Source organism: Haliotis rufescens, unplaced genomic scaffold, assembly GCF_023055435.1.
Source record: "Haliotis rufescens isolate VD_foot unplaced genomic scaffold, xgHalRufe1.0.p SCAF_6, whole genome shotgun sequence".
In the NCBI taxonomy this organism is placed as follows: domain Eukaryota; kingdom Metazoa; phylum Mollusca; class Gastropoda; order Lepetellida; family Haliotidae; genus Haliotis; species Haliotis rufescens.
Window position 1 is genome coordinate 2733358 of NW_025964334.1, and position 72089 is coordinate 2805446.

Below are 72089 nucleotides of genomic sequence, written 5' to 3' on the forward strand. Positions count from 1 at the left end.
AGAGTTTAGATGTCTCTTGTATTCTACATATATGCTATATTGTATACATCAGAGTTTAGATGTCTCTTGTATTCTACATATATGCTATATTGTTTACATCAGAGTTTAGATGTCTCTTGTATTCTCCATATATGCTATATTGTATACATCAGAGTTTGGATGTCTCTTGTATTCTACATATATGCTATATTGTTTACATCAGAGTTTAGATGTCTCTTGTATTCTCCATATATGCTATATTGTATACATCAGAGTTAAATGTCTCTTGTATTCTACATATATGCCCGAATGTACACACCTGAGTTTAGGTGTCTCTTGTATTCTACACTCATGCTATATTGTATACATCAGAGTTTAGATGTCTCTTGTATTCTACATATATGCTATATTGTATACATCAGAGTTTAGGTGGCTCTTGTATTCTACATCTATGCTATATTGGGTGGCTCTTGTATTCTACATACATATTATATTTAACTATCTGAGTTTAGGCGGCAATTGTATTCAACAATTGTGTTATGTTGTGCTGTCAGTATAGCATTTATTGTACATATATGCAATATTGTATTAACGGGATCTTGTGGTCAGTCTCGGTGACTTGGTTGGTGGATGTCGTCGTATCCCAATTGCGTTGAACGATGCTCATGAAGTCAATCACTGGATTGTATGGTCCAGACTCTATTATTTAAAGACCGTCGTCGTATAGCTGGAATATTGCTGTGTGCGGCGTTAAACAACAAACAAACAAACAAACAAACATATACACTGTGTTGTACACATCAGAGTTAGGGTAGCAGGTGTTCTGTGTACTTCAAGAGACATGTCATCAAGGAGAAGGTGTTAGATTAGTATCAGAGTTTGGGTGGCTCTCGTACTCTTGGGATATGCTATACAATACACATCAGAGTTAAGGAGGGTCTTTATATATTCTTTATATATGGTATTTTGTACAAGTCTTTGATGGAATATTGTATTCTACCCACCATGATATTGTTTGAATATTCCTGGAAGTGGCGTAAAACCATACTCACTCACCCTTGTATCCGTCAAAAAGCTCTATGTTTCATATCAGTGAGTGCCTGAGTGAGTTGTGTTTAACGCCGCTTTTAACAGTATTCCAGTTATATCACAGCGTGTCATCTTAATGTGGGAGGAAAGCCCGAAGTGATGCAGGTCTCAGACGTTTACCACTTCGGTGAAACCCACGAGCACGGGTATGGTGCTGACAAACCTAGAAACATAATCGGGGTGAACCGGTATTCGAACCCACAATCATAGGTTTCTGGCGTGTCCAGGGGACGCAACTCTGCGAACGAATCGCGGCGCTTTAGACGACTGGGCCACCCGTGCCCCCTGTTTCATATCAAAGTTTAGATAGCTCTTGTATTCTACATATATGTTGTACATATCTGAGGCCCATTTCCGGTGTCCCCCGCCGTGATATTGTTGGTGTCACAAAACAGAAGATGAAACAGCATTTGCTCTCGGTATGATAATATCTATTGATGTAAAAGATAGCTGACATACAGACACACTTCAATGGCAGTTTTATGAATAATAAAGAACGCTAGACTGACACAAACACCAGATGCGAAAAGTCGTCAGATATGCGTGCAGTATTGCAAGATTAAACATGTTGAAGTTTATGAAATTTGATGATGTTCATCACAGAGTTGACACAGTCACCAAGTCTGCATCTGTTGTTTCCTGTGGAGTCCCCTCTGGAATCCCTACCCATGCATGTTGAATCATTATTCTTCCTTATTGAATCATTACCATTCTTTGTTGAATCCCTACCCTTCCCTATGGAATCCACACCCTTCCTTGTTGAATCCACATCCTTCCCATGTTTCCCCAGCCGACCCCCTCTCCATATACACGTGGGCCACAACAATGTCGTCCTCCACACTGACCAGGTCTTTCACCTGGAGTCGTAGAGCGCGAGCCACCTGGTCAACCGCTTGCCATAGGGCGTGTGCCACCCTTGCTGGCGTTTTGTCTCGTATAGTCGTTTTTGTTTCTCGTCCCATTCCAGCTGTCGCCTCCTTACTCCCTGTTCCATAGCTTCATATCCAGAAGACTCGTCCTGCTTCTGGGCGACAGGCACATTTAGGGTGGCCAAGCTCGGGATGTAAGGCTGAAGGTCCAGTTCCCACTCAAGGCTGTGATCATACGCTGATGGTTCAACGTATCCCGTGATGACGTCACCATCGCTTTCTCTCTTCCCATAACCCACGTGCCAGCCCTGCTGACGTTTGCGGTATGTTGGGCGCCAGCCTTGGAACAGTGTATTGTAGATGTCATTTAGAGACACCTCTCTAGGCGACGCATCGTATTCATTTTGAGAGGCGTAGTCTGCATTCCAGCCCTGTTGCCGTTTACCATAATCCGAGTGCCATCCTTGTTGCCGTTTACCATAATCCGAGTGCCATCCTTGTTGCCGTTTACCATAATCCGAGTGCCATCCTTGCTGCCGTTTTCCGTAGTCAGTGTACCAACCTTGTTGCCGTTTATCGTAAGAGGTGTATCGCTGTCTGCCGTTGTCGACGGGCCAGCTTTGCTGTCGCTTAAGGCCCGGAGCATCTCTCTTCCAGGGCAGCGTCTGGGGGTCGGGGCGGTACAGCAGGTCCCAGATCAGATCCCCGAGTTCTGAGTCGCTGGGGGTGAGGTCCTCGTCACTGTGGCGGAGATATTCGTCGATGAAGTCGTATGAGGGGGAGTAAGCGAGGGGATCACTTCCGCCGTACTCACCTGAAGAAGAAAACACCAAGTTGGGTAAATTGAATGTATGCACTACAAAGGAGAAAAAACATACGAACTATGAAACGAAAAAATTTGCTACACTTCTGTAAGATATATCAAATAACTGGTTATAAGACGGATACAAAATTTGGTTGTGAAATCAAATTGTCATTGGTAGATGTATGTGTGAATTTTGAATTTAATTTAATCTCTCACTATATTAGGAGCGTGGCCAAGGATAACACTTCACATACATGTTATAATGCTGTTCTACAACGTTCCCGTGATTCTGACCAGCTGATCAAGTTGGTAAAGCAACTGATACATGGATCCCCGTGTGGAGCCTTGTCCTTACACCCTTACATTTAGATAGATCCTCGTGTGGAGCCTTGTCCTTACACCCTTACATTTAGATAGATCCTCGTGTGGAGCCTTGTCCTTACACCCTTACATTTACATAGATCCCCGTGTGGAGCCTTGTCCTTACACCCTTACATTTACATAGATCCCCGTGTGGAGCCATGTCCTTACACCCTTACATTTAGATAGATCCTCGTGTGGAGCCTTGTCCTTACACCCTTACATTTAGATAGATCCCCGTGTGGAGCCTTGTCCTTACATCCTTACATTTAGATAGATCCCCGTGTGGAGCCTTGTCCTTACACCCTTACATTTAGATAGATCCTCGTGTGGAGCCTTGTCCTTACACCCTTACATTTAGATATATCCCCGTGTGGAGCCATGTCCTTACACCCTTACATTTAGATAGATCCCCGTGTGGAGCCTTGTCCTTACACCCTTACATTTAGATAGATCCTCGTGTGGAACCTTGTCCTTACACCCTTACATTTAGATAGATCCCCGTGTGGAGTCTGGTCCTTACACCCTTACATTTAGAGGGATCCCCGTGTGGAGCCGTGTCCTTACACCCTTACATTTAGATAGATCCTCGTGTGGAACCTTGTCCTTACACCCTTATATGTAGATAGATCCCCGTGTGGAGCCTTCTCCTTACACCCTTACATTTAGATAGATCCTCGTGTGGAGCCTTGTCCTAACAACCTTAAATTTAGAGGGATCCCCGTGTGGAGCCTTGTCCTTACACCCTTACATTTAGATAGATCCCCGTGTGGAGCCTTGTCCTAACACCCTTACATTTAGATAGATCCCCGTGTGGAGCCTTCTCCTTACACCCTTACATTTAGATAGATCCCCGTGTGGAGCCATGTCCTAACACCCTTACATTTAGATAGATCCCCGTGTGGAGCCTTGTCCTTACACCCTTACATTTAGATAGATCCCCGTGTGGAGCCTTGTCCTTACACCCTTACATTAAGATAGATCCCCGTGTGGAGCCTTGTCCTTACACCCTTATATTTATAGGGATCCTCGTGTGGAGCCATGTCCTTACACCCTTACATTTAGATAGATCCTCGTGTGGGGCCGTGTCCTTACACCCTTACATTTAGATAGATCCCCGTGTGGAGCCTTGTCCTTACACCCTTACATTTAGATAGATCCCCGTGTGGAGCCTTGTCCTTACACCCTTATATGTAGATAGATCCCCGTGTGGAGCCTTGTCCTAACACCTTACATTTAGATATATCCCCGTGTGGAGCCTTGTCCTTACACCCTTACATTTAGATAGATCCTCGTGTGGAGCCTTGTCCTTACACCCTTACATTTAGATAGATCCCCGTGTGGAGCCTTGTCCTTACACCCTTACATTTAGATAGATCCCCGTGTGGAGCCTTGTCCTTACACCCTTATATTTATAGGGATCCTCGTGTGGAGCCTTGTCCTTACACCCTTATATTTATAGGGATCCCCGTGTGGAGCCTTGTCCTTACACCCTTACATTAAGATAGATCCCCGTGTGGAGCCTTGTCCTTACACCCTTACATTTAGATAGATCCCCGTGTGGAGCCTTGTCCTTACACCCTTATATTTATAGGGATCCTCGTGTGGAGCCTTGTCCTTACACCCTTACATTTAGATAGATCCCCGTGTGGAGCCTTGTCCTTACACCCTTACATTTAGATAGATCCCCGTGTGGAGTCTGGTCCTTACACCCTTACATTTAGATAGATCCCCGTGTGGAGCCTTGTCCTTACACCCTTACATTTAGATAGATCCTCGTGTGGAGCCTTGTCCTTACACCCTTACATTTAGATAGATCCCCGTGTGGAGCCTTGTCCTTACACCCTTACATTTAGATAGATCCTCGTGTGGAGCCTTGTCCTTACACCCTTAAATTTAGAGGGATCCCCGTGTGGAGCCTTGTCCTTACACCCTTACATTTAGATAGATCCTCGTGTGGAGCCTTGTCCTAACACCCTTACATTTAGATAGATCCCCGTGTGGAGCCTTCTCCTTACACCCTTACATTTAGATAGATCCCCGTGTGGAGCCATGTCCTAACACCCTTACATTTAGATAGATCCTCGTGTGGAGCCATGTCCTTACACCCTTACATTTAGATAGATCCTCGTGTGGAGCCGTGTCCTTACACCCTTACATTTAGATAGATCCCCGTGTGGAGCCATGTCCTTACACCCTTACATTTAGATAGATCCTCGTGTGGAGCCTTGTCCTTACACCCTTACATTTAGATAGATCCCCGTGTGGAGCCTTGTCCTTACACCCTTACATTAAGATAGATCCTCGTGTGGAGCCTTGTCCTTACACCCTTATATTTATAGGGATCCTCGTGTGGAGCCATGTCCTTACACCCTTACATTTAGATAGATCCTCGTGTGGGGCCGTGTCCTTACACCCTTACATTTAGATAGATCCCCGTGTGGAGCCTTGTCCTTACACCCTTACATTTAGATAGATCCCCGTGTGGAGCCTTGTCCTTACACCCTTATATGTAGATAGATCCCCGTGTGGAGCCTTGTCCTTACACCCTTACATTTAGATAGATCCTCGTGTGAAGCCTTGTCCTAACACCTTACATTTAGATAGATCCCCGTGTGGAGCCTTGTCCTTACACCCTTACATTTAGATAGATCCTCGTGTGGAGCCTTGTCCTTACACCCTTACATTTAGATAGATCCCCGTGTGGAGCCTTGTCCTTACACCCTTACATTTAGATAGATCCCCGTGTGGAGCCTTGTCCTTACCCCCTTACATTTAGATAGATCCCCGTGTGGAGCCTTGTCCTTACACCCTTACATTTAGATAGATCCCCGCGTGGAGCCTTGTCCTTACACCCTTACATTTAGATAGATCCCCGTGTGAAGCCTTGTCCTTACATCCTTACATTTAGATAGATCCCCGTGTGAAGCCTTGTCCATACACCCTTACATTTAGATAGATCCCCGTGTGGAGCCTTGTCCTTACACCCTTACATTTAGATAGATCCCTGTGTGGAGCCTTGTCCTTACATCCTTACATTTAGATAGATCCTCGTGTGGAGCCTTGTCCTTACACCCTTACATTAAGATATATCCCCGTGTGGAGCCTTGTCCTTACACCCTTACATTTAGATAGATCCCCGTGTGGAGCCTTGTCCTTAAACCCTTACATTTAGATAGATCCCCGTGTGGAGCCTTGTCCTTACACCCTTACATTTAGATAGATCCTCGTGTGGAGCCGTGTCCTTACACCCTTACATTTAGATAGATCCTCGTGTGGAGCCTTGTCCTTACACCCTTACATTTAGATAGATCCCCGTGTGGAGCCTTGTCCTTACACCCTTACATTTAGATAGATCCCCGTGTGGAGCCTTGTCCTTACACCCTTACATTTAGATAGATCCCCGTGTGGAGCCTTGTCCTTACACCCTTACATTAAGATAGATCCCCGTGTGGAGCCTTGTCCTTACACCCTTATATTTATAGGGATCCTCGTGTGGAGCCATGTCCTTACACCCTTACATTTAGATAGATCCTCGTGTGGGGCCGTGTCCTTACACCCTTACATTTAGATAGATCCCCGTGTGGAGCCTTGTCCTTACACCCTTACATTTAGATAGATCCCCGTGTGGAGCCTTGTCCTTACACCCTTATATGTAGATAGATCCCCGTGTGGAGCCTTGTCCTAACACCTTACATTTAGATATATCCCCGTGAGGAGCCTTGTCCTTACACCCTTACATTTAGATAGATCCTCGTGTGGAGCCTTGTCCTTACACCCTTACATTTAGATAGATCCCCGTGTGGAGCCTTGTCCTTACACCCTTACATTTAGATAGATCCCCGTGTGGAGCCTTGTCCTTACACCCTTATATTTATAGGGATCCTCGTGTGGAGCCTTGTCCTTACACCCTTATATTTATAGGGATCCCCGTGTGGAGCCTTGTCCTTACACCCTTACATTAAGATAGATCCCCGTGTGGAGCCTTGTCCTTACACCCTTACATTTAGATAGATCCCCGTGTGGAGCCTTGTCCTTACACCCTTATATTTATAGGGATCCTCGTGTGGAGCCTTGTCCTTACACCCTTACATTTAGATAGATCCCCGTGTGGAGCCTTGTCCTTACACCCTTACATTTAGATAGATCCCCGTGTGGAGTCTGGTCCTTACACCCTTACATTTAGATAGATCCCCGTGTGGAGCCTTGTCCTTACACCCTTACATTTAGATAGATCCTCGTGTGGAGCCTTGTCCTTACACCCTTACATTTAGATAGATCCCCGTGTGGAGCCTTGTCCTTACACCCTTACATTTAGATAGATCCTCGTGTGGAGCCTTGTCCTTACACCCTTAAATTTAGAGGGATCCCCGTGTGGAGCCTTGTCCTTACACCCTTACATTTAGATAGATCCTCGTGTGGAGCCTTGTCCTAACACCCTTACATTTAGATAGATCCCCGTGTGGAGCCTTCTCCTTACACCCTTACATTTAGATAGATCCCCGTGTGGAGCCATGTCCTAACACCCTTACATTTAGATAGATCCTCGTGTGGAGCCTTCTCCTTACACCCTTACATTTAGATAGATCCCCGTGTGGAGCCATGTCCTTACACCCTTACATTTAGATAGATCCTCGTGTGGAGCCGTGTCCTTACACCCTTACATTTAGATAGATCCCCGTGTGGAGCCATGTCCTTACACCCTTACATTTAGATAGATCCTCGTGTGGAGCCTTGTCCTTACACCCTTACATTTAGATAGATCCCCGTGTGGAGCCTTGTCCTTACACCCTTACATTAAGATAGATCCTCGTGTGGAGCCTTGTCCTTACACCCTTATATTTATAGGGATCCTCGTGTGGAGCCATGTCCTTACACCCTTACATTTAGATAGATCCTCGTGTGGGGCCGTGTCCTTACACCCTTACATTTAGATAGATCCCCGTGTGGAGCCTTGTCCTTACACCCTTACATTTAGATAGATCCCCGTGTGGAGCCTTGTCCTTACACCCTTATATGTAGATAGATCCCCGTGTGGAGCCTTGTCCTTACACCCTTACATTTAGATAGATCCTCGTGTGAAGCCTTGTCCTAACACCTTACATTTAGATAGATCCCCGTGTGGAGCCTTGTCCTTACACCCTTACATTTAGATAGATCCTCGTGTGGAGCCTTGTCCTTACACCCTTACATTTACATAGATCCCCGTGTGGAGCCTTGTCCTTACACCCTTACATTTAGATAGATCCCCGTGTGGAGCCTTGTCCTTACCCCCTTACATTTAGATAGATCCCCGTGTGGAGCCTTGTCCTTACACCCTTACATTTAGATAGATCCCCGCGTGGAGCCTTGTCCTTACACCCTTACATTTAGATAGATCCGCGTGTGAAGCCTTGTCCTTACATCCTTACATTTAGATAGATCCCCGTGTGAAGCCTTGTCCATACACCCTTACATTTAGATAGATCCCCGTGTGGAGCCTTGTCCTTACACCCTTACATTTAGATAGATCCCTGTGTGGAGCCTTGTCCTTACATCCTTACATTTAGATAGATCCTCGTGTGGAGCCTTGTCCTTACACCCTTACATTAAGATATATCCCCGTGTGGAGCCTTGTCCTTACACCCTTACATTTAGATAGATCCCCGTGTGGAGCCTTGTCCTTAAACCCTTACATTTAGATAGATCCCCGTGTGGAGCCTTGTCCTTACACCCTTACATTTAGATAGATCCTCGTGTGGAGCCGTGTCCTTACACCCTTACATTTAGATAGATCCTCGTGTGGAGCCTTGTCCTTACACCCTTACATTTAGATAGATCCCCGTGTGGAGCCTTGTCCTTACACCCTTACATTTAGATAGATCCCCGTGTGGAGCCTTGTCCTAACACCCTTACATTTAGATATATCCCCGTGTGGAGCCTTGTCCTTACACCCTTACATTTAGATAGATCCCCGTGTGGAGCCTTGTCCTTACACCCTTACATTTAGATAGATCCCCGTGTGGAGCCTTGTCCTTACACCCTTACATTTAGATAGATCCCCGTGTGGAGCCTTGTCCTTACACCCTTACATTTAGATAGATCCCCGTGTGGAGCCTTGTCCTTACACCCTTACATTTAGATAGACACCCGTGTGGAGCCTTGTCCTTACCCCCTTACATTTAGATAGATCCCCGTGTGGAGCCTTGTCCTTACACCCTTACATTTAGATAGATCCCCGTGTGGAGCCTTGTCCTTACCCCCTTACATTTATAGGGATCCCCGTGTGGAGCCTTGTCCTTACACCCTTACATTTAGATAGATCCTCGTGTGGAGCCTTGTCCTTACACCCTTACATTTTGAGGGATCCCCGTGTGGAGCCTTGTCCTAACATCCTTACATTTAGATGGATCCCCGTGGGTTCTCTTGGATTCATATATGAATATATGTATATATTTTAGATATTTACGTCTACATGGATCCCCGTGTGGAGCCTTGGTTTTAGATATTTACATGGATCCCTGCGTCGAGCCTTGGTTTTAGATATTTACGTCCACATGGATAAGCGTGTGAAGACTTGGTCTCACCCAATCACTTGCAAGTGATTCCAAGTGTAGAGCCTTGCCCTTGGCTTCGATAGAGACTCATTCACGCTGTCGACATTAATACCACGAAAAGTCGTAGGTGTCTAGTTTTCCGACTCATAAGACCATTTCTATCTCTTCTCCTTGTGACGTTGACTGCCTCCTTGGTCTAGTGGTAGAGCGTCCGTCCGGATAGAGTAAGGTCGGCGGATCGATCATACGAAAAGGCATTTAGAGAGGGTACTTGCAATTGTAACCCTGTCCACGCTATATTAGTGCAGTAATCTTGAACGCGACGTATCCCCATTTTACTGACCCTCACCTCACCTCCTTCTGACGTCCCCATGATAATCCACACAATCCCCATAATTGATGGAGAATGTCTCGCCCTTCAGCAATTGATGAGCATTCGAAATGCGCCATTTCTATCAACAGTTTCAGTGAATTGATTTGTGATTCGGTGACGTACAGATGGATGATTGAGTTCGTAAGTCTCTGTGTGTGTATGAGCTGGAGCTTGTCTCAGTGACCAACTTTATATTTCTAAACAATGAACTCTTAGAACCGTGAATGTCTATACAATGAACTCTTAGAACGGTCAATGTCTATACAATGAACTCTTAGAACCGTGAATGTCTAAACTATGAACTCTTAGAACCGTGAATGTCTATACAATGAACTCTTAGAACGGCCAATGTCTTAACGATGAACTCTTAGAACCGTCAATGTCTAAACTATGAACTCTTAGAACCGTTAATGTCTAAACAATGAACTCTTAGAACCGCCAATGTCTAAGCTATGAACTCTTAGAACCGTTAATGTCTAAACTATGAACTCTTAAAACCGTCAATATCTGAACTATGCGCTCTTAGAACCGTTAATGACTAAACTATGAACTCTTAGAACCGTCAATATCTGAACTATGAACTCTTAGAACCGTTAATGTCTAAAGTATGAACTCTTAGAACCGTCAATATCTGAACTATGAACTCTTAGAACCGTTAATGTCTAAACTATGAACTCTTAGAACCGCCAATATCTGAACTATGAACTCTTAGAACCGTTAATGTCTAAACTATGAACTCTTAAAACCGTCAATATCTGAACTATGAACTCTTAGAACCGTTAATGTCTAAAGTATGAACTCTTAGAACCGTCAATATCTGAACTATGAACTCTTAGAACCGTTAATGTCTAAAGTATGAACTCTTAGAACCGTCAATATCTGAACTATGAACTCTTAGAACCGTTAATGTCTAAAGTATGAACTCTTAGAACCGTCAATATCTGAACTATGAACTCTTAGAACCGTTAATGTCTAAACTATGAACTCTTAGAACCGTCAATATCTGAACTATGAACTCTTAGAACCGTTAATGTCTAAACTATGAACTCTTAGAACCGTCAATATCTGAACTATGAACTATTAGAACCGTTAATGTCTAAACTATGAACTCTTAGAACCGTCAATATCTGAACTATGAACTCTTAGAACCGTTAATGTCTAAAGTATGAACTCTTAGAACCATCAATTTCTGAACTATGAACTCTTAGAACCGTTAATGTCTAAACTATGAACTCTTAGAACCATCAATTTCTGAACTATGAACTCTTAGAACCGTAAATGTCTAAACTATGAACTCTTAGAACCGTCAATATCTGAACTATGAACTCTTAGAACCGTTAATGTCTAAAGTATGAACTCTTAGAACCGTCAATATCTGAACTATGAACTCTTAGAACCGTTAATGTCTAAACTATGAACTCTTAGAACCGTCAATATCTGAACTATGAACTCTTAGAACCGTTAATGTCTGAAGTATGAACTCTTAGAACCGTCAATATCTGAACTATGAACTCTTAGAACCGTTAATGTCTAAAGTATGAACTCTTAGAACCGTCAATTTCTGAACTATGAACTCTTAGAACCGTTAATGTCTAAAGTATGAACTCTTAGAACCGTCAATATCTGAACTATGAACTCTTAGAACCGTTAATGTCTAAAGTATGAACTCTTAGAACCGTCAATATCTGAACTATGAACTCTTAGAACCGTTAATGTCTGAAGTATGAACTCTTAGAACCGTCAATATCTGAACTATGAACTCTTAGAACCGTTAATGTCTAAAGTATGAACTCTTAGAACCGTCAATATCTGAACTATGAACTCTTAGAACCGTTAATGTCTAAACTATGAACTCTTAGAACCGTCAATATCTGAACTATGAACTCTTAGAACCGTTAATGTCTAAAGTATGAACTCTTAGAACCGTCAATATCTGAACTATGAACTCTTAGAACCGTTAATGTCTAAAGTATGAACTCTTAGAACTCTCAATATCTGAACTATGAACTCTTAGAACCGTTAATGTCTAAAGTATGAACTCTTAGAACCGTCAATATCTGAACTATGAACTCTTAGAACCGTTAATGTCTGAAGTATGAACTCTTAGAACCGTCAATATCTGAACTATGAACTCTTAGAACCGTTAATGTCTAAAGTATGAACTCTTAGAACCGTCAATATCTGAACTATGAACTCATAGAACCGTTAATGTCTAAACTATGAACTCTTAGAACCGTCAATATCTGAACTATGAACTCTTAGAACCGTTAATGTCTAAAGTATGAACTCTTAGAACCGTCAATATCTGAACTATGAACTCTTAGAACCGTTAATGTCTAAACTATGAACTCTTAGAACCGTCAATATCTGAACTATGAACTCTTAGAACCGTTAATGTCTAAAGTATGAACTCTTAGAACCGTCAATATCTGAACTATGAACTCTTAGAACCGTTAATGTCTAAAGTATGAACTCTTAGAACCATCAATTTCTGAACTATGAACTCTTAGAACCGTTAATGTCTAAACTATGAACTCTTAGAACCATCAATTTCTGAACTATGAACTCTTAGAACCGTTAATGTCTAAACTATGAACTCTTAGAACCGTCAATATCTGAACTATGAACTCTTAGAACCGTTAATGTCTAAACTATGAACTCTTAGAACCGTCAATATCTGAACTATGAACTCTTAGAACCGTTAATGTCTAAAGTATGAACTCTTAGAACCGTCAATATCTGAACTATGAACTCTTAGAACCGTTAATGTCTAAACTATGAACTCTTAGAACCGTCAATATCTGAACTATGAACTCTTAGAACCGTTAATGTCTGAAGTATGAACTCTTAGAACCGTCAATATCTGAACTATGAACTCTTAGAACCGTTAATGTCTAAAGTATGAACTCTTAGAACCGTCAATATCTGAACTATGAACTCTTAGAACCGTTAATGTCTAAAGTATGAACTCTTAGAACCGTCAATATCTGAACTATGAACTCTTAGAACCGTTAATGTCTAAAGTATGAACTCTTAGAACCGTCAATATCTGAACTATGAACTCTTAGAACCGTTAATGTCTGAAGTATGAACTCTTAGAACCGTCAATATCTGAACTATGAACTCTTAGAACCGTTAATGTCTAAAGTATGAACTCTTAGAACCGTCAATATCTGAACTATGAACTCTTAGAACCGTTAATGTCTAAAGTATTTGTCTTCTCGGGTTTTTATTCATGTGTCAAACTATAAGTTAGTTTGGAACACGTCATCACTCTTTACCTGTTCAGAGTGTTCGATGGATAGATTTACTTGATACTCATAGAATCTGCCCGTTGTGTAAAATTTCAGTTTGGGATGAATTTCATTATATATTTGGATGCAGTAGTTTTGTAAAAGAGCGCCGGTGTTATCTAATGAATTACATGTTTGTCAAACTATGTAAATGTAAATAACCAAAAAGCTAGAGATAGAATTCTACAACTTAAGGACGAATTGTATTTAATGTATGGCGTGAACATAACCCATTCAGCAAAAGATATACATGCCATGATGCCAACCAACCCCTTTGAAACAAGCGTGCGTAGACTACTTCTTAATTTCCCGATAATATGTTGCCTTCCGTCAGGAAAACGGAAACAGGGCCTAGTTTCAGATCGAACCACTCACCAATATACAGGGCAATGGTTTTTAGAAGTTCAATAGTTCTCTATTAAAATACGAAACTTATGTAACACTCGTTAAGACTACCTTTGAAGAAACAAATCAGCAGTATAAAATGAAGATAATAACATAGAAAGCGAATAATTCTATAATTCTGGCAGAGATTATGGCAGAGATTATGATAGTCAATACAGAATTAGAAGAATTCATAAAGCATGGGGGCGGGGGGGGGGGGGGGGGGGGGTAAACCCGACAAAGTAAAGAGAAGTCAAATTATATGTGAGACATCAGATGGAGGCACACAATGTCCCAACATACCAGAATTAATACATGCGCAAAACATATCAGTGGTACGTAGAGCATCAAAATCGAAATCAATGTGGTGTCCATTCTTCTTCTAGAAAAAGACCGCCTCCGTGGTCTTGTGGTAGAGCGTCTCCGCCCGGAGAGCGGAAGGTCCAGGGTTCGATCCTGGGCCGCGTCATACAAAAAGACGTTAAAAGATTGTACTTGTTGTTACCCTGTCTGGCGCTCGGCATTAAGGGGCTAAAACAAGGACCGGTCGGCTCGGAGTCAGTATACTGTGTCTGAGTGGGGTATTCATGTTAAACTGCGGCATGGTATCTCAGTGAGCTAGCACTATAAATCGGCATCAGTCGGACTAGTACAAGCAGCTACACACACACATACACGTGCATGCACGCCGCTATATAAGTGCAATAATCTTGGACGCGACGTTAAACCCAATTTCACCTCACCTCACCTCTTCTAGAAAATATCTCGTTCTGGACCCTATAATGCATTCGAAATTACCTGCAAGACGGTAAGATTACACATGATTACCAAGATAAATAATATATACTGCAAGGACCTTACAGAGGCCTGGTGGAAATTCATAGATAACACCCACGTCGAGCGTACAAATGACACGGGTATCCTAGCACAATATATAAAGCATAACCAGAACATAAAAAGAGGAAATACCAGTGTATTCTGTAATGAATGATTTGTAAAAGGGATACATTTCAATAATGGTCTTCTAGATAATAACGGACAATTGATTGAAACCTTTAAACCCGTTTTCAGTTTGAAAACCACTTTTTTAACCTACACAGTGTTCTTCTCGCTGTTAACCAATACTGGCGAAGACAACGATTACCCAAATTTACCATTATCCTACCATGTCATATATATAATCTGAACAAACAAAAAATCTATGTGAGAAAAATAATCATTTGCCAAACAGGAGTACAAATATAGACACGATATTGAAGAAGAAGACAGGAAGAGGATCAATTCTATCCCGTTTCGGTGCACGAACGCGACTCAACTCAATGGTTCCAGTTTCAATCATAGATTGTCAACAAACTGTCTCCTTAATAAAATGGAATACGTTGACAAGTTGTAGCTACTGCTGTAATATCAACGAGGGAGCCGACCACTGAAAACACGTGACAAAGCATCCCGTTCTAAGATATTGTACATACAGATGACATCAGACGTATGTCACGTGTTGAAAGGACCTGACGTTACACGGAATGTGTTGGGGCGGACAATCGAGACTGGTTAGTCTCTGCTATTGACGTTGTATATTTGGAACGATGGGAACTTATCGATCCATGTTTCAAGAACAAGCGGGCATACTGTAGGCGAAAATGAGAGATCCCCGGTAAATGTGACCGCCTGTATACAAGCACCTGATGTATTACTCATCGGGAGACTGATAAACGTAGAGGACACAGTAGGAGAAGGGCCCTTTTGGAAGTAAGAGAAATATTGTCTGACAACACTCCTTTTTGAGTCTTACACGTTTAGCACGTTTTAGTTTTATCAAGTTCATATAAATTCTCAAGCTTCATCCACATCTCTATATGTAGATTCAGTGGGCATAAAACCTCTTTATTAATCTCACAAACACACAAACTCACTCACAAACACAAACACACACACACATGCGCACGCACGCACACACACTCACACATAAATGCAAACAACACACAGAGTAAAATACGTGCAAAACACACACACACACACACATGCTCACACACACACTCATATACCCCCCTCACACACACACGCACGCACACTCAGACAAACACCCATGCACACACATATACACACAGAAACACACACATAAAGAAACAAAAAGCAAACACTCTCGCACACACGCAAACACAGACACACCCACACAACACTCACACGCACAGACAAACATACGATAGCACATACTCATACACTCTCTACCATACATATCCATTCACACACAACACGCATGAAAACACACATACACACAGCATTCCAAAACAAACACTCCCTGATACACTCACATACTACACACACACCAACACACTCATACACACACGGAAACACTCACAGGCACACACACGAAAACACACAGATACACAAAGGGAGACAGACACACTCACACACATACACACAGCATTCCAAAACAAACACTCCCTGATACACTCACATACACACACACCAACACACTCATATACACACACGGAAACACTCACAGGCACACACACGAAAACACACAGATACACAAAGGGAGACAGACACACTCACACACATACACTGGATACAAGTGAGTGAGTATGGTTTTACGCCGCATAACAATATTCCAGCGATATCCCGGCGGGAGACACCAGAAATGGGCTTCACACATTGTACCCATGTCGGGAATCGAACCTGGGTCATAACCCGCTTTACCAACTCGGCTGCACCACCGCCCCACAGTGGAAACAAGGCACGTTGATATATTTAATTATTGATGTAGAATTTCGAGGCAACGTCATAAGCTATAACACACCATTTTTGCAGTGGTTGGGAAGTCTGAACGTGACGGCCCATCAGTCACTGCGCCATGACGAGGGTCCTACGTGAGAAGTCATGTCGACCCCCAACATGGCGTCGGTGACGGCGTGAGACGATGGACGCTGTACCACGGTTTATTACATCAACAGCAACAAAAACTGAGAGTAGATTCGATAATAGTTGGCAGTAGATTGATTGGATGAAACATGACCCTCCTTTCCTGTCCCTCGCCATGTCTGGTCACGCAACTGCATGCGCTGGATGAACAGGCTGAACCACCGCCAGCGCTGGCCTCACTTGACGGCAGCGCGCAACACACTCGTCTCAGATTCCGAGGTCCGTTAGAGGAAGCGAATGTGTATGATCCCGTCGCAACTTCGTGAGAGTGCATTTAGAATGGTCCTGATGAACAATTGACAAGCATCCTCTTCCTCCTCCCCGTACTGATCTCTCAAGTATTCGGATGACATATAGTGAGGATATTTCATGTTTTTTATTGATTGGGGTTTGCTTATTTTTTTATGACAAAATGGATATGTCGATAATATGTATCGGGTTGCATGTGAGCCTGAGCTATAATCTGGTTATTTCTAAACAAGAATGTTTATCACCGAACTGAGTATTTCTTTACTGCAAGTTTAATCAAGATCAAAAAGTAGATTGGATACCTTTGTAATGATGGTTGGGGTGGAGGCGTAGTGAGTGAGTGAGTGAGTTTGATTTTACGCCGCTTTTAGCAATGTTCCAGCCATATCACGGCGGGGGACACCAGAAATGGGCTTCAAACATTGTACCCATGTCGGGAATCGAACCCGGGTCTTCGGCGTGACGAGCGAACGCTTTAACCACTAGGCTACCCGACCGCCCCTGGGTGGAGGCGTAGACGGTGATTGATGAGTGTATGTGTTTGAGGTTGGGGCGTGGGGCGTGGGGTGTGGGGTGTGGGCTGTGGGGCATGGGGTGTGGGGAGTGGGGAGTGGGGTGTGGGGTGTGGGGTGTGGGGTGTGGGGCATGGGGTGTGGGGTGTGGGGCATGGGGTGTGGGGTGTGGGGTGTGGGGTGTGGGGTGTGGGGCATGGGGTGTGGGGTGTGGGGTGTGGGGCATGGGGTGTGGGATGTGGGGCATGGGGTGTGGGGGTGTGGGGTGTAGGATGTGGGGCATGGGGTGTGGGGAGTGGGGTGTGGGGAGTGGGGAGTGGGGTGTGGGGAGTGGGGATTGGGGTGTGGGGTATGGGGCATGGGGTGTGGGGTGTGGGGCATGGGGTGTGGGGTGTGGGGCATGGGGTGTGGGGAGTGGGGAGTGGGGTGTGGGGAGTGGGGTGTGGGGAGTGGGGTGTGGGGTGTTGGGAGTGGGGTGTGGGGTGTGGGGAGTGGGGAGTGGGGTGTGGGGTGTGGGGTGAGTGAGTGAGTGAGTGAGTTAATATTTAACGTCACATCGGCAATATTTCAGCCATATCGTGACGAGAATTAATACATTAATAACAAATAAGTATATATAATTTATAAAAAACCTGTCAGCAAAGGACAGTACAATAACTAGAATATCACAGAGTGTATTAAAACTAGTTGAGGAACATATAAAAGCAGAAAGAATTAACAACACAATATAAAAATGGGCTAGAGATCGTCAGTAACTAAAGGGAGAACACCATACCAGGGACCATGGGGACTTACAGTGCCTTTGCTTCCTGCATGGACCCTGGCTGGATTTATATCAGTCCTTCAGTCACTGGCGATAGTTGACCAGTTAAGCCTTAGATTAAAATGACAAAAATACTACGTTTTAAAATTCTGGTATGCATAACAATACATTGAATGATGTGGGACTTACATACCCTCTTAGGGGGACAATAATTTTACGCTACTTCAACCCCCCTCGAGGGTACAGCCACTAACAATCTAAGTTATATATTAGCACTACCAATATATAAAAACATATTATGTACATCAAAATTTATGTATTAAATCAATTTCCTTTAAAAAGTGCAATACTAAATGAGAATTAACTTGACTAAAAAGGTCCTTGACTGTTTTGACACTATAATATTTATCCCTTGTGATGGAAAAATCAATACAATCAAGCAGGACATGCCTGACTGTGATTGTGTGGGGTGTGGGGAGTGGGGAGTGGGGTGTGGGGTGTACGGTGTAGATGGTGATATATGCGTGTGTGTTGGGAAATGGAATGTTGTGACTATTGCGTTGTATCTGTGGAAGATGGCTGTGGTTGGAGTGGTGGTCTGAGGCCCAAGTCCAACATTTGCGACTGTATGTTGTCTGAAGTCCAAGTCACCAGACAGACATGTGCAGCTGACAACGCTCCTTGTAACAAACGCTGACTGTCGCCGAAATGTCCCCCGTGTGTACCGATGGGTCAGTCCCAGATCGGCGGGAGAGGCCTCTTTCATACCAATGACGTCTTTACCAATTTCATTCATGTTTTAATCACACTCTCCTCTATCATACGATACTGCCCATTCACAGAGGTTATTTTGATACATTTCCTTGACACAATCTCCTCCGATCTGATGGTGACTTGAAGCAGCTGTTAGGCTCACGCCGCGAGTGTGTGTGGAAGCTGGCCGCTCCTCTCGTCTTATCGCCATCACTGCGGAATAATTGATCCCGCTACTCCAGATATTAGCGTGAATAAGATCGCAAATTGTTTGTTATCAGTTAAAAGATAGAAGGTCAGACGAAAAGACAAATGGAAACGCCATTAAGCGGAATGTCGACATTTGCATCAAAATAAAATATCAGTTTTGATTATTGTCGCCAAGGTTACTTGTAACTCTTGTCAGCATCTTGCTGGTCCATCATCACTGATGTAACATGGCATCGTCGTCATCAGACCACGACTGACAGAAGTGACACTGCAGTACGCCCCTTAGGACAGTAGTACAGGTGGTCGCTGGACCAGGCAAACCAGAGCAGGAGCATCAAGCCGCCACCATGGCGTCTTGTGTCATACATTCGGCAAGGAACTGAATTCACAAAACGAGTTTAATACTATGTACTTCCGTCAATGTAGCATGGGGTCAGATAACGTATATATTTGTACCCCTCGGGGCATCGGTTACACTGTTAGTGTCCACTCAAGGCAGGGTTCATATTTCTGGGGAGGACATTTCCAGACAAAAATGATGTCCCATGTCAATCCCTATTTTATCTTGTACCATATGTTTCCGTGTTGCTTCATTTGAGCAATTGACTTGCCTTTGCATGTGTTGTGAGGGGTGCTACAGGTGGGGCAGATTACGTTCATCTTTTCGCAAACACCTGGTGTCATCACTGTTTGATGTGGATTCATAAACACCTGCTCCTGATATAGTCGGAACCGTACAATCGACTCGTGAATAGTAAAGGATTTCTTCTGCACATGGAAAGGGTTTTGTCGCTTTTATTAACACAATGGGTTGTACTCCTCCGGGCACTGATGTCACAGTTACACTTTTATCGTTTCAATGTGAATACAATGCGCTAATGCCACAGTTGTCTTTAGATTTCCGTCTTCGTTTAATGATAAGGAAAAACGTGTTTTTTGGAATTAAGGCATCCCAGCTCATCCAAAAAACGGTTGTCATCGATTTGGGTTTAGATAAAGGTCATCCGTTGGTAGATATTGAATGTTACTTCGAGGTAAGCTGATATATCTTTTCTGGTTGCACGGACCTAGACGTAATGGCTTTCCTGTCTGGATATTGATGAAGAGAGAAGTGTCAGTACTGATACACAGACTCAAGGACGTGTAGACTGGCGGTGCTGATGTTGCCCAGGCTTATTGCTTCGCGTGACATGTCATGTGATAATGCATCGATCACGTATAATATTTTAAGGCAAACTACCCGAACTAATTGATATCCTGCATATGTATGTGGACGGGTGCCTACATCTCATGCTTAGGTCTGTATAGATACAGAAAGATCATTCATGGTCTTCTTGCTGAGGTCTATATAGATATAGAAAGGTCATTCTTGGTCTTCATGCTTAGGTCTGTACAGATACAGAAAGGTCATTCTTGGTCTTCTTGCTGAGGTCTGTACAAATGCAGAAAGATCCTTCTTGGTCTTCTTGCTGAGGTCTGTACAGATTCAGGAATATATTTCTTGGTCTCCTTGCTGAGGTCTGAATAGATATTTAAAGATCCTTCTTGGTCTTGTTGAGGTCTGTATATATACAGAAAGATCAATCTTGGTCTTCTTGCTGAGGCGACATGAAGCCAGTTTGAAATATTTGCAGCTTTATTTAGTCGTACTACGTAGCTGGTAGTTTGTGACTGACTGTCACTGTTTAAGCGTGTATATACATGGACGTGATCACTCAAATTTGGCAAAGAAATTAAATGAACATTCCGTGAAAACAGTTTGGCTTGCTTGAATTCAAATCTTCTGGCACAAAACACCCGCAATGCGAACATCAACATTCCGTATGATCTCCAGCATAACAGCGCCGTGTGTTTCACGTGACAAATACATCTCCGCTTGGTCTGATGGTGACGATGTCATTGTTTGGAAGCCGACGCTACGACTATGTGCAATGTTGTTGTTGATTATTCAGCAAGGATACCTAGGCCATCGGCCCATGTCACAGCAGTTGTACAGCAGCCATTGTTGTCATTGAAATTTACATCAACAGTTTTGTCCTTAATTGCATAGACTTATAAATATACATAGCCAAATTTCTTATCAATATACATAGCCAAATTTCTTATAATATTAAATTCATCACTTGACATCAAGACATTGAATTTATGTTATATGGGAAATATATAATAGTTGCTTGGAATGTACTGTTCAAGAAATGATTCTCATTCTCAACAAAACCTTATTCATAAACATTGCAAAACCTTTCGTTTGTTGAAAAATTTACATATCTGCCAGTTTCAATTATTGAACACTATAGATTTATGCCTAGAGTAATTGAATGTTTTTGCCCCATGTGACAAGGATGCAATGGCAATCTTGCTGATAAATGCTATTTGCTGTTACCATAAATTCTGATAAAAATGATTGAACACTACCAATATTAGATTTTCCCAAACACAGCCAAGTCCCATTAAAAAAAAATACAGTTCTTAACTTTGAAGCCCAATTGCTTTTACCATGACTCATGAAATATTGTCTGAAAAATACCCTTTTTGATTCTTACACTGGCACCTTTTAGTTTTATCAAGTTTTATTAAGTTTTATAAAGTTCACATAAATACTCAAGCTTCATCTACATCTCTATATGTAGATTCAGGGGACACGAACATAGCCAAATCCCATTTTTAATAATACATTGCTTAACTTTGAAGCCGAATTGCTTTATTATAGCATTTGTTTGGTAGTCGTAAGTCTGGCATGGATAGTAATTTATGCCAATATTTATACAACGCTTATAGCAAAAGATATATACAGGGTATCGCCCACACACCGCGAACAACATGATTTGGAGTTGACGACTTCACACCAAGAAAATATTTGCATGCCTGAACATGAACGTCTTCAATAACTCTGCTAAGCTTACAATCTGAGTCATTATCCAGTCCATACAATTCAGCACCATACAATAAAATTGACAGATATTTTGAGATATCAAATAATCCTTTTCTAGATTGCAACGAAGAATTCGTAAAGTGCTTATTCCAGGTTAAGATCTTAGAAAATGTGCAAGTTGATTTTCAACTTCTTCGGTTTAGAAAGGTACGACAAACACTTACGTATAACTACCGACACAAATACAGGAACTGATGAAATGATGAAGGTGTAATGACGATAAATGCAGGAACAAATAATTTCGGGCGTGCAGATCATTACCCTGGGTGCCCACCATGCTGGGCGATACATGCACGGCACTTTGAGTGAGTGAGTGAGTGAGTGAGTATGGTTTTACGCCGCTTTTAGCAAAATTCAAGCAATATCACGGCGGGGGACACCAGAAATGGGCTTCACACAATGTACCCATCTCGGGAATCGAACCCGGGTCTTCGGCGTGACAAGCGAACGCTTTAACCACTAGACTACCCGACCGCCCCCAACACGACACTTTGGTGGCACACTGTTGGTGGCATATTGTCTAATGACTTGAGTATGGCTGACCTTGGTATTGCTCGCCACTCAGCCTGAAGTGCTACCCCAAGCATGGCCCCGTTGGCGGCTGCTTGGTGCTGGCATAAACTCTTTGCCCTAGACCATCCCACAGGTGCTCTTCTGGGGACATGTCTGGAGACTTAGCAGGACCCTCCAATGCCCGTATGCCTGCTCGTCGGAGATATTCGGTGACGACCTGGCATTAACTTGTCCGGAATTGTCATCTTGCAGTTCAACATTTCGGCCGATTATTTTCGTCATTGGGACGAAAGGGCGCAAACTTTCGTCAGCATATCGCTGGCCTGTCAAACGTTCATTCACAATAAACCAAGCAGTTCGCCTGTCATGTGTGATACCGCCCGCACCATGACACTACCGCCTCCATTCCTGTCATGTGTGATACCGCCCCACATCATGACACTGCCGCCTCCATACCTGTCATGTGTGATACCGCCCCACACCATGACACTACCGCCTCGATTCCTGTCATGTGTGATACCGCCCCACACCATGACACTACCGCCTCCACACCTGTCATGTGTGATACCGCCCACACCATGACACTACCGCCTCCACACCTGTCATGTGTGATACCGCCCCATACCATGACACTACCGCCTCCACACCTGTCATGTGTGATACCGCCCCATACCATGACACTACCGCCTCCACACCTGTCATGTGTGATACCGCCCCATACCATGACACTACCGCCTCCACACCTGTCATGTGTGATACCGCCCCATACCATGACACTACCGCCTCCATTCCTGTCATGCGTGATACCGCCCTATACCATGACACTACCGCCTCCATTCCTGTCATGTGTGATACCGCACCATACTATGACACTACCGCCTCCACACCTGTCATATGTGAAACCGCCAACACCATGACACTACCGCCTCCATTCCTGTCATGTGTGATACCGCCCCACGCCATGACACTACCGCCTCCATTCCTGTCTTGTGTGATACCGCCAACGCCATGACACTACCGCCTCCACAACTGTCATGTGTGATACCGCCCCACACCATGACACTACCGCCTCCACACTTGTCATGTGTGATACCGCCAACGCCATGACACTACCGCCTCCATTCCTGTTATGTGTGATACCGCCCCATACCATGACACTACCGCCTCCACACCTGTCATGTGTGATAACGCCAACGCCATGACACTACCGCCTCCATTCCTGTCATGTGTGATACCGCCCCACGCCATGACACTACCGCCTCCATTCCTGTCATGTGTGATACCGCCCCATACCATGACACTACCGCCTCCATTCCTGTCATGTGTGATACCGCCCCATACCATGACACTACCGCCTCCACACCTGTCATGTGTGATACCGCCCCATACCATGACACTACCGCCTCCACACCTGTCATGTGTGATACCGCCCCATACCATGACACTACCGCCTCCATACCTGTCATGTGTGATACCGCCAACGCCATGACACGACCGCCTCCACACCTGTTATGTGTGATACCGCCCAACACCATGAAACTACCGCCTCCATTCCTGTCATGTGTGATACCGCCCCACGCCATGACACTACCGCCTCCATTCCTGTCATGTGTGATACCGCCCCATACCATGACACTACCGCCTCCATTCCTGTCATGTGTGATACCGCCCCATACCATGACACTACTGCCTCCATTCCTGTCATGTGTGATACCACCCCATACCATGACACTACCGCCTCCATTCCTGTCATGTGTGATACCACCCGCATCATGACACTACCGCCTCCATTCCTGTCATGTGTGATACCGCCCCATACCATGACACTACCGCCTCCATTCCTGTCATGTGTGATACCACCCCATACCATGACACTACCGCCTCCATTCCTGTCATGTGTGATACCGCCCCATACCATGACACTACCGCCTCCATTCCTGTCATGTGTGATACCACCCCATACCATGACACTACCGCCTCCATTCCTGTCATGTGTGATACCACCCGCATCATGACACTACCGCCTCCATTCCTGTCATGTGTGATACCGCCCCATACCATGACACTACCGCCTCCATTCCTCTCATGTGTGATACCACCCCATACCATGACACTACCGCCTCCATTCCTGTCATGTGTGATACCGCCCGCATCATGACACTACCGCCTCCATTCCTGTCATGTGTGATACCGCCCCATACCATGACACTACCGCCTCCATTCCTGTCATGTGTGATACCGCCCACACCATGACACTACCGCCTCCACACCTGTCATGTGTAATACCGCCCCATACCATGACACTACCGCCTCCATTCCTGTCATGTGTGATACCGCCCCACACCATGACACTACCGCCTCCATACCTGTCATGTGTGATACCGCCCCATACCATGACACTACCGCCTCCACACCTGTCATGTGTGATACCGCCCCATTCCATGACACTACCGCCTCCATTCCTGCCATGTGTGATACCGCCCCACACCATGACACTACCGCCTCCACACCTGTCATGTGAGATACCGCCCCATACCATGACACTACCGCCTCCATACCTGTCATGTGTGATACCGCCCGCACCATGACACTACCGCCTCCATACCTGTCATATGTGATACCGCCCCACGCCGTGACACTTCCGCCTCCATACCCGTCATGGTAAAGAATTGTTGCCCTCAGCTCTAACTCCACTCACGGCAACGTAGCCAACAACGTCGCCAACAACGTTGATGCCATCTGTGAATCGAGGCAAATCTTGATTCGTCTTTCAACATACCGCCCGCATCATGACACTACCGCCTCCATTCCTGTCATGTGTGATACCGCCCCATACCATGACACTACCGCCTCCATTCCTGTCATGTGTGATACCGCCCCATACAATGACACTACCGCCTTCACACCTGTAATATGTGATACCGCCCCACACCATGACACTACCGCCTTCACACCTGTCATATGTGATACCGCCCACACCATGACACTACCGCCTCCACACCTGTCATGTGTAATACCGCCCCATACCACGACACTACCGCCTCCATACCTGTCATGTGTGATACCGCCCCACACCATGACACTACCGCCTCCACACCTGTCATGTGAGATACCGCCCCATACCATGACACTACCGCCTCCATACCTGTCATGTGTGATACCGCCCGCACCATGACACTACCGCCTCCATACCTGTCATATGTGATACCGCCCCACGCCGTGACACTTCCGCCTCCATACCCGTCATGGTAAAGAATTGTTGCCCTCAGCTCTAACTCCACTCACGGCAACGTAGCCAACAACGTTGATGCCATCTGTGAATCGAGGCAAATCTTGATTCGTCTTTCAACATGGTGTTAGGCGATTGGCGCACAGCCCGTCCCTGGTGTGGCCTGCCCAATCTTTGCAGCTTATGGAAAGATGTTAGGGTCTCACCCTTCACAGTACGCCTTTCTTTTAGGCGGGCTACATACAGCTTGTTTTTTAACGGTAGGTGTTAGATTCGCCCATTCGTTATTGTAGAGAATTCTCGATTGATAATAGAAGCAGATTTAATCTGCTGCGTTGTGCAATTATTGTAATTAGAGGTGTCGTGTTTTTATGCCTGTCATGCCCAGATCTCTTTTCAACCCAACAGGCGCCCACGTGTGCACGTGCAACACGTGCTGTTCATGCATGATGTGAATTTCATTAATTGGACATTACGTTCAGATTCAGACGTATTGAAAATATACACCTCAGCGATAGTAACATTCAAATCAAGTGCCCTTATATGTTTGTCGGTTCTATACTAAACAACAAAAGTTCCTGTGACACCAATATTTTAGTGTATTTTTCAAACAAGTAAAGTTTGGTTTTCAATATTGTAGTACATGTATGGAATCAAGTCACAAAAACGCAACTGCTACAGAAAAGTATGCATTCCATGCAAAAGTTGACTTTTATGCAAGCCCCATGCATTTCACTACCCTAGAATGGGTATAAAAACATGTGCGTTAACGGGATTCCATATGCATTGTTTAGCATCGTGCTGACAACAACCACTCAGAAAAACAACAGAATTACGCAATTATTCAACATTATGCAGTCAGACGAATGCAGTCAGAGACCATCCTCGGAGTGGCAGGCCACGCGTAACCAATAATCGACAAGATAACTGGATTCGAAAAACACACTCGATAACCAGCCAGCATCAGTGACTGCAAGAAGCATCCCTGGACTTCGACGAATATCTTCACAAACCGTTCGTCGCCTCAGGTGTGCAGGGATTGTCGCCAGAAGACCCACCAGACGTCCCATTTTGACAGGAAACCATCGCCAAGCACGTCTACAGTGGTGCAGAAAGCGTCTACGCTGGACGGCCATGCAGTGGGGACAAGTTCTATTCACTGACGAGTCTACTTTTCACCCCAGCCACAGCGATGGACGGATTCGAGTGAACTGACGTCGAGGTGAACGTTACGTCAATCATTGTGTCATGGAAGAAGATCGGTTCGGGGGCGGCAGCGTTATGGTATGGGGTGGGACTACAGCAAGACAGAGGACCCGTTTGATAGTGGTAGAGGGAAATCTCAATGGACAGCGCTACCGCGACGAGATCATCGACCCTGTTGTTCTACCGTTTTTGCGTCGTCTTCGCCAGGCATTACCTTTCAACATGACAACGCCTGGCCTCATATTGCTCGACGTGTTTAGGATTCCCTTCAACAAAACAACGTGAATGTCATCCCCTGGACGGCTCGCTCCCCTGATCTCTCACCAATCGAGCACATGTGGGATGAGATGGATCGGCGCCTTCGACTTCAACCATGTGTTCCACAGTCACTCCAGGAACTTCGAGCAGATATGGACAGATATCCCACAGGACTTTGTGCGATGCCTGGTCCATTTCATGAGAAGAAGATGTGTTGCTTGCATCGCAACCAGAGGTGGACACACACGCTATTGATTTGTAAATTTTGGTACATCTTTTTTATGAAATCACGCATTTTTTTAAGTCAGTATGGCAAATTAAACCATTTGAACAATTACAGGAGTCTTTTATCTGTTGCAAACCGAAATTGTTAAAGATTTGGTAAAAAACACAACTTTGCATTAAATCTTATTCAATGTCACAGGAACTTTTGTTGTTCAGTATATATATATAATATAAACTGACGTCCAAAAGAAACTTTACCAACTGAAAATATAAATTTCAGACAAAGTATAATTTAATTTTTCGATGTAGTTTAACTAAAACACATAACCTAAATACAACAATAGTGTATGCAGAAAATGTTAATAGTCTGTTACATGTTTGCGAGATAACACGCGAAAAAGTGAAAAACACGTGCACCACGGACAACTGCAAATGCACGTGCTGGTAAGGGTATAAAACGATTGCAACGGCAAGTCAGACATCCACAGTGATAAACAGTCGAACAACGTGAACGAGCCTTGGGTATGGTACAGATGGGAGCCATCCAAGCCCATATTGCACGAACCTTCGCTTGCTCCCTAGTTGCCGTTACCAACTTGATGCAACGTTACAGACAGACAGGGCGGACCGCTGACAGGCCAAGAACAGGCAGACCCAGGGTGACCGCGCCCCATGATGACCGGTACTTGCGTACCTTGCTCCTCCGAAATCGCTTCCTGACAGTGACGTCATCGGCGACAAATGCCTTAGGTCACAGGGTTAGTCGACAGGCAGTGGCCAGGAGACTCAGGGCTCATGTAATCAGGGCTTTTTCGTTGACGGAAACTTGACAGCTCAGCGTTACATGGATAACATTTTTCGTCCAGTTGTCCTACCATTTCTCCAACAGCAGCCACGTGGTGTCATTTATCAGAATGACAACGCTAGAGCCCATACAGCCAGAATTGTCACTAACTTCCTCGCAGCCAACAACGTCAACGTCCTGCCGTGGCCTGCACACTCACCTGACATGTCCCCCATAGAACACCTCTGGGACTTGATGGATCGTCGTGTTCGACAACGACCACACTCTCCAGCCAACCGGCAAGAACTGATCTTGGCCCTCCAAGAAGAATGGCGTCAAATCCCACGTGACCTCATCAGACGACTGACTTTTTCTGTGCGTCGAAGAGTTTGTGCATGTATTGAGGCATTTGGTGGTCACACACGCTACTAATGACTTGTTATTGAACGTGAGCGATTGTTTATGTACTCTGCATATTGTCCATGATTCTGAGTTTTGTACCACACCCAACTTTGGGGGGCTCTGACGTTATTCTTGGTCGCGGTATGATTGTCATTTTCAGTGTTGATTATGTTGATATATTGATATTCTCAATACACTTTACTTCATGCATGTATGATTTGTTTTTTTTGAGCAAGAGTGATTTCAACTCTGGTAAAGTTTCTTTTGGACGTTAGTTTATTTGGTGATCACACTGTTTCAATGTTTGAAAAGTATTAGGACAGGAAGCATATGTAATCTCTGCTGATACATCCAGGAAACAGAGTGATTACTCAGCGAGCACCACCGCGTAGTGATTACTCAGCGAGCACCCCGCGTGGGCGTGACCGACAGTGGGCCGGGATGGAAATTGCGGCACTCTTCTTGTAGTTATTCTTCCTGCAGCTATGCGTTAGAATAACAATTAATAGAAGTTATTCCCCACTAGAAAAAAATATTCGTCGTTTCTGTAATATTTCATTATTTCTCACACATTAAAGTCTTAATGATGCCCATATTTAGGCTTATATTATGCACAACCGTTTTTGCACACTATTTTAGTATGATCTGTTAGCGAACAAAATTGTCATTTATTTACATTTATAACATATTTAGCATTGGGAACACATAGAAGAACACACTCCTCAGATGGCATTGTTAAGAAGAAACTTTCTATGATATATGAAAAACGATTCCGAACGATAATTACTCGTAATTAAGATGATGGATAGATCGTATTTCTGATGCCATTAACCTTTGTTGTTATCGACGTATTACACCTGTTCTCGTTACGATCAAGCGGTGCAAATTGATATCACCGAGGTTATTGCCGATGTCCAGGGCGATTATAATCTCCTGCAGCACATAACGAGGTCATTACGTTGGAAAAGTATTTATCTTCTCCTCGAAGATCACTACCATGTTTTTTTAAGTTTGATGATGTCTGTGGAAACAAATAAATTATAAGTCCTATTAAGATTAATGTAATGTTTATACAGTATGGAAATATCTTAAAATAGTTTTCATCTTATTTGTCTGACAGATTGCAGTCCGTTATTGTAAATGGTGCAAAGCCACACGAACTGAATTATCACATGATGTTTTCAGTCATATTCTCATCCAGACAGTCTGACTGAAAACTATGATAGTGGTCATCCCTGCACTATTGATTATAATTGTTCACAATATAGTGCCAACAACAGCAGCTTTGGAATGGAACAAACTAGCTGAAAACATCAAAAGCCAACACTGGATCAACAATTATTATTATTATTATTATTTTTATTATTATTATTATTACTGACATGACAGTATCTCAGCTGTGTTCCTGGCTTGGCTTGACAGTATCTCAGCTGTGTTCCTGGCATGCCCTGACAGTATCTCAGCTGTGTTCCTGGCTTGCCCTGACAGTATCTCAGCTGTGTTCCTGTCTTGCCCTGACAGTATCTCAGCTGTGTTCCTGGCGTGACCTGACAGTATCTCAGCTGTGTTCCTGTCTTGCCCTGACAGTATCTCAGCTGTGTTCCTGGCGTGACCTGACAGTATCTCAGCTGTGTTCCTGGCTTGCCCTGACAGTATCTCAGCTGTGTTCCTGGCGTGACATGACAGTATCTTAGCTGTGTCCCTGGCGTGACATGACAGTATCTCAGCTGTGTCCCTGGCTTGCCCTGACAGTATCTCAGCTGTGTCCCTGGCGTGACATGACAGTTTCTTAGCTGTGTCCCTGGCGTGACCTGACAGTATCTCAGCTGTGTTCCTGGCTTGCCCTGACAGTATCTCAGCTGTGTTCCTGGCTTGCCCTGACAGTATCTCAGCTGTGATCCTGGCATGCCGTGACAGTATCTCAGCTGTGTTCCTGGCATGCCGTGACAGTATCTCAGCTGTGTTCCTGGCTTGCCCTGACAGTATCTCAGCTGTGTTCCTGGCGTGACATGACAGTATCTCAGCTGTGTTCCTGGCATGCCGTGACAGTATCTCAGCTGTGTTCCTGGCTTGTCCTGACAGTATCTCAGCTGTGTTCCTGGCTTGCCCTGACAGTATCTCAGCTGCGTTCCTGGCTTGCCCTGACAGTATCTCAGCTGTGTTCCTGGCTTGCCCTGACAGTATCTCAGCTGTGTTCCTGGCTTGCCCTGACAGTATCTCAGCTGTGTTCCTGGCTTGCCGTGACAGTATCTCAGCTGTGTTCCTGGCTTGCCGTGACAGTATCTCAGCTGTGTTCCTGGCTTGTCCTGACAGTATCTCAGCTGTGTTCCTGGCGTGACCTGACAGTATCTCAGCTGTATTCCTGGCTTGTCCTGACAGTATCTCAGCTGTGTTCCTGGCGTGACCTGACAGTATCTCAGCTGTGTTCCTGGCGTGACCTGACAGTATCTTAGCTGTGTTCCTGGCGTGACCTGACAGTATCTCAGCTGTATTCCTGTCTTGCCTTGATGGTATCTCAGCTGTGTCCCCGGCTTGCCCTGACAGTATCTCAGCTGTGTCCCCGGCTTGCCCTGACAGTATCCCAGCTGTATTCCTGGCTTGGCTTGACAGTATCTCATCTGTGGCGTGGCGAGCGAACGCTTACCCACAAGGCTACCCCACCGCCCCACACATTTTAAGAAATGGTGGAAATCCTCTTAGATAACACCGATGTGGAATTCGAGGATACGACATTTTTAAAGAAGCGGGTATCACAATGGGCACCAATTGTGCTCCCTTCTTTGTTGATCTTTTTCTTCATATTTATACACAGTTTTCTATCTAAAGTAGTTACGCGTATAAAAATAGGCTCAGAATGTAGCTAGCTAAATAGAGACTAGTAGTAGGTAAAGTAAACAAATGTATCAAACAAAAAACAAAAAGGACAATAAATGAATAAATAATTGAAGGTTATATAGTAAAGCATATTATGAGGTTATTTGATGTATATCAGCTAAGCTGGTAGTTATATAAAAGGCTTCTTAAATATAGAAAAAACCCAAGGATAAGCCTGATTCCTTTGTTCCTACCTGATGGGCCAAATGCAAACTATTGATGCCAGTATGACTAGGTCAATCTGTGACTATTACTGGAGTTACAAATGGACTATGTTATTGCACGCGGATGTGTAAACCACAAGACCCGGCACGAATAATGGTACCCTACAATCAGCTACTTGATACACAGCAGACCATGCTACATTAATCAACCAGTACAGTAAACATGATGTAGTGAAGACTACATTAGACACGTTTGTCATGAAAGATAATAAAAATTATCATACCTCCATGTCAGAATAATGAGATCTGATTGGTACACATGATCTTCATAAAATTCTGTGTAACTCGCATTGGAGGGGAATACATTTCTCACCGGGGGAATAAATATCTTATACCCCTCCACGAGCAAAATCATTTCTGAGAGACAGAATATATTCCTTATACCCTGCTTCAAAGCAAAAAGGTGCGCCCTTTACCGAGTCAGTGGAAGTCACATGACAGCGCAAGCTAACTTCAGCTCGGTCGCTCTTTTCTATCAAATTTGAATTTGTTTGAATTCTTTTACTATGTCATATTCAAACATGCCAGTAAGATAAATTCTTTGTAGCAGGATCACGAGGGGTACACGCGGTTTTAGGCGTCCCTCGTTAGGTTTTAAACCATTCACAGGACGCATAAAACCACATGTACCACTCGTGATCCTGCTAAAACCTAATATCTGACACTAATTACATTGTTTTAAACGAACTTCCCATATCCTTAAACATATTATATCTTCATTATCTTAAACCGATCAATTTCCCACAAGTGTACATTGTCTATTAGACACACTGTAAAAGGCATGTGTTGTATAATGTATTGATATTTCGTATAACGTGCAGGTGTGATCTTGATAAACTCTCCCACTCACTATTGTGTGAAGAACTGGCTACAGGGTGTTGGGAAGTGTTTAACTGGCCACCTAATGGGAACGTGTCGGCTGGCATTTAAGTGTTTTGCTCAGACAGACTTTAGCGTGATACAATATCAGCAGGCGTGGAAGTAAGCCGATACTTCACACAATGGTAATTTACACACGATTATTGTGATGGTTTACCTATAGGCTGTACCACGGGTGCAGCTACATCAGTGCTGTTGTTTGTTTTGTTTGTGTGTTGTATAACTCCGCACCCAGCAATATTCCAGCTACATGACTGCGGTCTGTAAATAATCCAGCCTGGACCAGACAATCCAGTGATTGACATCATAAGCATCAATCAAAGCAATTTGGACTCGATGACATGCATCAACCAAGTCAGCGAGCCTGACCACCATATTACGGCATGCCGAGGACTTATTCTAAGTCGGATCTTCACATGTATTCAGTACAGGTACTGGGTTCGAATCCAAGATTCACGTGGCTTATCATCCTTGGTTTGTCAGCACCATGTGGGGAGCATCTAAGGCCTCCCTCCAACATCAAGCTGACAGGTTGTGACACAACCGACGAACTGTTGACAAACCTATACCAATAACACTGCCTGGGGTGTTATATCAATCCCTGACCCAGTTCCGCCTATACGCCCTACTCCTAAAACCAACCAACCAACTTTCCCATCACGACAACATCCACACCACCCTACATCTATAACCCATTCCTGACCTCCACTGTATGCGTAAACAAGTTTTGAACCATTTACAAAACATCGCAAAATAATTACACCAACGTCATCTTGTCATGCGAATGGTCAATTATCTTTTAAATTACACATATTCAATACATCTGGCTCTTCTCAATGCCAAGATATGAACAGGTATTGTACCTTAAGTCTCCATTAACGACTGATTAACGGTGCGTTTGAGTGACAGCTCCTCCAAGACGCCGTGTACGATGTTGACTGTTCTTGGTCACGATGCCTGATGTGATCATGGCGACACTGCATCGGGCGATTTCCATGACCTCCACGTGAACTTATGTAAACTCAACCATCTTTACTAGAAGTGATATATCAATATCCGGTGGGGATAAATAACATATCGATACTCCGAACAAAGAGAAGCGTCTACCTGCTCATAGGACAGAGGGAGATTAATATGACCTGTTTTCACATAGCATCAATAACTATCGGGAATGTTTGTTGATATGCGTGACATACGTGTGTTGTTTCCCGAATCGAGTGTCATCTATGTGAATGTGTATTAATTCCCTGGTCGAGAGTTCATTATTTATTCACCGTGTTCTGTATCGTATTTCTGATTACTTTATGATTAAACACAACAAAATGTTCATTAAATTTTACATTAAGAATATTGAAAATGTCAAAGTGTCTTTCCATTCGTGTGTTTGTGTTCATTTTGTTTGTTTTTTTGTTAATCATTCTTGAAAATACACAAGCTGATGTCCTATCTGACTACAATTGCCCTCGACAGCCCCCGTTGACGGCGTACTGTCATCAGAATGCACAAGCCGATGTCCAATCTCAATACAATTGCTCACGACAACCCCTGTCATCTGGATACACAGGATAATGCGTATGTTATTCTTCAGAACAATTTCCGGTTTAAAGACTCCCTGATTGTGCCTTGGTGACGGAGTTTCGTCATAGAGCCAAGTGACTCCTGTTCACAACAACACAGACAGACGCGTCCTGTGCCAACACACGTTGATGCCATCAGTCGGACAGTTGAAGACATATATCTCACGAAGGTCGAGGCTGGGTTGGAACAGCCGTGGTATTCTCTCGATCTGACGTTTTATATTGTAGTAACGAGGCTTCATGTCAGATTTGTGCAGCAGCTTTTTCGCGGGAATTGTGACTTTTTCCAGAGCAGATACAAAAAACACACACTCGTCCCTTATCATGATTTTCAAAACCATTTGTCACGAACCATACAACCATGAAAGTATGGCTTTGGGAAACAAATACTTCAACCTTGATAGGCGTTATGTACTTCTACAGAATTTTAACAGAAACATGAATAGATTGACAATATTTTACGGATAGCAACTTCTTTTATTCTTGTTACGACGTTTCAGAGCTACTTCTGGCTCCTTCATCAGGTGAATGCCCACTAAGCGCATGGAGTACTATATATAAATGTAGAAAAGTGTCATGTATTCATGTCCTCCCAACTTCTAAGTGCATATCAAAAACTTCACTTAACAGAAACATTGCCAGATTACAATGCCATACAACATTTGTACTGATATATAACTTTTTCGACGCTTCCACGAAACCCACATTTCAATTACTAAATCAACCATAGGATCCTGACATACGCTCTCAGTTGCAGAAATAGTGTTTTATTCTGAAAAGCGACTTAAGACATCATCACCACTATCACAATCTTTGAATCTCTCAAATCAGATGTAATAAATGTAAAATTGCCAACTGAACGCCATGGAACATCGTATCACAGTACATGATTATCAGAATCAAAAGCCTAACTAATCTATCTCTTGAAGGACACCTATGACAGAAACTAAGGATATACTATTCTACGGAGTGTCAAAGAGTCCTGAGGATTATGCTTAACACGTTCTGAGTTCCAGTCTTGTAAACTTATTAACGTTATCCCAGCTTTTAATACATGTGCATAGGCTGCTCATATGAAGCAAAGTGACCACCGACGGTCCCTACAAGAAGTTGTTTGTTTATTTGTTTGTTGTTAACGCCGCACTAAGCATTTTTTTCAACTATGTGACGAAGGTCTGTACATAATCAAGTCTGGACCAGACAATCCAGTGATTGACATCATGAGTATCGATCCACGCAATTTGAATACGATGACATGCATCAACCAAGTCAGCGAGCCTGACCACCGGATCCCGTTAGTCGCCCCTTACGACATGCATTGGTTGCTGAAGACCTATTCTAACCCGGATCTTCACGGGACATGACGGCAGGCCGTGTTAGAGGAACGGAATGTCCGTTATAGACTCACTTTCCAAAAATGACAATGAAGGAAACAAGATAAAGATGATTCGAAGTTGATTTATTTCATAAGGGTATCATTGTTGTGTTTCGAACCTAAGTTTGCAGTGTTTTGGCGACTGTTTCTAGCGATGTAACGTTTTCAATAACGTTTTCACGTTTTGGTCAAATCCAATTCTCAAGTGTTTAAATTATCTTGCCAGTCAGTGTATCTTGTTTCTCAATCTGCAGATGTCACTCAATTGAATGACTTCGAGACGGAACAGAACCTATTATTCGGGTGATCCACAAACATTTAAGTTATACATCCTTTGCTGTTTTTAAAAAAGATAACTGACCTGGTAGGAGTGGTTCTCCGCAAGCATTAAACGGTAACAAATACGGACACTAAGCTGGTCTCAAACAGAATTCACACTTCTTGACTCACGTTTACCCGTCATTTAGCAGAAATAGTTGAAAGTAATTGCTAGGACAAATTTAAAAGTACAGCAGTTTTTATGCAGATAAGGTCAACAAGAAATGGCACATGTCACGTACAACAGCACGAGTAAAGGTGATATGTAACACCAAGGGTCTTCATGGGGTAACATCACGACTTTACATGAGATACTAACAATGTTATGCTATTGTACCTGCCCAGATGCCTGTATTTAGCACCCTCGTATCGATATTCAAAGGTGGGTTGGGTTGGGGGTGGGTTATGTTTTATGCAAGTGTCGGTATTATCAGCAAAATCATTCAACCTAACTTGGCCTTCAAAATTTATTGGAATAAGTTTATTCCAAAGGGGATGTCATTTACTGAGGAATTTACAACCAATGTTTCCCTGTTACCTTTGTCTGACCGTTTTACTGACTATTGTGTTCTCTCGTAACCGTCGGATGCTTTCTGTACATTTCAGTTCTATTTACTATATGGGTGGTCGGGTAGCCGAGTGGTTGAAGTGTTCGCTCGTCACGCCGAAGACCCGGGTTCGATTCCCGACGTGGGTACAATGTGTGAAGCCCATTTCTGGTGTTCCCTGCCGTAATATTCCTGGCATATTGCTAAAAGCGGCGTAAAACAATATGGACTTACTCACTCACTCTAGTTTCTATATTTTTACATTGTATTCGTAGGATTGAAATATCCACATGAAATCACGATTGAGACTTGAATATACTCGGATGCCCACCAGTTCTAAGAATCACATGGTTGCTAAGGAAAGTGGTAGGGAGTTATAGAGATACATATTAACGTCTGATAAAATAAGAAAATTAACTGAGTTTGGGATCAAACCGTATTGAAAAGTAATATATCGTAACAGTATTGTATTTCGTGCCACTACGTCTATCGACTCAATCGGGGGAGTGCGGCATTGTTGTCAATTGTTGATACTGTATCCTGCTCTCAATGCAGTTATATCGGACCAAAGACAATATTCTTCACTACAAGTTGTCCATACGTGACCATCTCAGACTGCTACACAGACAGATAGAAGGTGCGCATGCAGTCCACCTCCTCCACACACATCGTCCGTACGTGACCATCTGTGACTGCAACACACCGAGATGGACGTCACGCAGACAATCCACCCACACATCGTCCGTACGTGACCATCTGTGACTGCAACACACCGAGATGGACGACACGCAGACAATCCACCCACACACCGTCCGTACGTGACCATCTGTGACTGCAACACACCGAGATGGACGTCACGCAGACAATCCACCAACACATCATCCGTACGTGACCATCTGTGACTGCAACACACCGAGATGGACGACACGCAGACAATCCACCCACACATCGTCCGTACGTGACCATCTGTGACTGCAACACACCGAGATGGACGACACGCAGACAATCCACCCACACACCGTCCGTACGTGACCATCTGTGACTGCAACACACCGAGATGGACGACACGCAGACAATCCACCCACACACCGTCCGTACGTGACCATCTGTGACTGCAACACACAGAGATGGACGACACGCAGACAATCCATCCCCTCCCCACACATCATCCGTACGTGACCATCTGTGACTGCAACACGCCGAGATGGACGACACGCAGACAATCCACCCACACACCGTCCGCACGTGACCATCTGTGACTGCAACACACCAAGATGGACGACACGCAGACAATCCAACCACACACCGTCCGTACGTGACCATCTGTGACCGCAACACGCCGAGATGGACGACACGCAGACAATCCACCCACACACCGTCCGTACGTGACCATCTGTGACCGCAACACGCCGAGATGGACGACACGCAGACAATCCATCCCCTCCCCACACACCGTCCGTACGTGACCATCTGTGACCGCAACACGCCGAGATGGACGACACGCAGACAATCCATCCCCTCCCCACACACCGTCCGTACGTGACCATCTGTGACCGCAACACACCGAGATGGACGACACGCAGACAATCCACCCACACACCGTCCGTACGTGACCATCTGTGACCGCAACACACCGAGATGGACGTCACGCAGACAATCCACCCACACACCGTCCGTACGTGACCATCTGTGACCGCAACACGCCGAGATGGACGACGCGCAGACAATCCATCCCCTCCCCACACACCGTCCGTACGTGACCATCTGTGACCGCAACACACCGAGATGGACGACACGCAGACAATCCATCCACACACCGTCCGTACGTGACCATCTGTGACTGCAACACGCCGAGATGGACGACACGCAGACAATCCACCCACACACCGTCCGTACGTGACCATCTGTGACCGCAACACACCGAGATGGACGACACGCAGACAATCCATCCACACACCGTCCGTACGTGACCATCTGTGAATGCAACACACCGAGATGGACGTCACGCAGACAATCCATCCACACACCGTCCGTACGTGACCATCTGTGACTGCAACACACCGAGATGGACGTCACGCAGGAAAATCCACCACACACCGTCCGTACGTGACCATCTGTGACTACATCCCACAGAGAGCGTCGATACCACTCTGCGTGTCGCCGCCAGGTCTTGACACGAGTCGACTGAGCGGTAGAGAAACACACACTGTTCATCAGAAATTGGCTGTGGGCTCAAATTTCTAAATCCGTGTTTGATTGATATGATATAAAACTGTTCCCTGCGTGACGAGAGCGGCGGACATGCAGTGCCTAACATCTAACGTTACAAGTCCTGGCAAGGAGTGATGCGGCTGAGTCAGTCCATGGTCTCTGCAGCCACCAATATTCCACCTACGTCACCGATACCCAGTCTGGACCAGACAAACCAGTGACTCAAAGTATGAGACACGGGCTACAGGTGACAGGGGCAAAAACTCCTCGGGCTCCCGGAGTAACACTATTGCAAGTGGGGAACTGATATATATCACAACGGTATATATCAAAACGGGTATATAACAGAACGGTATACATGTTTATCAAAACGGGCATATATCAGAACGGGTATATATCAGAACGGTATATATCAAAACGGGTGTATATCGGAACGGTATATATCAAAACGGATGTATATCAGAACGGTATGTATTAAAACGGGTGTATATCAGAACGGCATATATCAAAACGGGTATATATCAGAACGGTATATATCAAAACGGTTGTATATCAGAACGGTACGTATCAAAACGGGTGTATATCAGAACGGTACGTATCAAAACGGGTGTATATCAGAACGGTACGTATCAAAACGGATGAATATCAGAACGGTACGTATCAAAACGGGTATATAACAGAACGGTATACATGTTTATCAAAACGGGCATATCCTATCGGTTAATATCACATATGGACAAATGAATATCGTGATATACATTTATAGTAAATACAGATATCAGAGCCATATGGACCAAACAGAAAAAAGTGACATTAGATACTTCCACGATGCCCTCATCAAGTAAAGACATACACAACATCATCTAACAGATGTGCTCAAGTTGCACCCTCGAGAATCTCAGCTGTCTACTTCGGTGGACATACAGTCCCCATCTCATTTCAAGTTAATCAATGATATTAAACAAATGTGTGCCTGTTATTACCAATCCGACTCCGAGCTCAAGTAACCGCCAATTTGACTAAACTAAGAGGCAAAAGAAAGTATAGGTTGGCGATTTGTAATTTTCCTAACAACAGCGATAACTAGTGGAAAGTGGGTATTGGGAATATGGCTGCAAAGGGACAGGTACCAAAAAACATCTCACCCGAACGCGCCACCTTTGACGGCGCTCGTGCGGTGACAAAAAAATGGTGAAACAGGTTTCCCGCCTATGGCATAAACTGCACGTGCATGTTAGCTGTATAAATGCGTTCGTCTGCAGGGTATAACCACACGTGATGAAAGCACAAGAAAGAAATGACACGACTGTCACAGAAGCAGAGAGAGAGAGAGAGCCATGGGTATGGCCGAAATGGTGTCAACACAGGTCCAAATTGCCAGAAGGTTTGGTTGTACAGCATTGACAGTAGCCAGGCTGATTCAACTGTACAGGCAGACAGGGAGGACACAGGACAGGCCTAGAACCCGACGACCCCGAGTGACATCACCACTGGAAGACGGTCAGATACGGCTCATTCACCTGCGAAACAGATTCGTAACGGCGACGGCGACGGCAGCTACAGCGTTGGGACATCCCATTAGCCAACGTACACTACTACGACGACTTCGTGCTTCTGGAATCCGAGCATATCGTCCTTTCCGAGGAATGGTACTGACTGCTCAACATCGACGCCTGAGACTGCGATGGGCGAGGCAGGTTCGACGCTGGCAAGTGAGAAATTGGCGTCGAGTGCTGTTTACTGATGAAAGTCGGTTTAAATTGTTTCGAAATGACGGCAGAGAACGAGTTTATCGACGCAGAGGGCAACGTTTGGCTCCGGCGTGTATTCGAGGGTTCCATCCATTCGGCGGGGGAGGTGTCATGGTGTGGGGCGGTATTTGTGGAGATCAGAAGACTGATTTGGTGATTATACAGGGAAACCTGAACGCTGTGCAGTACAGAGACCAAGTGTTGCAACCAGATGTGCTTCCGTTCTTACAAAACCAACAGCAGGGGACATTGTTTCAACACGACAATGCCATGCCCCATACTGCAAGACTGACTCGGAACTTTCTAAACCAGCAGAACGTTGACAGTTTCCCCTGGCCTGTCCACTCACCCGATATGAATCCTATTGAACATCTGTGGGACAAGCTTGACGCCACAGCCTCCCGTCAACAGACAAGAATTGCAGCAGGCCCTGAGAGACGAGTGGCAACGGATTCCAGTCCACGTCATCAGAAGACTGACGTCATCGATGAGGCGGCGTATAACAGCATGCATTGAGGCAGATGGAGGTCATACACGCTATTGAACTGTGTCGACAATGAACTTGTAGTGTGTCTGACAATTTTTTTTGTGACATTTCAGACAACTTTTGAAAATGAAATTTCTTACCCCACCATTGTTTACCTTGAGCTTAAATTACCTGTGATTGAACAATTTCATTCAAACTGTGGCTGGTCAATCATTTGTTACCCCTCCCTAGATTATAGTATAATTCACAACAAAACCTCTCCTTGTTTTTTTTTATCGATCATGGAACTCGACCTATTCTTTCTTTTGCCGCCCAGTTTATTTGTGGAATATTGTCGGAACTGCAGAGTTAGTGTACGTGGGATACACACATTAAGCCATTCGTCAATAGTCAATCTAAAGTATTACCAAGAAATAGGATTTAAAACGTATACCTACATGGAGGAAATGGATCACTTATATCTCTCACAAATACAAATATCCCACCTTTCAGATCAACTATCAGGCGAACATAACATCCGTAATACTAATGACGAATCAGCAATATCATTCGCTGAAAAGTCCTCGCATGGCCATACAAACAATACTTTTGTTAAACAAGCACGGACAATAATAGCCATAGCGTCTACATACGCCACAGTTCATATACATGTATTAGCCTACTGTTAACAAGCGGTCATTACCCCGAGGTTTATTGGGGGTGTGATTGATTGTCTGTCAGTGTGATTCCGCTCTTGTAGAAACTACACAGTCAATAATTGTCCACTACAATCAAATGTGCAGCATTGATTTATACTTGAGGAATTGTTGACTTTCCTGTAACGTATCGATTATGCCGCTATCTTGGAGTGATTAATATGTGCGTTAATATTATTCTCCTCTCGCTTGGATGGGTTCGGGTAATGTGAGCGGACTTACATATTACCTTTATGTTACACTTACGAAACATTCTTGATATATTTGATATCAAAAGAATCGAGGGGGAGATTTTATTTATCATCCAATATCATTCTTAAATTGAAATATGCGAAAACAAAAGCAGTGATTTAGAGCGATATCTCCTGTGGGAACCAGTTTTGGATGATAAAGAGAAGGATATTGTATTCGTGTTCATGTCATACTATGTTTACCAGACTTTAGACACTCGTGTCGTAAACATCGTATGACATGAACACGAATATACTGTTCCATTTATTTCCGAAGAAGATGTCTACATACAGAGACGAATTTTAGTGTTTACCTATAAGGACAGCAAGTCGCAACAGCAGCGAAACCACAATTTGTCGAATGACGTCAATAATCTTGAGCTATGACGTCGTTTCAAGTGTGACGTCATTCCGACCACGATGAACAAGAAGATTCGAATGACGTCAACAATCTTCAGCTATGACATTGTTTCTAGTGTGACGTTATTCCGACCACAATAAGATTCGAATGACGTTAACAATGTCGTCCGGATGACGGAAACAATACACTGTTGTCTCGTGACGTGATATGACCCAAGGGCACATATGATTTTTATGAACCCCGATATGTTTGCCCTCTTAGATAATAAAATAGATACTTAAGAAGCAGTCTATTCAAATCTTCAACAGCTACGTAGTGTAATCACTGAACAGAAATATTAACATCGGAGACATTGCATCGCTGAGCAGCAATTTTAACATCGGAGACATTGCATCGCTGTGCAGCAATATTAACATCGGAGACATTGCATCGTTGTCCATCAATATTAACATCGGAGACATTGCATCGCTGTACAGCAATTTAACATTGGAGACATTGCATCGCTGAGCAGCAATTTTAACATCGGAGACATTGCATCGTTGTGCAGCAATATTAACATCGGAGACATTGCATCGCTGAGCAGCAATTTAACATCGAAGTCATTGCATCGCTGAGCAGCAATATTAACATCGGAGACATTGCATTGCTGAGCAGCAATTTTAACATCGGAGACATTGCATCGCTGTGCAGCAGTATTAACATCGGAGACAATGCATCGCTGAGCAGCAATTTAACATCGGAGACATTGCATCGCTGAGCAGCAATATTAACATCGGAGACATTGCATGGAAGTGCAGCAATTTAACTTCGGAGACATTGCATCGCTGTGCAGCAATATTAACATCGGAGACATTGCATCGCTGTGCAGCAATACTAACATCGGAGACACAGCATCACTGAGCAGCAATTTAACATCGGAGACATTGCATCGCTGTGCAGCAATATTAACATCGGAGACACTGCATCGCTGTGCAGCAATATTAACATCGGAGACACAGCATCACTGAGCAGCAATTTAACATCGGAGACATTGCATCGCTGTGCAGGAATATTAACATCGGAGACATTGCATCGCTGTGCAGCAATATTAACATCGGAGACACACCATCAATGTGCAGGAATATTAACATTGGAGACATTGCATCGCTGAGCAGCAATATTAACATCGGAGACAAGGCATCGAAGTGCAGCAATATTAACATCAGAGACATTGCATCGCTGTGTAGCAATACTAACATTGGAGACATTGCATCGCTGAGCAGCAATTTAACATTGGAGACATTGCATCTCTGAGCAGCAATATTAACATCGGAGACATTGCATCACTGTGCAGCATATTAACATCGGAGACACAGCATCGAAGTGCAGCAATATTAACATCGGAGACATTGCATCTCTGAGAAGCAATATTAACATCGGAGACACTGCATCGCTGAGCAGCAATTTAACATCGGAGACATTGCATCGAAATGCAGCAATATTAATATTGGAGACATTGCATCGCTGTGCAGCAATATTAACATCGGAGACACTGCAACGAAGTGCAGCAATATTAACATCGGAGACATTGCATCTCTGAGCAGCAATATTGCCATCGGAGACATGCATCATTAGACAGCGATATTTACATTGGAGACAATGCATTAACTTCATTATGTACTATGGAGAAAATACTGAAACGAAGCCCCCGACAGAGTATTTATATAGCCGTTTGTAACATTTTAGAAAGAAACAAATACAACTATATTGTTTGAATCTTGTTCAGCTCATCAATTCAAAGTTAGCATATCATTTGTATGAAGTCTTTGAAAGGCATTTAGAAGTGATATACAAGGAAGAGAATGTATGCATATGGATGTCAACTTCTTTATCATGAGAAACACAACGTTACAGAGTATATGCTTACTTCTTCATCAGGTGAAGGAGTAAGCATATACTCCGAAACATTGGGTTCCTCATAATATAGAAGCTGACATCCATAAATTCTCTTCCCCTCGTTTGTATTAGTTTCAACAAATTCAGTAAATGTACTATGGTGTCACTGGATTTCTGGTTCATCGATCACTTCATTTTCTGGTTTGTTCCGAGGCCGCCGTCGCACGGCGGGAGTGCTACTGTGCGGCGTCAGGCATAACTTCCCACTATTTAATGTATTTTATGATTGTGTGAATAGCGGGTGCTACAAGTTAGGCAGAGCATGCTCACCCTTTTCGCGAACACCTGGTGTCATCACTGATTTTCAGCGGTCCACTCATATAATTTTCACAGCTAGTTTGACCTTTACGCCAAATTGTAATGTTTCGGCTTATCATCTAGACTGGTTATTCTCTTGCATCTGTAATATTCCTCATTATCACATTTTTTTTCAGTGTGTTTACTCAAAAGTTTAAATGGACCCGTGAAGATTCCGGGGTAGAATAGGTCTTCAGCAACCCATGCTTGCCGTAAAAGGCGACTATGCTTGTCGTAAGAGGCGACTAACGGTATCGGGTGATCAGACTCGCTGACTTGGTTGATGCATGTCATCGTATGCCAATTGCGTGGATCGATGATCATGATGTCAATCACTGGATTGTCTCGTCCAGACTCGATAATTACAGACGTCATATAGCTGGAATACTGCTGAGTGCGGCGTTAAATAACAAACAAACAACTGCTTAAATGCAGTTTTCTGAGCACGAACGCGTCTTTATTTGTGCGTGAATGCATTCATTCAGGAGTGAGTGAGCTTGGTTTGACGCCGCTTTTAGCAATATGCCAGCAATATCACGGCGGGGCATTCATGAGTTTATGCAAGATATATTGTTTTTAATATCAAACGAAAATTATATTAACGATTTCGAAGACACAAGTATGCAGATGTAACGCAGTTTTATAATTACTGTTTACCTGTTGGCGATATATAAACATTTCCTTAAACCTACTTTGTATTTTAGTTACCTCAGATATATGTTTAACATTCAACAGGTCCTTCATGCACAAGTGAATTGTTTTTCTTTGCTTTGATGTTAAATGAAAGCATAAGTCAAAGCACTTCCTACCTGTCGGGTACGCCATCACATTCTGGGTAAGCACGGCCAGGTGATAGCAGACGACACACAGCACGTGCATATTCCTCGTGCCAGCCACCATCGCTACTTCCTGTCTGTCGCCGAAGAGCGAGCCACCTGTCGCCGTGGCTCTTATATACCCCTCCCTCGGACGCTAATCGTATGCAAACTTGTTGCTGGAGCTGATAAACTGCTTCAAATTAACGCTCCTGCACGCGCGCTTCCTCGAGGCGGGATTTACAACGCGTCTCAAGCCGAACGTCGAATCGTCTCCCTCCATCCGCCGCCATGACAGTGTCACCAGCATTAAACTGATGCTACTGGTCGATCAGTGAGACAAATATCAGGCCACGCAGTGATTGGATTCGTGCATAAGCCGTGGTCTGTATTTGTACTCAGACCACCGAAGTCCACTCAATACTAATCTCATCAGATTTCAAAATAGAATAGGTTTTATGACACGACATTCTGCAGCTCTGTACAGCTCTGACACCCAAAACCCCGCCTTTTTGCCCCAACCCCTCCCCCCACCCCGCCTTTGCTGTACCTAGTGTTATAATACATGTTGTATCTAGTTCAATGTTGGAGGAGTTGTGGACACACATGGAGCGAATGCTGAGAAGGTAGATGCCTGTAAAATACATTGATAATCACACTACATGTGGTTTCTTGCAAGCGACCTTCAAGTTATCGCTCAAGCATTTTATTGATATGTTGTTTGCGAGCTGATCCCTGTCAGCTACATGTAGTCAATGTGAACAAGCTGATCTGACAACGTGAAACATTACATTTAGGTGATGGGAAAAGATTGTCTGGTCTTTTAATGACGGTTATTGAATTTGACATGATGAGGGTAATATTTAAGCCGGTGGCTTCAGTTTGTTATTTCAAAACGATGGACACGTTAACGCGCAATAGTATACCATGATGGCAGACGTACAGACGTTCACGTGTATACAACGCTCATGCTCAACCTCTCTTCATAGCTGCAGACCCGTAAAGATCCACCGGGGTAGAATAGGTCTTCAGCAACCCTACTTGCCGTAAAAGGCGACTATGCTTGTCGTAAAAGGCAACTAACGGGATCGGGTTGTCAGACTCGCTAACTTGGTTGATGCATGTCGTCGTTCCCAATTGCGTGGATCGATGATCATGATGTCAGTCACTGGATTGTCTGTTCAAAATTCGATTATTTACAGACCGCCATTATATAGCTGGAATATTGTTAAGTGCGGCGTTAAACAACGAACAAAGCAAAATACACATCATAGCTGCATGCGCACGTGTATACCCGCCCACTCTTGGTTCATACGACAGGCCTGTCGGCGTTCATACAGTTCGGCCCTTCTCTTTGACAGTTCATACTCCACTGAACTCACACAAAGTAAAAGTCAATTCTTATGAGTTTTTATATCACTTATTTGCACCCCGAGAAATGTATTACACAATTTCATAATTGTAGTACGTACGACTTGATGTTTACACTGACAGCCGTACAACAACCAGCTGCGACGCGAACAAAAGTAGTTCATCAAAACGAGAAGTTTCATGAGCCTATGTATTCTCAAATTGCTTTTTTGTAGTTTGATTACAACCAACTTTCAAATATCATCATCATTGTATGAAAAGTTCTCTTGAAACTATAACTCAGTAAGTCGGTTACAGTGACAGCGCGCAGTAATACATTTACACCAAATACAGGACCTCAAAATGGCCGACCCGAAAAACGTGACGGGAGATATAACATTTTCCGAAGATATGTTATAATTAGTCATCATTGATAACTTAGCCAGTCATTGAAAGGTTGTTGCAAAGATGTGACATAGATACTGAGGGAAATTTATGATTTTCTGTGGACTATCACTTGTCAGTGTAGCCACGGATCGTGTCCATAGTTGAATGTACAATTCTTCGTTTTGTTCACTGAATGTGTCGTAGCGAGGACATACTTGAGCAGGCATGCAGGTAAACTTTCTGACTTGTCCCATTGTATTTATTCATGCCAGGAATGTATACAACAGGTGAAATGGGGTTTAACGAAGAAGATTATTGTACTTACATAGCCCTTTGAGATAGCATACCGCAGTTTAACATGAACACCCCACTCAGACAATGTATACTGACTCCGAGCCGACTGGTACCAGTTCTTGTTTTAGCCCCTTAATGCCGAGCGCCAAACAGGGTAACAAAAAGTACCATCTTTTAACGTATTTGGGGTATGACGCGGCTTGGACCGAACGCCGGACATTTCGCTCTTCGCTCGGACGCTCTACCACTGGACCACGGGACGATGGAATGTGGAGGTAGTCCGTCAGTATTTACGTTATTTCTAGAAATCAAACTCGTGAAAACGTATGAACGTTACACAATGTTGTTCATACACTTATGGATTTCAGTTTCGCGGACATGTGACCGACCACTGGTCCAATAGAAAAGCTTTGCGTGAGCGTTCTTTTACTAGTCCGGACTAATGCCATGGCATAAGGACGGCTTTGCGGTGTCTGTGATGGAAACACAATTTTTTTTATGAAACTTGTGTGATATGCGATTGCTACCAGGACAGGACATGCAGCGCTATTTGCGAACACCTGGTGTCATCACTGATTTTTCAGTAATCCAATTATGTTATTTTCACCGTGATTATGCCTCTTATTGTTACGCCCAGTTAGAATCGGTTTCGATTGATAACCGAGACCGGTTATTCTCTGGCATTTAAATTATATATTCTTAGTGCAAGCCCACTGGTCCTTGTTTTATCACTAAATGTCGAGTCTTTTAACGTCTTTTTTTTATACAATCGAAACACCGGCATTTCGCTCTCTGGACAGAGGCTCTAACCATTACGCCACGGACGCTGTGGTTTTGTAAGAAAGACAGATGGTGTTATGCAGTAAGATGTTATTACTGTGATATCCTGTTATATTCTGTTAAAACGCCCCACGTTATTATAGTCGAGATGGAATAGGTCAGATGTTTTCAGATAACTCCCTATCGTGTGTCTAAATATAGATGACAATATTTGTCTGCTTGACAAACACTCTGTGCGGAAGCAAAGATTTAAGAAAATGATTTATCAATCAATGTCTTGTGGCGACACAGGGGCCTCGGTCTTGCAGTCTGTGATCTGTTATTTAAAAAGATAACAAAGGGCAAAAAAATATCTTTAATAGGTATATGCATGTTCTACGTGTGTGGAGTAGTGATACAATGTGTTTGTGTTTGTGGTTGAGGCAACTCAACATCAACATCTGCTTTGATCTAGATGCTTTGATTTTAATGTCACATCATCGTTCAGGACGGTGGAAAGTATATCGTATAGTGTGTAAAGTAGACTGTGAAATGTGTAAAGTATATTGTGAAATGTGTAAAGTATATTGACTCAACACGTTGCACATTTTACTTTATACATAACATATTTTACTTCACACATTACACATTATACTTTACACAGTATACATTTGACTCTTTCTTTTGGGACTTTTTTTCTACACGTTACACAAACTACTTTACACATTACACAATCTACTTTACATAATGTAGATTGAGATGCGTAAAGTATATTAGTGTTATGTGTAAAGTAGATTGTGTAACGTGTAAAGTATATAGTGTTATCTGTAAAGTTGATTGTGTGATGTGTAAAGAAAATGTGTAAAGTATATTCTGTGATATGTAAAGTAAATTGTGTAACGTGTAGAAAAAGGGTAATGTATAATGTGAAAAGTAAAATGTGTGATGTGTACAGTAAAATGTGGAATGTATACCGTGTAAAGAATAATGTGTAATGTGTGAAGTAAAATATGTTATGTATAAAGTAAAATGTGCAACGTGTTGACTCAAATATGTAATATGTAAGGTAAATTGTATAATGTGTAAGGTATGCTATTAAATGTGTAAAGTAAATGGTTTATGGGTTAAGTGTTTTGTGTCATGCGTAAAGTAAATGTGTCATGTGTAGGGCAAGAAGTATAATGTGTAAAGTGTAATATTTTATGTGTTAAGTAAAGAGTATGGTGTAATGTGTAAAGCAATATGTGCAAAGTGAAATGTGTAAAGTGTAAAATGAAATTTGTAATGTTTAAGTAAAATGTGTAATGTGTAAAGTATAATGTGTAAAGTGAAATGTGTAATGTATAAAGTAAAATGTGTAATGTGTAAAGTGTAAAGCGAAATGTGTAAAGTGAAATGTGTAATGTATAAGTAAAATGTGTAATGTGTAAAGTGAAATGTGTAATGTGTAAAGTGAAATGTGTAATGTGTAAAGTGAAATGTGTAATGTATAAAGTAAAATGTGTAATGTGTAAAGTGTAAAGTGAAATGTGTAAAGTGAAATGTGTAATGTATAAGTAAAATGTGTAATGTGTAAAGTGAAATGTGTAATGTGTAAAGTGAAATGTGTAATGTGTAATGTGTAAAGTGAAAAGTGTAATGTATAAAGTTAAATGTGTAATGTGTAAAGTGAAATGTGTAACGTATAAGTAAAATGTGTAATGTGTAAAGTGAAATGTGTAATGTGTAAAGTGAAATGTGTAATGTGTAAAGTGAAATGTGTAATGTGTAAAGTGAAATGTGTAATGTGTAATGTGTAATGTGTAATGTGTAAAGTGAAATGTGTAATGTGTAAAGTGAAATGTGTAATGTGTAATGTGTAATGTGTAAAGTGAAATGTGTAATGTGTAATGTGTAAAGTGAAATGTGTAATGTGTAAAGCGAAATGTGTAATGTGTAATGTGTAATGAGTAATGTGTAAAGAGAAATGCGTAATGTGTAAAGTGTAAAGTGTAATGTGTAAAGTATAATGTGTAATGTGTAAAGTGTAATATGTAATGTGAAAAGTGAAATGTGTAATGTATAAGTAAGAGGTGTAATGTGTGAAATGAAATGTGCAATGTGTAAAGTGAAATGTGTAATGTTTAAGTAAAATGTGTAATGTGTAAAGTGTAAAGTGAAATGTGTAATGTATAAGTAAGAGGTGTAATGTGTAAAGTGAAATGTGTAATGTATAAAGTGAAATGTGTAACGTATAAGTAAAATGTGTAATGTGTACAGTGAAATGTGTAATGTGTAAAGTGAAATGTGTAATGTATAAAGTGAAATGTGTAACGTATCAGTAAAATGTGTAATGTGTAAAGTGAAATGTGTAATGTGTAAAGTGAAATGTGTAATGTGTAATGTGTAAAGTGAAACGTGTAATGTATAAAGTGAAATGTGTAATGTGTAAAGTGAAATGTGTAACGTATGATTAAAATGTGTAATGTTTAAAGTGAAGTGTATAATGTGTAAAGTGACATGTCTAATGTGTAAAGTGAAATGTGTAATGTGTAAAGTGAAATGTGTAATGTGTAAAGTGAAATGTGTAATGTGTAAAGTGAAATGTGTAATGTGTAATGTGTAAAGTGAAATGTGTAATGTGTAAAGTGAAATGCTTAACTTGAGTTCTCAAAGGCAAAGGTGACTATGGCAATATACATTTATAGATACTTGAGATCCTCACAACTGCTAACACTGCAACATTAAGTAATGTTTAACATAACATGTTGTTTTTGTTGAACGTTGTTTAAGTCTACGTTGAATGTTGATTGAGTCTGTATTGAACGTTGTTCGAGTCTCTATTTGACGTTATTGGCATTCACATTGTCTGTTGTTCAATACATGTTATGTTGAATGTTATTTGAGTCTACATTGAACGTTGTTTGAGTTAACACTGAATGTCGTTTAAGGCCAAATTGAACGTTTCCTGATTCTATATTACAAGATGTGTGAGTCAATAATGAACATTATCTTACTGAATGTTGTGTGAATCTGTAGTTAATGTTGTTTGAGTTTGTATTGAACATGATTGTATTGAACGTTGTTTAAGTCTTTATTGGACGTTGTTTGAGGTTGCGTTGAATTTTGTTTGAATCTAGTTTGAATGTTGTTATAATCAACATTGGATATTGCCTGAGCCCGCATTGAATGTTGTTTGAATCCACATTGAATGTGGTTTAAGACCATATTTAACGGTGTTTGGGTTTATGCTATATGTTTCTTAAGTTCAATTAATTTCGTTTGCGTCTATATTGAATGTTGTTTGAATCCACATTGAATGTAGTTTGAGTTCATACTGAATCTGGTTTGAGTTTATTTTGAACATTGTTTGAGTTTAACTTGAACGTTTGTTTTTAGTCTATATAGTTTGAACTACTCCTGGTAATAGAGGAAGGGAATGAGCATTCAGAAGTATTTCAGACGCCAACTGTTTCAAGCAATCCGCATTCAGTGGCAGATAACAAAAAGTGTTCAGAAAGCAGTTGTCTGGTCCAGATTCCTTTATTTACACGTCATTTGGATGATTGCGGAATAATATAGAGCAGGACTTAATAAAAATAAAAATAATGATTTTATCCAAATAGTTAACATTTTGGGGAAATGACACTAAGGCAAAAAAAACGTATCTCCATTGAACACAAATTGTGTCCCCTTCATTATTGATCTGTTTCTTTATGCATATGATCCGGAATGCAAAGCACAGGAATGTGGTCAAGAAATTTAACTCCAGATTCAAGTATATCAATGATCTAATAACATTCAAGTAACTAATAACAAGTCAAGTAGCCAATTTCACTGCACTGATCTACCAGAACCAGAAAAAGACCAGTGAATCCATCACAACTGTTTCTTGCACAAAGATTCAGAGCGACAAAAACTATCCACAAGGTTGTATGACAAGAGGGATGACTTCAACTTTCCAATAGTCAACACTTTATGTCCCGTTATGAACATGGGTTACAACAATCAACATTCACCTTTTTTAGATGTCGTGCAATACTTCATGAGGAGCCTGGTTCTACGTGACGCCAAGACTGTCTCACGACTACCGAGGAAGAAGCAGTACAGTCGGGGCAATAAATGGTAGGATTAAGAGGCTCCGCAACAAGAATTAATTGTGGTATGCAAGTCTCTAGTAGGCGTTATTCGCCATTCATCAGTTTAACGCCGGAGGATATATACCATCACCGTTATCCAGTGGCACGACATAAAATAACCACGGTGATTATTCTTGTCTCGATGCAATGTTATCTCTGGCTACGATTCTCGCAACATACTATTTCTGTGTGTCCACAGTGCAACTATCCGCCCAACAATGTGAACACCCCCCCCCCCCCCCCCCCCCCCAACCCCCCCACCCCCCACCGTCTCTTTCTGCGCTCCCCAAACTCTCTCCACCCTGCCCCGTAATTCTCCGCCCTTCCCAAATCTCTCTCTGTGCCCATCTCCCATCGAAACAGCTCCCATGGGGCGAAATAGGCAAACTAGTGATGACAATTATAAGATGGATATAAATTAATGACACCAGGTGTTCGCGAAAATGGTAAGCATATCCTGCTCTACTGAAGCATCCACCACACATACAATATTCACTAATAGGTGTTTCCTAACTCCGCACTCAGCAATTCTCCAGCCATATGACAATCGACTCTGGCAACCCAATCCAGTGACTGATATAATGAGCAACGATCCACGCCATCGGGGTATGACACCACGCCATCAACCAAGTGACCATGGTGGCCGAGAGGTGACATCGCTGTCTCGCTTTCTCGCGGTAAAGCAATATCCGTTCTTGACGACTATAGGGGTCGCATGGGTTATCTGTTTCAATTGGGAGGGAATGGTGAACTTTTCTCACTATTTACTTAAAATATAATTTAGCTGTACAGACGTAGGTGATTTTAAGAGAATCCACAGATTTTTGCGTAAAATGTAATTGCTTGATTATGGCCCTTTTTAGTTTTATGTGACCATGCGTGGCGGATCATGGCAATACGCTCTTAATGAATCAGGATAAAATCTCAATATATACTTTTCAAAAGAGGTTAAGAAGACTGTGGTTAATTAGTCATGGCTCATTTTGCAAAATACAATCTTATAATTGTGGGTGTTCTATAACTTGTTTTGAGTAGTATAGTATATGTATATGTGTCTCTTGTCTCATGCGGGGCGGTCGGGTAGCCGAGTGGTTAAAGCGTTCGCTCGTCACGCCGAAGACCCGGGTTCGATTCCCGACATGGGTACAATGTGTGAAGCCCATTTCTGGTGTCCCCCGCCGTGATATTGCTGGAATATTGCTAAAAGCGGCGTAAAAAACATACTCAGTCAGTCAGTCTTGTCTCATGCAAGTCTACAAGTATATGTACTTGTATATAGTAATTTGATTAACACCACTGTGAGCGAGTGAGTGAATACTGTTTTACGTCGCTTTTAACAATAATCACTGCGGGGAAGACCAGAAATGGGTCTCACACACTGTAGCCTTGTGGGGCATAGAATTGGGTCTTCGGCGTGTCGAGCGAACGCTTTAACCACCAGGTTTCCCCACTGCGCCCATTGCTGTGGCGTTATCACAGCTGATATGTGTACTTGTGTAAACTACACATAAGGAGAGACGTCCTAATTAGTGTGGCAACATAGTTAACGTTGATAACAATATAAAGTGCATTACTATGATTATCTATAGCATATATTAAATCATTCTATTATGTTATGTATATCCGAGGTATAATGTTGTCAAAATTATGTATGTGTGTGTGTATGAATGTATGTATGTGTGTGTGTGTGTGTGTGTGTGTGTGTGTGTGAGTGAGTGTGTGTGTGTGTGTTATGTGTGTGTGTGTGTGTGTGTGTATATGTGTGTGTGTTTGTGTGTGTGTGTGTGTGAGTGTGTGTGTGTGTGTGAGTGTGTGTGTGTGTGTGTGTGTGTATGTGTGTGTGTTTGTGTGTGTGTGTGTGTGTGAGTGTGTGTGTGTGTGTGAGTGTGTGTGTGTTGTGTGTGTGTGTGTGTGTGTGTGTGTGTGTGTGTGTGTGTGTGTGTGTGTGTGTGTGTGTGTGTGTGTGTGTGTGCCTCATTGTCTGTGTCTGTATGTGGTAGATAACTGCATAACTCACATCAGAACGCACACTTGTTATATCCACACAGTTTAATAGATATGTATGAGAATTATTACATAAATATGTATAATCCTGCTTGACCAAAGAGCCTATACTAGTCTCACCTGGCGGGAAAGTTAAACTCTATTTAATTAAATTCTATTTGCTCCAGCACTTTAGCACTTAATTTTATCCCTGAAGATAGTTTGATCGAAAGGAATTATAAGAAAAGAGTTGTTTTGAAATAATATTTACAACGCATTTCATTTCTTTTGTCCAAGGAATGAGGTCACTGGTTGATGACGCTCTCAAAAGTATTTGTGACTTAACATAGTGACATACATGTATATCTAATCTATCTGTATTTTGTAAGGGAAACATGTGTACATGTGTACATGTATAACGTTTGTCTGCATAATGTACCTGCGTCTTTATCAATACATGTGTCATCCATAACTAGGACGAACACAACTTCAAATCTGTTGACCGTCAACATAATTCTTTGGACATTGCAAACAATACAAGCAGTGGCTGATGATACTGACAATTATTTGTCAATGTACTATCTATATGTCAATCATGTTTTTGTCCCAGTTTAATATACCCTTAAAAGTTTCAGGTTAAGATTGGTGGAAGAGTGGGGTTATATTTTGAACAAAATGAAAATATGAATAGCGACTATTCTTTTGTAGTCTGTTAATCTCGCTAATTTACTACACTACAAGACAATGAACACATGCGTGTATACAGACACTACGAGATAGCATCTAACATATTTATCAACTTCAAGATGTTGAAGAAATCTAATTATATGAGGCAAAGTAGAAACGAGAATTATAGGCATGGATCACTTTTCATGTACGGCCTAATGGGAAATATCGCTTTCTCGTTTTCTCTCATGACTAACCATAGTCATATGAAATAATCGGGTGTTCTTTAACTTCTTTTGAATATTATATACTGTAAAGCTTGAATTTAACGTTAGAGGAAATTAAAATTGCAAAAATTGAGAGTGGACTTAATTAATTTAACTTTGCATTTGTGTCTCAGAAATGACAGTTGATAAGACGGCCTCACTGCACACTTTGAATATCGGAAATACCAACTTGAATATATAAACAAACAACCATCTTTTTCCACATTACGGTTTAATGAGAACAATAAGACATTCAAACACTAGAAATTACATATGGACATCCGGTAGTGTTACCATTGTTGGCGCTAATAAGCGGTGTTATTTATTGTTTGTTTTGATAACTTGGCCTGGGGCGGGGGGATCTCATATAACGCCTAAATAGGGCCATAAATCAATCAAGTACTTTTTATACGCAGAAATCCGTGGAATGTCATAAAATCACCCACGTCTGTACAGTTAAATTATGTTTAAGTAGATAGTGAGAAGATTTCAACATTACCTCCATATGAATAAGTTGAAATGTGACTGGAAAAATCTCAGCTCTCTTTTTTGATTAAAACCCACCTCAGCCTCCCCCCACTGAGGTCAGGTTTAACAATTCATTAATGTTGTTTTACGAAAACACTTTTTATCGTATAGAAACACATAACACATGCGACACATATAGTGGCCAAGAGGGGATATTGCTTTACCGCGAGAAAGCGATAGAGCAAGAAAGCGATGGAGCAAAAAGCGAGAAAGCGAGAAAGCGACGTCCCCTCTCGGCCACAATACGTCACCGATCCTGACCACCCGATCCTTTAAAGTAGGTGTCTGTGACTAAGGACTAAGCCCTGTAAAGGTACTGCTGGATAACAACTCGCATCATGTTGACAAGGGGTGTCTCATATTTAGAAAATTCCTCTGAATGTCTACCATAAACCTTCTGCAATGACTTCATCAGTCCTTTGATGGTGAAACCTTGATTGAAAATCTTAGCTGTAAGCAAATTGGGTCTTTCTATGAATTTTATAAAATATTTACATGCTCCAAAGTTTCAGAGCAACTGAGAAATGTAAACGCCATGAACTGATGTTATCTCGCTCGACATGAAAGGAAATAAAAAATAATTGAAAAATCGAAATCGTGGTTGCCATCATTTTGAATGTTTGCGCAGACATACGATAGTGAATATGTTCACAGTTGTTTCTGTGGCTAGGGGACAGATGAGAGGTGATACCCATTTATCTCCGTCTTGGTGACAGAAATGAGGTTATCTAAATATCAGAAGCTTGGAAAGCATCGTTTAGGATGATGTCCTTTCTTTGATTTAAATAAAAGCGACAAAACCATTTGCATAGCCGCAAGACACCTGTTCCACAACAGCCCAAACAGTGTCGTCAGTACAATTCCGACTGTATCGTGAGCATGTGTTTCTGAATCACTATCAAACAGTGATGATAACAGGCGTTCGCGAAATGGTGAGCGCATCCTGCCCCACCAGTGGCACCCGTCACAAACACATGTAAAGGCAAGTCAATTGTTCACTTGAAGAAAACAGGAACATATGATACAAGTCAAAATTGGGAACTGCATTGGACATAATTTTTATCATTGATGCTCAAATTTGGAAACGACCTCCACATATCTACTATAAAACCTTTTTGAAAGTTTTACGGATGTTTCAAATGTTGCAGCCTTTAGCAAACAACTTTTGAGCAAGAGTTGTATGGCGCTCTCGGAAATCTACGTAGAATATGGATGCTCGATTGTATCTTTAAAGTTGTGAAATATGGAAACCATTAGTGGAAAGTTGAAATGAACATCCTACTCGCATGTAAAGAGCAACAGATCAGTTAGGAGAGGGGCACAATTAGTACCCAAGGATGTACCTGTCATTTGTTTACACGTTCTATCCCCAAAACATGATGATATTGTCAATCAGAAAATCCAGCAATCACATATTTGGGTATCTGAATATTTCTGAGTAGAATTACTCTCAGTTTTAACAAATTGACCAGATCCATTAAAAATTGTGATAAAATTAAAGTTCCGAAACTCTATCTTGGAAACAAAGCCACTGATTAGAGAAATAGAGATTACTACACGAGTGCCTGTCAGATACCATTGATCTTAGAACGAGTTGTTTCAAAACGTATCGAAGGAGCGAAAGCGAGTTAGATACGCTTTGTAACAACGAGTTGTAAGATCAATGGTATCTGACAGACACGAGTACAGTAATCTGTTTCTTACACACCCTAAAATTGCACCTTTTTAGCATCGGATCGAGGCATTTTGTATATTCTCATGATCGCAGTGGCGCATTAATACATAACACCATTGTCATAAGTGACGTCGTTTCATGTACTGCTTACTACTTATAGATAATGTGACCCTACACAAAAAGGTTTCCGCCATGTCTGTGGATTATCAAGGCGATGATGATAATGAAAACAAGACAAAAACAAAGAACACGCTGGATGCCGAGTTAAAAGTTTACACCTCAAAGAAATTATCAAATATGTACAACAACGTTCACTTCCGTATGATTGGTTGGTTGGTTTGTTGTTTTACGCCGCACTCGGCAATATTCCAGCTATATGACCGCGGTCTGTATAAATAATCGAGTCTGGACCAGACAATCCAGTGATTTATATCACGGGCATCGATCCACGCAATTGGGATCGATGACATGCATCAACCAAGTCAGCGAGCCTGACCACCCGATCCCGTTAGTCGCCTTTTACGACAAGCATAGTCACCTTTTACGGCAAACATGGGTTGCTGAAGGCCTATTCTACCCCGGAATCTTCACGGGTACTTCCGTATGACATCACTACCGGTGACCAGAAGCATGCTGACAATCTGCGTACTGTTATTTGTTTACCATGTAACAAGGAGAATTAGTCAGAAATGCAGATAACCACCGTCGTCGTTGTGCGTGATTTAGCGTCAGTCATGGCGTCACACAGGACAGAAATTTTTACGGCTTCTGTTGAATTTACCATATCATTGTAATGTATATATGTGTAATTAAAAAAAAGTGCAACGATACTATTCCCATGAATATTCTCAAACGCGTGATCGAGCAATGTATGCAACAATAGACGAAAGTACCTCTTAAAATGCTACACAGTGTAAAATCTGAATTTCACCACATAACACTCCGTAGATGTGACAGCGGTGTCTTCATCTTCTCAAGCTAAAAATAGGCCAAGTTCAAAGGTTACGATCTCGTGAAACGAGAGCGAAACCTCATATTTACCTCGTATACTCACAAAATATCTCCAGCGAGATACGTACGTGTGATTAGCATGAGGCTATGATGAAGAAGGGCTTATGGGTAATTACCCAACATTATGGGTAATTACCCATAAGCCCTTCTTCATCATGGGTATTTACCCATAAGCCCTTCTTCATCATGGCCTCATGCTAATCACAGTACGTATCTCGCTGGAGATATTTTGTGAGTATACGAGGTAAATATGAGTAGTACACAATCTAATATCCCCAAACAACCTTCCAAAGGTTCAGGGGATCCTGAAAAACCTCCCGAAAGTGGAGCAGTCAGTCAAGTGTCGTTAAATCTGGCCAGTACGAGCCACGATGACGACCACGTGGGTCCGAAGGCTAGATCTACTAACCGGGGTACCTCGCAGGGGGTCAGTAGCGCAGACAAGCAAGATCAGTTGCCTAAAGGTTATAGGATTCCTAGAAAAAGGAGAATTAACCACAGGATTGAACATGATGTCTCAGACTGGTGTAGCTCGAGCGAGTCAAGTTCGAGTGACTGTTCGACTGCGATGTGGTTGATTGTTACCTGCCGGGCACGTTTTCAGGGCCGGATGCGGACGACTATATCGAACCCTCACAAAGAAGAGGTCGATTTTCAAACGTTTGTGTCAATAAACTTGATAAACCCCGCTCTGAAAATGGTCATGCAACTGTAGCCGGTTCAGCTGAACCAGTAGATGAATATGTCCCATTTTCGATCAAACAGGCAGAATCAGATACTTGGTCCTTGCCAAGCCATCTGTCTAATCATCTCAATACTCAGTTCTTTACCTTCAAAAAAGATAATGTGTTGAATGAGAACATTCTTGATGATCGCCCCATACCTGATGAGCATTGTTTGACTGCTCCCCAATTGGATAGGTATTTAGATGATCTTTTTGAAGCGCGGAACAGGTCATTTGAGAAACAAACAGATTTCTCTTTGCAGTTTATTCAAAGGAGAATGTTAAAGGTCACCGGTCCTTTGTCCCATTTATGAGGAAATCTTGACAAAATCAGACGCAGGGAAACTTCACCTGATTTAGACATTTATGAACTTCTTGACATTGCAGAAAAGTCAGTCTGCCTTGTGGGACAAGCTAACTTGTCAATCAATTTCCACAGGCGGCTTTCAATTGTATCCAAACTGGTAAAGGATCCACAGAAAGCAAAAAAGTTGCTTTACAAGTATGAGGGTACCTTTGCCGATACTAAAAGGAAGCTCTTCGGAGACCCCTTTTACAACACGCTACTCGCCGAGGTGAAACGTAAGCAAAAGGCCAGGGATAGGGGACGGTTCTAGTCACAATAGCCAAAGAAATATGGGACTTTTGTCTCCAGAGATAACTCTGGAAGCACAGTATCTACTGGGCAAGGAGAACATCATTGCAGACTGGGAGAGTCGCCATTTTGCAGATTCGAGCGAATGGCTCTTGAATCGCAAATTGTTCAACCAGTGCAATCAGAGACTTGGCCCTCAAATTGATAGACCTTTTTGCATCCCGCCTCTCACCTCAACTGGAGAAGTATGTCAGTAGGAGACCAGATCCAACTTACATAGATGCATTTCGGTTGGAATGGAAAGGGGCGAGAGGTTATGCCTTTCCCCCATTCTCCATGATCGGGAGTAAGGAGGGAGGGAGCAGAACTGACCTTGATAACTCCTGTGTGTCAGGGCCAGTCGTGGTACCCTGTCCTGTTGGAGATGTCAGTGGAGTGTCCAATACTTCTACCAGTGTGGGCCGACTTGCTGGAATCACCACAAGGTCAAACACACCCTCTGGTAGCAAACGGGACACTGCTATTAGCAGCCTGGAGGGTTTAAGGAATCTGGTCATTTCAGGAGGCATTTCGCAAAAAACTGCCGAGCTTTTGTCACACCAGTGGAGACCAGGGACGCAAGGAGCTTATAATTCCTCCTGGAAGAGGTGGTCTTGCTGATGTGTGGAATGGCAAATCAATCCCTTTTCAGCCTCTTTGGAACATATCCTAGAGTATCTAACCTGAGTGTATGAAAGGGGATCTGAATACAGAACCGTTAACACTAGCAGATCAGCTTTGTCTGCCTTTCATCCCCACATACATGGCTACCCAGTTTGGTCAACATCCTTTTTTTTTACCAAGAAACTTAAACAGCTATTTTCATTCAGATACCTCCATGTCCTGATACCAACAAACTTGGAATGTAGACGTGGTCATGGACCATATTGGTAATATGCCTGAAAATGGTAAATTATCAGATAAGCATCTGACAGAGAAACTGGCTATATTGTTGATGCTTACATCAGCAAGTCGATCAGCTGAACTTTCATCCATGAACGTAAAGTTAACATCTTACAAGGGTGACAAAGTTGTCTTTCTTTTGACAAAGCCCACAAAGGTCTCTAAGCCTGGGTCAGAACCTCATAAATTGACCATACAAGCTTATCCTAAGAATCCTTTGCTGTGTGTAGTGCAGTGTATCAGAGACTACCTTGACCGCTCACTCCTGTGGAGAAAGGATGGGGATAGAGATAAGTTATTACTCAGTTATGTGAAACCCAAAAAACCTGTATCCGCAGCTGCTAGATGGGTAACTAATGTGATGAAGGATGCAGGGATCAATGTTACAGTGTATAGAGCACACTCTGTCCGGGGGGCTTCTACATCAAAAGCTTACACTAAAGGTGCTTCGATCTCCGAAATTTTAAAACTGGGAAACTGGTCTAGAGCATCTACTTTCAAGCAGTTTTACTTGAGGGAGACTAAAGAATGTGGAATCAAGTCTAAAATACTAAACTAGAGCTTTAAAGCACCGCTATCACATCTACGGAGTTTTTATTGTTAATTTCATAAGCACATGTAATGTGTGAATTGAAATTATAATTTCATTAATAAAACGAAGTAGATGTGATAGCCCCACCCTTGAATTTCCCTCCCTAGCTTGTATTTTGACTGAATTGTATCTCTTTACAGAGGACGCTATTAGGAGACCTGGCTGGAAGTCCCACATTCCAGATGTCCAGCTTGGACCAAGATTATCCGTCCGGTTGCTGTCTCAGATGAGACTGTTTTTGTAGTTCGCGTTCACATTCGGTACAGTGTACACAGATCTGGGTTACTTGTCACCTTATTTTGGGACATCCCAAATAAATGTTTGATTGAAGCTCTTTTCCGAGTGGTTTTTAGCACTTTGGCATAATGAAGAAGGGCTTATGGGTAATTAGGCCTCGCTCTCGTTTTACAAGATCGTAACCTTTGAACTTGGCCTATTTTTAGCATGAGCAGATGAAGACACTGCTATCACATCTACTTTGTTTTGTTAATGAAATTATAATTTCAATTCACACATTACATGTGCTTATGAAATTAACAATTTTGCTTTGTTTACATTTCAGCAAGTACAGTTTTTCGAGCACAGTTTTCGTTTCCATAACTAATTTACTTCGCATGGTTTCATCTAGATAATTTGCATTGGTGACAAAGACCATTTATCCATTGTTTCGAAAATGTATGAGGAATTCAGGGATGCATGTATAGCAGCTGAGTTTGAAATATACCTGATCGAATAGGCGTCTCATAACCGGCATTTTGTAAACACAATCCAATATGGCGGAACGTACACTTCGGCGTTCGTGTATGCGTATTTTCCAAAACATTCTAAACGATTCTAGGCTTAACAGCGACGTTTGAGAATTATCATTAGTGATTTGATACCCGTGATTGCTAATATGCTATTTTTCTACTTTAATTATTCGAGTAAATATCCGATTTTTAGATTTCTAAAAACACAGTAAATATTTATATAACGCCGTGAATTGTAATTTGGCGAGATTTACAATGTACCTTATTTTCAGAAGTCACTTTCAGTAATTTTATGTGAGTGAGTGAGTGAGTTAATATTTAAAGTCACATCGGCATTATTTCAGCCATATCGTGACTTGAGCAAGTTATGTATTTATATAATATATTAAGACCTGTCGTCGAAGGACAGTACAACAACTAGCAATATATCACAGATTTTAATTGTAAAACTAGTTTAAGAAGAATAAAATAATCAGATTATAACAGACGATACAATATAAAATCGGTTTGTAGATCACCAGCAACCAAAGTTAGGCCACCATACTAGGGACCATGGGGACTTACGGTACTTCTGCTACCTACATGGTACCCCAGCAGGATTTACACCATCCCTCTGGCCACTGGCGATGATCGGAAAGATTAGCCAAAGAGATAAAATCAACAAAAATACTACGATTAAAATCACAGAGATATGAAAAGATACGTTGAATAATACCGGACTTACGTACCTTCCCAGGGGTCAATTGTTTTACGATACTTCAACCCCTTGTGAAGATACAGCCACTAACAATCTCAGTTATGATTTCAATCCACCAAACTAAAAATCATTTTCTTTGTACTGTACATATTATAATCAAAATTTATCTATTAATTCTATTTCTTTTAAAAAACCGATGATTAAATGAGCACTGATTTGATTAAAAAGTTCCTTTATGGATGTAATTTTGAAATACTTATCCCTTGAGCACTGATTTGATTAAAAAGATCCTTTATGGATGTAATTTTGAAATACTTATCCCTTGAGCACTGATTTGATTAAAAAGATCCTTTATGGATGTAATTTTGAAATACTTATCCCTTATGATGAAACATCAATGCAGTCAAGCAGGACATGCTTGACCCTGATTCTTTCATCACAAGGGATACAGAATGGAATCTTCACCTTTTAATAAATATTCATGTGTATATCTTGAATGGCCAATACGACATCGTCGTAAAATGACCTCTTCAAATCTGGACTGACAACCCAAGTAGGTGTAACCAATAGTTCGTTTTATTTCAAGTAATTTATTGATACCTACTTGGGTGTCCCACTTCTTTTGCATCAGATCGTTGATGTAACATCTAATTACAGGTTTGTTATCACTGTAGGGGATAAGGAGTGGTGTCACAGATTTGTTTAGTGCTGCTTTTGCAGCAGCATCGGCCATTGTGTTACCAATAATTCCAACGTGGCTAGGTAACCACAGAAGACGATGTCGATGTCGTACTGGCCAGTCGCATGATCGTTATTTAATTCTATAATTTCGCGTAAAAGTGGATGTTCAGATAAAATATTCTGAATGGCCTGAAGACAGGAAAGGGAATCAGAAAATATGATGAACTGCTTATGTTGAGACTGAGTATTTATATATTTGAGAGCTGTTAATATTGCCTGTGATTCTGCTGTAAAAATTGGCCTGTCATTATTTTTGGTTTGTTGTTTCACGCCGCACTCAGCAATATTCCAGCCATATGACGGCGGTCTGTCAATAATTGAATCTGGACCAGACAATCCAGTGATTGAAATTATGAACACCGATCCACGCAATTGGGATCGATGACATGCATCATCCAAGTCAGCGAGGCTGACCACCCGATCCCGTTAGTCGCCTTTTACGACAAGCATAGTCGCCTTTTACGGCAAGCATGGGTTGCTGAAGACCTATTCTACCCCGGATCTTCACGGGTCGGCCTGTCATTTGGTAATCTGGATGATATTTGGATCCATCAGTAAATATAGACTTGGAAGTGTTGTAAGTGCTTCTTAATTGATTATATTCTTGTTGATACATTAGTTGGTTTGTGTCTGATTTCTTAAATTTAGTTAAGGAAAGATCTACTGCTGGCCTCACCAGTTGCCAAGGGGGAGACGACAGTATTTGGGTAGGAGAGATGTTATTGAGGTCAATTTTTGCAGCAGACATTTCAGGTTTTATGCTTATTCCAAGGGGTGGAATAAGGGATTGTTTCTTTCGATACAGATCATCATACAGAGGATGAATAGGCTAGATAAGATTGATTCGAAAATAGTTTTGTGACATATTGTAATGATAGTTTTACACGACGTTGTTTCAGAGATGGCTCATCAGCCTCCACGTACAGAATATCAATGGGTGATGTTCTAAAGGCAAAGTCTCAGGGCTTGATGATGAATTGCATCTAATATTTTTAAATTACTTTTACAGGCTCCACCATAGATGATGGAGCCATAACCCAATTTGGAGCGGATAAGGGCTCTGTAGAGTTGGGAGGAGGGATTTCTGATCCCCTCCCCACTTGGAATTTGAAACAACTTTCAACAAGTCAAGGGCCTTCAGGCATTTATTTTTCAAATACTTTGCTAAAAAAGTTAAATGGTGATCAAAAATAATACCCAGGAATTTAGCCTCTTTTACAACTTTTATTGGAGTGCTATCTAAAACTAAATCAGGGTCTTTATGAGGTTTGCATTGTCTGCAAAAGTGGATACAATTAGTTTTTGATTTTGAAAATTTAAAATAATTTTCTATTGACCATTTATGGATTTTATTCAGACAAAATTGTAGTTGCCTTTCGACAGTATTCATATTTCTTCCACGACATGAAATATTGAAATCATCCACGAATAGAGATCCATCAATTGAATCGTTTTAAACCTTAGATAAGCTATTTATTTTAATACTAAACAACGTGACAGACAACATACTGACTTGCGGAACACCCTGATCCTGATTATAATGATCAGACAGGGTAGAACCCACACGAACTTGAAATTGTCTGTCTGATAAAAACTTGGATATAAATTGAGGCAAACGGCCTCGCAATCCAAAATGTAAATCCAATGTAAATCTTTTAAAATACCATGTTTCCATGTAGTGTCGTATGCTTTTTCTAGATCGAAAAAGATAGACACTACATGTTGCTTGTTAATAATGGCATTCTTAACGAATGACTCGAATCGAACCAAATGGTCAACAGTACTTCGATTTTTCCTAAATCCAAACTGAATAATTAGTGATTAAATTATTAGATTCCAAGGACCATGTTAATCTATTGTTGACCATGCGTTCCATGGTTTTGCAAACGCAGCTGGTAAATGAAATAGGTCTATAATTTGAGGGATCACTATGATCCCGTCCAGGTTTTGGTATAGGAACAACTATTGCATCATGCCATGAAGATGGAAAGTTTCCAGATGTCCAAATGTTATGAAATATTAAAAGAAGGGTTTCTAAACATGTTTCTGGTAAGTGCTTCATGAGTTGATAATGGATGTTATCAGCTCCTGTAGCAGTATCATGGGCTTGCCAAAGGGCAGTATGAAGCTCATGAGTGAGTGAGTGAGTGAGTGAGTGAGTTGGGTTTAACGCCGCTTTTAACAGTATTCCAGTTATATCGCAGTGTGTCAGCTTAATGTGGGAGGAAAGCCGGAAGTGATGCAGGTCTCAGACGTTTACCACTTCGGTGAAACCCACGAGCACGGGTATGGTGCTGACAAAACATAATCGGGGCGAACCGGTATTCGAACCCACAATCATAGGTTTCTGGCGTGCCCAAGGGACGCAACTCTGCACATCGAATCGCGGCGACTCAGACTACTGGGCCCCCCGTGCCTCTACCATAATTATACCCCCGTTTACGAAGTAAATCGGGGGTATATAGCGTTCCGTCCGGCCGTCCTTCCGTCCGAGCTTTTGTACGGCCCATAACTTTTTAACCATGCACCCTAGCTTCACCAAACTTGCAACACACATTTACCACAATGAGTACTTGTGCCTTTTGCTAGTTTGAAGATTATGATTTTTTTAATGTTTGCCGTTTCCATGGAAAGATTAAGAAACTTAAACTTTTAGGGTGGGTGTTTTGTACGGCCCATAACTTTTTAACCATGCACCCTAGCTTCACCAAACTTGCTACACACATTTACCAAAATGAGTACTTGTGCCTTTTGCTAGTTTGAAGATTCTGAATTTTTTTATTTTTGCCGTTTTCATGGAATCATGGTGAAACATAAGTTTTGGGTAGAGTTTTTGTACGATCCATGTTTACAATATTATGTATCCTAGCTTCAGCAAACTTGCTACATTAACCACTATGATTGTTTTTTTAATCTTTTATAAGATTCTGAATGTTTTCTCTTTTGCTGTTTTCATGGAAACATGATGGAATTTAGAAATTTTGATGACTGGTTTTGTATAAATAATATATTTTCCAAAATTGTTTCCACACATGTAGATCATCATAAGTATCTGTGCTTTGTGTTAGTTTGAATTTATGAATTCTTTGCCATATCTGTTAAGGCTAGATGGAAATTATTAATGTATTGATTTTCTTATATGATATTGTTCCATTATTGGGGTGGTCAATTGTCACTGGAACTCAAACTTAGTTTTTAAAACATTGAAGTTAAAATCAGTTAGAACTATGTTATATTTCATTAATTAACAAACTATTTACTATTTGTTGTTGACCAGCGGGGATAACGGGGGTATGTGAGCTTTGCTCACTTCTTTCTTGTTGGAACTGTAGCAGGATAAAAGCAGCTGTTGTGGGTGGTGTCATTTGCGGATAGAATATACAGTTAGAATGTTTACAGTTAAATGAGTAGTTAAATGCAGTTTCTGGGGTACACTGTATTACGAAGTATTTCGTGACGCTTTGAGCGTGTTGAGCCAGAGTCGGCCGTAGAAATATATCGAGTTCTACACCCGAAACCCATTGAACAAATAATGTGTATCATGGTCATGTAGATCAAAGACGTTTGGTGAAGAGTGACAATTATGATTTTTGTTTATTGAGCGAACGCCATTTAAGATAATATAATTCAATCAATTTTACACTAATCATCCAAATTTTGGTGATTAGTCCCGCTGTATGAAAATATTTGTAAATATTTCATGTGTCTATACAATTACATCGAATGATTAGACAATGTCATCTTATTTTAGTTAAAAGCTGATTTTAATCAAAGGGAATCACACTTTTTTATTTTAAAGTAAAATATATTTAATTACAATTTGTTTTAATTTAATCTATCTAAACATTTGTCAACTAACACATTTTGTTACATTTAGTGGTCATCAAACATGTGCTACCCCATATACATTGCTAGTGTCCCATGTGGCTTACGGAAAGTTAGACCCCTGAAGGTGCGGGTAGAGAATGGGTCTTCAGCAACACATGCTTGCCGTAAAAAGGCGACTATGCATGTCGTAAGAGGCGATTAACGGGATCGGGCGGTAGGCTCTCTGTCTAGTTTGATGCATATACCAATTGCGGAGATCGATGCTCATGATGTGACTTGATGTCAGTCACTGGCTTGTTTGGTCCATACTCTATTATTTACAGACCGCCTTCATATAGCTGAAATATTGCGGCGTTAAACAACACTACAAAAAACAAAACCGGTCAGTTTAATGATATTGTGCATGAACTCTCATACTCTCATGGAGGGGGGCCTATTCTTTACAGCTTCATTCCCCTATCGACCCGTGAAGATTTCGGGGTAGAATAGATCTTCAGCAACCCATACTTGCCGTAAAAGGCGACTAACGGGATCGGGTGGTCAGGCTCGCTGACTTGGTTGATGCATGTCATCGATTCCAATTGCGTGGATCGATGCTCATGATGTCAATCACTGGATTTTCTGGTCCCGACTCGATTTTTTTACAGACCGCCGTCATTTAGCTGGAATATTGCTGAGTGCGGCGTTAAACAACAAACAAACAAACAAACAAACAAATCATTCCCCTATCCTGGTTAAAAGTTCATCATTATACATCATCCCCAACCTGCCTCCTGTGTTGACGGGCAGCCCAGAGGTAGGTCAGCCAATTACCACGACCGGATTCAAAATAATCTTCTTAATTTCGAAAAAATCGAAGAATTTACCTGTTTGACTCAAAAGGGAAAATCGCACAACTGTAACCGGGTTTCTGCGATATATATGCCACGGGTATCGAACCAGTTTTGTGATAACCCATCCGAACCACTTAAAAGTGGCCTTTACAGTGTTACGAACGAGCTCTCGTGTGTCACGGCCCTCGTGGCTCAGTCGGTAGAGAGGTTTGAATAATTGTTCCAGACGCTATGTAGGTTACGGTTTGGATCTCCGAGTCTGTCGGCAGTGGATTTGCTGCAAAATTTGTATGTCACGTTCCGTCACTTCCAGATCATCTGACACGCCCCTTGGCACTATTGTGTAGTTCCACCTCTCGATGCTGTATTTGGTTGGTAGTTTGTTTGTTGTTTTACGCCGCACTCAACAATATTCCAGCTATACGAAATATTGCTGAGTGAGTGAGTGAGTGAGTGAGTGAGTGAGTGAGTGAGTGAGTTGGGTTTAACGCCGCTTTTAACAATATTCCAGTTATATCGAGGCGTGTCAGCTTAATGTGGGAGGAAAGCCCGAAGTGGTGCAGGTCTCAGACGTTTACCACTTCGGTGAAACCCACGAGCACGGGTATGGTGCTGACAAACCTAGAAACATAATTGCGTCGAACCGGGATTCGAACCCACAATCATAGGTTTCTGGCGTGCCCAAGAGACGCAACTCTGCACAGCGAATCGCGGCGCCTTAGACGACTGGGCCACCTGTGCCCCCTGAAATATTGCTAAGTGTCGCGTAAAACAACGAACCAATTAACCAACCCAATACAGTATTCCAGCTATATGAGGGGCGTTCGGGTAGCCTAGTGGTTAAAGAGTTCGCTCGTCACGCCGAAGACCCGGGTTCGATTCCCGACATTGATACAATGTGTGAAGCCCATTTCTGGTGTCCCCCGCCGTGATATTGCTGGAATATTGCTTACAGCGGCGTAAAACGATACTCACTCACTCCAGCTGTATGACGGCGGTCTGTAAATAATCGAGTCTGGACCAAACCATCCACAAATTGATATCATGAGCATCGATCCTCGCAATTGGGATCGATGACATGCATCAACCAAGTCAGCGAGCCTGACCGCCCGATCCCGTTAGTCGCCTCTTACGACAAGCATAGGAGATAGTGCACAGGTAAAACGCCGCAACCATGCTACAAAGTAGTCATGTAGTTCACCTTGACTTTTTGTAAAGTTGGCACTATTTGTTGTTTGTAATAAAAACTTAATTTCTTAAAACGTATAATAATTATGTTTAAGGGATCATCATTTCTTTAAGAATAACGTAACAAACTCTTTAAAAAAACGCAATACGGATATTTTTGGCCATAAAAGCAAAATTAGCGGGAAAAGGGGTGCAAAATGAAGAGGTTAAATGTGTTATAGTGTCAGTGACAAAATGATCACAACAAGGACATGCAAACCATTAGTCGGAAAACACGTGCTATTCGGAAAAACGCACCCAGTGCATTAACAAAAGGGCCATGACTGCACTTGTTAAATATAGCGTGACGTCATCATAACGGTTTACTTACATTCATCCGGGTTAGAATAGGTCTTCAGCAACCCATCCTTATCTCCCCCCGTGACGATCCGGGGTAGAATAGGTCTTCAGCAACCAATGTTTGCCGTAAAAGGCGACTATGCTTGTCGTAAGAGGCGACCATCACGATCGGGTGGTCAGGCTCGCTGACTTGGTTGATGCATGTCATCGTATCCCAATTGCGTGGATCGAGGCTCATGATGTGCATCGTCGGATTGTCTGGTCGAGACTCAATTATTTCAAGACCGCCGTCATATAGCAGGGATATTGCTGAGTGCGACGTCAACAATAAACAAACAAACAAACTTACATTCATGCAAGATTTGTATAATTCCTAATTCGGTCTTACAAAAATCACATTTCTCATTATCGATATGGGTCATTTTCTTTAACTTATTATTAATAGGTGAAATATTGTGCAGGGATAGTTGTGTAAAGGGTGCAAAAATCAAATGTTTTAAGTTGGAACATTTTTCCTCATCTACGATTGTATAAGCTCGTGTCATTTTTATAATTTTTAAGATCGATGTGTTATTAACTCTATTTTTTCATAGGATATCTAATTTAATCCGGTGTTGCTTGATTTTTGTGAGCAGCTATACGTCAAACCACCCTACGCGGATCTGTTAAACCACGCTATTCCGATCTGTTAAACCACACGTAGAGGCACGTGGCTTTGGCACAGGAATAATAGTGTCATTTATAGGATTTATATAATGGGTCACGTGTTACTGCATTCATTTTCCAATGAAATTTAAAAAAAATTAATCCACGCCCACCGAAGCGGACAACTTTTATTACTACGGATGTCCTGGAATCCCAATATTACAGGACATTCAGCGAAATTCATGCATATTCATTGTCCAAACTACCCTTTGAGACCGAAGGCCGAGAAGGAACGAAAAAGCAAACGTGCATGCTCGCTCGTATGCTTTTTCTTGTCTTCGGGTTTCATTTCTCGCCCGTATCTTTCCAACTGTTCTCAGGGAAGTAATGTTTGAATCTGGCGGTAACTGACCATGTCATTTGAAACAGCCGCCTTCTCCCAGACATACCGGTTCGTTACAGTCTGACTGTTGCAGTTCTTCTTGTCCCTTGCCTTGATTGACAGGTCCTAGGAACTTTGTTTTGATCCTACTTTTTGTTGATTGGCTACTGACTTTGAGGGCGTGTCAACCTTGTTTTGATTCTACTTGTTTGTTGATTGGCTACTGACTTTGAGGGCGTGTCAAGTAAATTAAACGATCACCTGATTCGTGTCACGCCACAATATTTATTCCCACACCTCGTCGTTTTTGTCTGCTTTGATATATTTTAATATAAGGATTGACTGTTTATTTTTTTCGGTTCCTTGAGGTGTGATAAGAAAAACCGATGTGCAATTTGTTTTAAGAATCCGCTACGCGAGTCAAGGTTATAACACCCACGGCCTCAGTAAAGTTTTCAAAACATGTTGTGGAAGACATGTGGAGGGCATATTCCAAATTTGACGCATCAGTGGCAATAATGCCGTCTGATTTTAATTATGTTTTGACTTTTACCATATGTTCCTGTCGGTGTTTTCAGCCGGATAATTGATTTGCCTTTACATGTGTTTGTTACAGGTGCCACCGGTGAAGCAGGATACGCTCACCTTTTTCGCGAACACCTGGTGTCATCACTATTTGATAGTGATTCAGAAACACATGCTCATGATATAGTCGGAATTCCGTTGACTCTGTTTTTGGCAGAGATTTCTTATGAATGTGGAAAGGATTTTGTGGCTTTTATGCACATTTCCCCGCACTACTCTTTATATGGGCAGTTTACAAGGAACAAGCATCCATCTGGGCCTAAAACATGAAATTTTATATTTAACGTTTATGTAACTGATTGTACATATATGTATCTATGCAAATTCACCATGTGGATATTGTGTTATAAATATGCCATTCTTGTTTACGTTTGTGACCAAACATTAATGAGTGAATCAAGAGTAGTACCGTGAAAGGTCAGCGTACCCGTATCATCCAATCACATTCCATGGAAATGTTATGACACAGTTTGTTATGATACCTGTTCACGTCGCTATCCAATAAACCACTGTACGCTGATCTATAAACCACTGTACGCTGATCTATAAACCACTGTACGCTGATCTATAAACAACTGTACGCTGATCTATAAACCACTGTACGCTGATCTATTAAACCACTGTACGCTGATCTATAAACCACTGTACGCTGATCTATAAACCACTGTACGCTGATCTATAAACCACTCTACGCTGATCTATTAAACCACTGTACGCTGATCTATAAACCACTGTACGCTGATCTATAAACCACTGTACGCTGATCTATAAACCACTGTACGCTGATCTATAAACCACTGTACGCTGATCTATTAAACCAGGCGTAGACGCACATGTGTAAGAACACAATCTCATTAAAATCAGAACTTAGTTCTCGTAGCGACAACTAAGGTCTGATTTTAATGAGATTGGTGAGAACAGGAATATTTAATGAATCTTGGAATCGACGGATTACAAATGATCTGTCAGGATTCACAAATTTCAAACAA

General features: G+C 42.2%; 1 protein-coding gene across 1 annotated transcript; it reads right to left on the reverse strand.

Annotated features, from left to right (window-relative positions):
- Nucleotides 1–1248: 1248 nt before the first annotated feature.
- On the reverse strand, nucleotides 1249–45522 carry LOC124149760. The gene is made up of 2 exons (XM_046521535.2): nucleotides 45218–45522; nucleotides 1249–2751 (listed from the first exon to the last, which is right to left on the reverse strand). Exons 1-2 carry the CDS (start codon nucleotides 45306–45308, stop codon nucleotides 1922–1924), a joined length of 921 nt encoding a protein of 306 aa, XP_046377491.2. The 5' UTR covers nucleotides 45309–45522; the 3' UTR covers nucleotides 1249–1921.
- Between the last annotated feature and the right edge of the window lie 26567 nt (nucleotides 45523–72089).

What these genes read in the sequence shown, in the direction of transcription:
- LOC124149760 (XM_046521535.2), bottom strand. Translation starts at nt 45,308, where the DNA reads ATGGTGGCTGGCACGAGGAATATGCACGTGCTGTGTGTCGTCTGCTAT. An exon ending in TGTGATGGCGTACCCGACAG is followed by an intron (nt 2,752 to 45,217) that starts GTAGGAAGTGCT and finishes TTTCTTCTTCAG; the next exon opens with GTGAGTACGGCGGAAGTGAT.